We start from the raw sequence: 71,190 nt of genomic DNA, 5'->3' as shown, positions 1-71,190 counted from the left end.
AGGCTGATCATCCCCCAAGGGGCAGACAAAGTCTGGCCCTTAGGACCTAAGTCCCCCGAGGTTCAATAAGTAACCCCAAGGTCTAGAGGGACTTGTAGGACACAGGCCTTCCTTGTTAGTTCTGCATAGCTTCGAGCAAAATGCCTGGAAAGAATGACTTAAAGGAGAAAAGGTTAACTTGGAATCCCAGTCGAAGAGGCTTCAGCCTCAGTTGCCTGGGTTTTCACACGTGCACAGAACATCATGATGGCAGGAGCCTGTGAGGGGACTTCTTCCCCTGTGGCAGTCACGGGAGGAGGGGGAGGAGGGACTGGGGACCAGCCAAACCTTCGGGGGCACACCTCCAGGGACCCACTTGCTCCAATTAGACTCCACCTTCCAAATTTTATATCACGTCCAAAATGTACCATTATCTTATGTTCAAAACATGAGTCTGTAGGGGACATGTCACACAAAACAACAACACAGACACACGGGCCCAGCAGTGAGCCGAGAGGTAATGTGCTGTTTAGTCTAGGCCCAGAGCAGGAGGCGGCAGGAATGCTGCTAGGGGCAGACTGAACACAGGAGCCACACTGTTGGAAAAGGTGCAGTGATGGTAAAATCTGTGTTGGCAACCATTTACTTGTTAAGGTGCTGTACAGGGAGGATCAGTTTAAAGGCTCTTACACAGTGCTAGTACACACGCAGTCTTGGCCACCCTCCCACAGCCTCTACAGAGGAGGTTCAAGGACACTGAGGCCCAGAGAAGCTAAGAGATTGTACACTGTCACACAGCGCCAGTGTTAGGGCCACGCCTGACAGATTCTGCAGCTCTGTGATGTTTCTGCTACGTCTGTCCTAGTTTGCGCTCAGTTGTGATAAGCACCACGACCGACACAGCTTCAGGAAGAAGAGGATCTGTCTCACTCACGCTTCCAGGCCATAGTCCAGAGAAAGCCAGGGTAGAAACTCAAGAGGGAACCGAAGTGGAGACCACGGGGGAATGCTGCTTCCTGGCTCATGCTCATATAGCTTTCTGACACAGCCCAGGCCCCGCCTGTTTAGGGATGGCGCTGCTCACAGTGGGCCCTTCCACAATCCCTTCCAGTCACTGACACAATCAATTTCTTGCAAAGGACTCTATTCTAGGCCTGTCCTTGAAAGCTAGGTCCAGCTCCCGAACTGTGTAACATCTGGGGAGATGTCCTGTTCCCCACTCTTTGTGTAACATTTGGAGAAAGGTCCTAAGGGGAAAGATGCTCCTTGGTCATGCCAACAATCCTCAGTTCTAGAAAGTCCACTTTTTAAACTAATTGGCTTTCCATTTGTTTGTTTGTTTTTTTTTGTTTTGTTTTTTTAGGATTTCTTTTTAAAAAGAATATCATCCGTAGAAAAAGAAGCAACTGAGGAGTTGTCTCGGTTTCAAAGAGAAAGGGGAGGGCCTTTGGTCTCTCCCTGTTTGCTTTGTAAACACGGTGATGGTGTTTGTTTCAATAACATGGACATAGGAATTGAGTAATAGATGACAGATAAAGGGGCCAGAGCCACCCCCAGTACTAATGTGCTCAAAAACATTGTTTCCAGGCACCAGCAGCCAGGCCTTCAGGGTGATCTTACATGCCAGGCCCTCTTCTCATTGGAAATATCACCCCAGGAGCACATTTGGGGAGAATGGAAAGATCCAGTAGACAGACAGGCGCGAGTGCACACACACACACACACACACACACACACACACACACACACACACACACACAGGCCGGGGAAGGGGCAGGCCTGTCTACTGAGTTATAAGTTGGATTTGTCCTCAGGACTTGTTTCCTGCCCTGGTTTACACAGGAGAAAGCCAGACTCCCTAGGGACAGAATAATGCCATGAGGGAGCCAGAGGTGTCCACAGGCAGGGGTTTCCTCCCACCTGGGATCAGAAGAGCCTCCGGGTCACAGGTGTCCCCTGAGGGTGCCGTGCGGGGGCTTCGGTGCCTGGAGCTGGAGCTTGCTTGGAGAGTCTCATTCCAGCAAACTCCAGTGCTTGGGCAGCAGGCCACAGAGGCTTGGACCTGAGCAGCCCAAGGATGACCTCACTGCCCTGAGCCCAGTGTGATTCTATTTAAATCGTGCTAGCAACAGTGCGCATCTGTTTATGGTGACAGAGGCCTGGGGACCCCGGGGTGGTTTGGACTCCCTTGTGATTTGTATGACTAGTTTCTAACTACCCTGAGCTCTCAGCGAGTTTCAGCCAAAGCTCTAGGTTCCCAGCGGTTCCCCCCTTGGCTGGCTTACCTCAACCCCGCTGCCCCATTCTTGCTCTAAGGTATCATCAAAGGCATTTTATATCAAATTCCTGGTCTCCTTTCTATGTCAGATGCACTCACAATGAAATGTTAACATGCCCACTGAGTTGGTAAAGATTAAAATCTGTTAATATCGAGTGGTAGCAAAGACCACGAGCATTTCCAAGGGTGATGTTTCAGCTGTGTGTGGTTTGGCCCCTTCTGTCCTCTGCCATCCATATAGATGTGGAAGACTGACAGCACAGGTAGGAAAGTGTGGTGGAGGGGGCTGCCCAAACAAGCAGGGAGGGAGGGAGGAAGGGAAAAAAGGAGGGAAGATGCATAGACACAGAGGGACAGCGCCAGAGAGCATGCACACTGTCCCCAGTCACCTAACTGATAGCCCACCTCCTAAAAGCTCCTCCCTTCCCAGTGGCCCTACAGGGTGGCACCAAGCTTTGACAGGGCTTTTATGAAACACTTTACATCTGCTTCTAGCTCTGGGAGACCTGAGCCACCAGGGAGTTCTCTCATGCTGTGTCCATGGACAGACCACGTGGATGTGTGCGGACAGCACACGTGCAGGGAGGCTTAGTGACTTCACTGTGAGCACGTGCTGGCCCTTGAGCTGTGACTTCACTATAAACACGCATTCACACAGGCAGCCACCAGTCAGTCTGCCCCCAACCACTCTTGCTGCTTTGCACTCACCGCTTTGAGCCTCGCTTTAGCCCACCCATCCCCAGAGAGTCTGCAGTGCCATAGAACTATCAGCCAGACAGTCCCCAGAGTCCAAGAAAGAAGCAGAGCACAGTTCTTTAGTTCTTAAATTGTTCAAAAACAATTTAATGTTAGATTCTATTCAGGGAAGAGACTGTCGCTGTGTGGGGCTACTAGGATACAGAGTTCAGCAACAGAGAGGAGTCTCAACCCCAGCACACTTTGGAGAAGTGGGCCTTTAAACATGGAAGCAGTATGGGGTCAGAGGCTGGAGACAGTCCAAGCGAACCAGATGTCACCATGGGAAGGTGGAAGACGATCATAGGGAGTGTGCTGATGACCTCACAAAAGTGCAGGAAACGAAATGTGCTCAAGCCACAGGTCTTTGGACATGCCAGCCTCTTCTTCAAATCCTGGAGCTTTGTCTCTGCTGAAATATAAACCCCTCCTAATGGGTCTGCCTTCCTGGGTTCTCATGCTGGAACCCGCTCCATTCCTCCTCAGGAAGCGATGGTCCCAGCAGCCTCCCTGCAGCTGCCTACTTCTGGAGCTTCCCCACTTCTGAGGCCTGTCCCTTCTGACAGAACTCTGTGGACTTTCCCTACAAGATGCTGCCACCCTTGAAGGTGGACCCTATGGTCCTTCCATGATTTACTAGCTGGTTGGAACCTGGAGACATTCAAGATTTGCTGATGAAACAGGAAGGGAACAAAGGAAGGAATGAAGGAAAGAAATCAGGAAAGATTTCCCCCATTTTTGTCATGGGAATGGCTATTTCATTTCATCACTGATCCATTTCTCTTGTGTGTTTACTTTCTATTAATGTACACAAATTATAAAAGATAGCAGGCACTTTCATACCTGTCTATAAAGTACTCTGTTGTGGTGGTTTGAATAGGTTTGGCCCCACAGGCTCATGTGTTTGAATGCTTGGCCATAGGGAGGGAGTGGCATAATTAGGAGGTGTGGCCTTGTTAGAGAAAGTGTGTTACTGTGGGGTCGGGCTTTGAAGTCTTATATGCTCAAGCTATGCCCAGTGTGCCACACAGTTTCCTTCTGCTGCCTGTGGATAAAGATGTGGAACATTCAGCCCCTTGGGTCTTAGTTAAGGTCTTAAGTCTTACGGATTGACTTTTATTCAGGGCGAGAATGAAGGCCACCTTATTCTCTGCACGTGGGTATCCATGGCACTATTTGCCAGAGGGGCTGCCTTTTTGCCGATGTGTTTTGGGCAGCACTATTGAAAGTCAGATGGTTGTGGAAGTGTGGGTTTACTTCCGGTCCCTCTTCTGCCCCCTCTGTCTTCCTGTCTACTAGTGCCAGCCAGGCTGTTTTGGTCTGTGAGATTTTGTAACCAATACAAAAATAAAAAAACAAAAACTTAGTTTATCAATTTATGTTGTTCATAATATTGAGATATCATTTTGTACTAGTTATTTTTGTTGTTTAAATTGCAACTTAAATATAAATGTCCACATTTGACAAAACTAAATGAATCTCTAGAGCAGAATGTGTTCACTGAGCTTTCCCTCCACTCTCATGGTACCTAAGTAACCGTGTTTCAGTGTTTGCTTTATTTCATGTTAAATAAAGTCTATGTGATATCTAAATATCATTTCTATGTGAGAATATGAAAATGTGCACATCTGTACAAACATAAAACACATGCACACTCTCCCACACTTTTAACAAGTTCTCACATCTATGATTCTCAGAAGAGAAATCGAAGATGGCCTCAACAATGACATCACTGAACTAACTAGCCTTTGCACTGTCATTGCCGCCTGTCTGGTCCCTCCAGCCAGAGAGGAACAAGCTGGGAAGTGTGGACCACCACTCCGGAGCGCTCTGGTCACACACTTGGCATCTACGTCAAATTTAATCTGAAAAGTGTCTTACACTGCCAAAGAAATGTCTCCAGAGAAAATGGCCAAGGACAATTCCAAGCCGGAGCTGCTGTCTAGGGAGGACGTCTGGTAAGCACACGTGTCGTGCGAACTGGGCCATGGTGCTAGTCTGGGTTTTCCTGAGTCCCGGGGAGAAGGAAGAGGAGAGTCCCATTCACCCCACAGAGAAGCAAAGGACCAGACAAGTCATTCTGGCCACACTGTCATTTGGAGGACCCACTTCGGCGCATTAATGAACCACCTTTAGCTTTGATTAAAAGACGAGAAAATACAAAGGGAATTAACCTAGAAAGGTGGAGAGAAAGTGAAGTAAATCACTTTATCCAAGCGTAAAACTGAACACGATGGCGTATGTCTGCAATCCCAGAACTTAAAGGGCTGAGGCAGGAGGGCTGCCAAGGGGAAGAAGCCAGCGTGGGTCACGCAGGGTTACACAGCAAAACCTTGTCTCAAAAACTTAAATCAAATGCTGTTCTGACAGTGTACTGAACCGGCTCAAGTGCTGGCAGTCCCTGCGAGGGACAGGCATGCAGCCTGCTTCCTTTTCTCAACTTCCCTTCAGCTCAGGAAAAGCAAGCCTGACTGGAAGAGTAGGCAGGCAGGCGGCACAGTGTACAGGGTGCAGAATGGCACGCACCACTCACATTGCAGGCCTCCCTGAACACGTCCTGACTGCCCCTGGCACACGGCACAATGTCTGGTCCACAGAATGCGCAGGGTAAATACCTTTGAAATGGATGGATGAACATAATAATATCCATCCCAACAGCCAAATGGAAGGGAACCAGAATCCTGACCACCTTGAGGAGATGCGTTCCCGAACTGAGGCTAGGTGGCATTTTCAGTGGTTAGACTTCTGAGCACATGCCTCTCTGGAGTCTAGGGTGTAGCTATGGCTACACTGTGATAAAGCTGGCACAGCTAGGAGAAAGCCACTTATGAGGTCACCATCCTAGTCCTTCCAGAACTCCCCAGACAGGGGAATGTGACCCACTTGGGAGCCCCATGGCTCACTTTACACAGCGTCTTCTGAAAAACTTCATCATCAGAACTCAGTTTGACAGCGTCAAGAGGAAACAGTGCCTTCAGTATCTGAACACTCTCAGAACACTGCAATATGATGGATATAAGACTGTGTATTTTGGGGAAACTGAGATCCCAGAAACTCTTGTCACTGGGGAAGACTTTAATGATGACTATTACATGCACACTCCAACCTGGTGTCTCCTGCACGCTGGTGGCAGTCAAGGATGGGTGCCCTGGAAGTACCGGATGTTCCTAAGAGATGACCTATGTATCAAACAGGAAGACAGCCTCTTCTTTGAGTTCTGTGATGTTGTAAAGAAGACCTATGGGAAGTGTGCCATTGTGGTTAAAGGCAGAAAGCAGCAAGATGAGATGAAGCTGAAGACAGACAAGGAGGGAGAGCCCCACGCCTATGCTCCAACAAGCATTCCTCTAACAAGCATCGTGTGTTCCTCTGGAGTGGCCAAGTCCTACGGCCATGAGCTAATCTCTCTGCCGTCCCCCTATAATTACCTGAACCCTTTGGACTCAGCCTGGTCCTCCGTGAAATGGTTTATCATCAACAACAGAAAAGAGTTTTGTCTGCAGTCCACCGACAACGCCTACCGCTACCAGTACATACTCGTCAGCGACTTGATCAGCAAAGGAATTGAGAAGGTCAGCACGAGCAAGTGGAAGGCCTTCATGAACAAAGTACGGCGGTGGGAGAACTACTATCTTGGGAAGTTTTCCTAAGGGCGGTTCCTCCACGAAGCGCCAAGCCGAACGGCCTTTGCTGCTAACTGCGGAGTTTAACTCTGACTTCACTGCCGCCAGAGACGCTTGAGGGGTGACCTCACAGGAAGGCTGCCTGGATGGAGGGGTTCCTAAGGCTGCTGGCAAAGTCCTGGGGTTGCTAGAGGCTCCATTAAAATTGTTGATTACAGGGCTCACAGCTCTCATCTTGTGATGGCTACCTTAAGAACCACGGTCATGGGAGGATAGGGAAGTCGCTAGCCTAGAGGCAGGTAGTGGCAATCATGGTAATAGATGTACGATCAAAACTCAGGTCTAAGAAAAGAGAGAACCAAGTGTATAGTTACTTAAAAGGAGCCGTGGTGACATCACACGGTCCAAGGTAACAGGAAAATACGTGGCATGAGTGGAGGTCCTAAGGAGCCTACATATCCAACCTGCCAGAATCCCGTCAGAAGGGTTCAAGGGTGCTGTGGTGCTTGTCTCTGAGCCACGTGCAGTTCCTACCATACCCTAGTCAGGCCTGGGCTTCCTGCTGTGGGCCGGAAGGCTCTGTGGTTGCATGTTTGTCACAGAAAATGCCTGTCCCCTGTGAAACCTGTCACAAGACTCATTCTTCTTCATGCATGTTCAAGCAATAACTTCACAGCAGAGGTAACTGCTCAGAGGTGGGTGAAATAATGGCCTATGGGGGAAAATACAGAAAACCACAGGGCAGGAGCAGAAAGGGTGTGAGAACACTGTTCTTTGTGTTCAGTTTTGCTGAACCTAAAAAAAAAAAATAGTTCTAAAGACAGCGTATTGAAAAATAGTTTATGAAAATGTCCACCCAACTCTCAACAGACTTAACTGTGGATGAAGTTATGAATCCAGGCCCCTGCCAAGGGCAGAACACTTCACATTCTTGTCTTGTCTTTCTTCTTTCTTAACCCTTCCTGTGTTATTCAGTAAGAGGTTGTGAGATGAAAAGAGTTTTATGCCCTTTAGTCATAAGTGGTGGTTTCAGCAGTCTTTGCAAGTTGGAGCAAAGGGGACCTTAACATACATCTTATCTACACGGTGCCACACCCCAAGTCTCCAACCACTGGATCTCCAATGCTCCACCAGTTGCAGATCCAACCTTTACACTCTGCTGTATGAGCTTCTGGTGGCTGCTGCAAATTCGGTGGCTGGAAGTAGCAATTTATTCTTTGCTGCTCTGGGCGTTAGGAGGCAGGCGTCAGGTCCACTGATATGAATCGACCTTAGGCAGCATGGCCATAGCTGTGGGCTCTAGGGAAGACTATACCAGCTTTTCGAGGCTTCTGATGGCTTTTACAGTCTATTTGATGCCATCTCCACATCCTACCACTCCTCCTCATAAGAGAAGGCACAGGCTCTGGGGATCAGGATGTGACTGCCTCTTCCGTCAACTGCTGCTGCGAAGCAGGGAACAGTATCTTATTCTGCCCATTGAAATGCAGCATTTCCCTTTGAAAATTAAACCAGCTCTGTGCAGCACGTTGGTGTGATCTTTTCTCTACTTCAAGTGTGCTTTGAGATTTAAATCCCTTAGTATGACTAGTATTTAGACTTCCTTGGTCTCCTCAGCTATCACTGGGCTTGAGTTTGGGGGTATAAGTGGGATTTGTCTTAATAATCGAAGGCACTGTGTTATGTTAAGATGTCTGTTGCTTGGGAAGGACACCGTGACCATGGCAACTCTTAATACAGAAAATATCTAATCGGAGGCTGGCATACAGTTCAGAGAGTTAGCCCACTGTCATCATGGCAAGAAGCATGGTGGCATGCAGGCAAGCATGGTACTGGAGAGCAGCTGAGAGCTGAACATCTGTACCAGCTGTTAGAGAGAATGGCACTAGGCCTGGCCTGGGCCCACCCCAGTGACAGACTTCCTCCAACAAGGACACACCTTCTCCAAAAGGCCACACCACCCTATGAGCCTATGGGGCATTGTCATTCAAACCACCACAATAGCACACCTACCCAGAGCTCTAGGAAGAGATGTGCAGGAAACAGAAGGAGATGTGTGAGGGCTGCAGGGGAAAAACTGTGGACTCTGGTGTCCGCTGTCGTGTGTGTGTGTGTGTGTGTGTGTGTGTGTGTGTGTGTGTGTAAAGGAACCAGTTACTCATGTAACTGCACAAGTTAACTCAGTTCACCATCATCACAACAGCTGCCATGCTGTTGTATGTACATTTTACAGATGTGGAAGCTCGGGGCACAGAGCCCCTGTGTGAGCTGCCGTGCAGAGCTAAGACTTGAATATGGGTCACAGTTCGGGCACAGCTGGCACTGCCTCACACATCACATTTCATGTTCGAGGCAATCCACCAGGCAGCTGCTACCGTCACTGTTCCCTGTTTGACATAAGAGGAAGCCGAGAGGTGGGTCAAGTCCCCAGGGCTGTCAGTTTGTGAAGACAAGCTTGGGCTCCCGACCGCCATGCTTAGCTTGGTTCCTTCCCTCAACTGCATTTTATAAGAAAATCAACACAGGCACCGCCCAGCAGACAGCTATACACCACAACAAAAACACATTTCAGCACAGAACGGAGGGGAGACAGGCAACTTAGAAAGCCTCAGAGAGGGCAGTGCAAAGTGAGTTAAACTAACGAGCAAAGCAACTGCATGTCATCTGGGTAGCAGATGATCAAGATGAGCTCCTGGGACAGAGTCTCAATCTGATGCAATGGGTTCAGGCTCCATCGCTGTAAAGCTTCGCTTGATGATTCTACGCAAGCAGAAGAGAACTCAGTCTAACCAATGGCCTCAACGTGGCTGCCTTAATGTGCAGTTTGGTTTTGCAGTAGTGTGAAATGTGGCTTTATGCCACACACAGAAAGGTCAGCAGAAAGCCACAGAAGGTACATGGAGCTTGGGAACCAGTGGCCTCTGCTGGAATTTTATTAATGACGAGACCTTGGGTAAGCTGCTTTGCTTCCTTGAAACCTGATTAACTCATCAGGAAAATAGGTTGAGGGCCTAAAAACGGAGTCACGTGTGCAAAAACCACCACACATGACTGGCCCCTAGCTCAGAAAGAAGCTGTGTTGCTGTGGCGGTCAAGGCGAATGTCCACAGTTAAATGGACATCACTGCCTTCATTTCCTTGCTGTTATTTGAGGGAGAAACTTTGCTCCCTGCCATTTATGAATGTGTGCAGTGGGCTGTCCCTGTGGGGGTGGGGCAGGGAGGCTGGAGAACAGCAGCCCAGGGTCTCACTGGGAAGAAGCAGGTGAAAGGGAAGGTATACAATGCCTCACCCGTGTAGGATTGAACCAGTCCTCTGCAGCAGCGTTTGAGGCACTGCAAGTGTTAGTTTCCTTGCGGGATGGCTGATGGAAACCCACCTTCTTTGGCCTTTCTGCTTCCCGCCGCTGTACCCCACTGTCTTCCCATGAACCAGGGAGGGCGTCCAAGAAGGCAGAGGTTTAGAAACGACGCTGTCTTAGAACCAGCAGGAATAAATGTGATGGTTGCGATATGGGCCACCCTGTGTGCTTGATCCCTGGCCCCCAGCTGGGGGCGATGTTTTGGGAAGCTATGGTTCTGACACACATAAGGTCATGGGAGGGTATTGTTTGAGGGCTACAGTCCTCCCCTGCCCTTCCTCAAGTCCTTCCTTCCTTCCTTCCTTCCTTCCTTCCTTCCTTCCTTCCTTCCTTCCTTCCTTCCTTCCTGTTAGCATAGCCATTTCTGCAAGCTCCTGCAGCTAACAGACAGCTGTCCTACCATAGTGGACTATACCTGAGCCCAAGTGAATCTTTCCTCCTGCAGAGTCACACTTGAAAGGCATTTTGTCCCGGCGTGAGCAAGGTGAGGAACACAATATGGGGATAGAATCTTCAAATATTGTCTCCGCCCAGCCAAGTTGGACAATCATACAAGTGGTACACACTTTTTTTCTGTGAGTGATTTTTTTTTTTTTTGTATGGCAACTTTTCTTTCCATATTCAGTTTTGTTGGGTTCAGACAACCACTATGTCCCGGGAAATGGCCTTTGAGATCATTTTATAAGCAAAGACAAGGCTGGATTGATGACCCACACCTAGGCACATACACCACCAGTGACAGGATGGTGAGACCAGACTCCAAGGCTTCCTACCAGAAAGCCCTTGTGCCCATCTCTCCAGGGCTCCACGCACCAGGTGGCATCAGGTTGGGCCAGGAATCCAGAGATGTCACCAGACTTTCAGGTACTTCATCGCCCTACCAAAGTAAGGAGTGCCAACGGGGCTGTCCTGGCACCCATGATGGCCTTCAGGTACAGGATCCAGGGTCTTAGCTCTGCTGGGGCCACAGAGGTCTTTTCATCACAGATCACTATGGGAAACCAGGAATGTCGAATACACAGGGGTATGTCCTCAATGGAGAAGATAAAATACCTGCACTCCACCCGGAGAAAGCCAAGAGTACATGTTGCTAACAACCTGGAAACCTGCTGTCTGTGGAGGCAGACCTCCCCCGAGCCCCAAGGATGGGACCCACTTGTAATCATCAGCATCCACACGAAATGGATGCTCCCTCCCTGGACCCTTCTCTTCAGCTCCCAGGCAATAGAACCATCCTGAAGGGAGATTAGCCTGCTGACCTCTGCTGTCTCCATCAGAGACCACACCCGATCCGAGGCCCTTTACCTGCAGACTCCGTCTTCACGGTCACACACACTTTGTAAGGAGTTTCTATGTGGTCACACCTTAAGCTCTATTGGCACATGGATTGGAACAGTTCTTTCCTGGAAACTTGGAATGGGAAAGCTTGTTGCCTGGAAACCTTTCCCCAGGTTCTAGTGTGCTTAACTATCCCAGCACTAAGCCACCTGGTATCAGTCTCCCAAAGTCTGATCCAGCCTACGTCAGGCTGGGCTGAGTGTTCATTCTCACCTCTTCGCAGATAGTTTCCCTGCCTCCATGGCACCTGCATGGACCCCTCATTGCTCCATGATCTTAGGCTTGGTTTGAGTCTCTGTTACCTCATAGTTTGAAACAACTTCTGAACAAGCCTTTGTGTTAGCAGTCCCACAGGCAAAGGAGAAAGGAAGGACACAGAGCTCACTCCGTCCCCTTCATTCACTATTTGCAGTGCTAGGGGTGGAGCCCAGAGCCTCAAGCGCACCAGGACAGGGCTTTACAGTGAAGCTGCATCTGCAGCCCGTCTCATCCCCTCTGGCATGAGCACGTGTGTTCGTGTGCTGTGTGCGCACATGTGTGTGTGTAGATGAACACCTGAGCATGCACACTCCATCACTCTCTGCCCCACCTCTTTGAGGGAGGGTCTCTCACTGAGCCGTTGTCCTGCTCTGCCCCAGCTGTGGCACAGGAGCCCATGGCTGTGTTGTTTTCTCTGTGGTGAGGATGATTTGAATGAGGGTCCTCCTGCGTGTGCAGCTACCATTCTTACAAATTCGCTCTTCAGCCCCCTATGTCATCCCTTAAAGAAATAAATTCTCTTAGGTGTATGGATGTTTGATCTACATTTGTGTGTGTACACCACGAGTGCTTGGTACCCTTAGAGGCAAGAGGGCACTGGATCCCCTGGGACTGGTGTTACAGACTGTGGTGGGCAACCATGCGGATGCTGGGACCCCAACCTGAGTCCTCCGAAAGAGCGGCCAGTGCTCTTCAGCTCGGAAGCAGCAATCTAGTCCCTCACCTCATCCTTTGTAAGGGACTGTTCGGAAAGTCCTAACATGCTCACACTTGGTTGGCCAGACTTAGTCACAAGGAGAACTGGGAAATGAAGTCTTGGGTTTGCGGCACTATGGCTATGGACCGAGCAACGGCACAAGGGGAAAAGGTGTGTCACGGTGGGCATCTACGGTTTTGCTCAAGCTCCCTGCTTCATTCTTTGATGTTATCAGTCAAGCATTCATCAAGTATTCCAGGACCTTCTACATGGATGAGAACAGGTTGGGTCTGGATACCATAAAAAAGCAGCAAGGATGCTTCAGGAAGTCAGGGTTCAGCAATAGAATGGCTCAGCAAGGTGTGGGGTTTGTGCATGAGATGAAGGCCCACCCAGGGAGAGGCACACATGACTACTGCACGGCTGGACACCCACCCTAAGGGACAAACCTCCTCCCCTGGGTGCATGACATGACGCGCGTGACATGTGCAGTCTGACCCGTGGAGATCTGGCCTGGTCAGGTTGTTTCTCGTGCCATGTCCTCCACCATGGCCTCTCTGTCTTTGTGCACTTCGAGCTTTGTCAGCTTAGCCAAGAAGGTGGGTGAGGGGTGTGAGATTAGCAGGGATCTGCAGGAGGACTGCTGGGGACTTGTCATGGCGAGGACGCGGTTTTCATTAGTGCTCCTCATGACAGCTCACAGCCACAGGGATGGCTGCCTACTTTCTAACCGTGCCTCAGCTGCTGGCTGAAGTCCTGACTCTGCCTGTGGGCTGCACCATCCTGTCTGCCAACTTCCAGCCACTGCTTCCAAACCAACTACTTAAATCCAACTACAGCTCCTCAGGCTTCATTTAACTTAAGCAGTAAGATCAATGGCACCAATGGGTGGGTGATCATCTCCGCCTAGTGGCAGAAGAGTGCACTGCAAGTAAAAGAAACAAAACTCCAGTGTTCCCAGGAAAGCACTAGGTATGGGCAGCGGCCAAGCCAGCCCCTGGGTCATCATCCAGGTAATGTTCCAAGAAGACAGCCATGTGTTCTGCAAAGCCAAGGCCAGGGAGGAATACTTCACATAAATACCTGCAGGTCAGGCAGACTTGACTCCCTAGTGAAGGTCAGTGGACGTCTCTGTCTTGAATGTAGGAGGAATGTGATAGGTAAGCTGGAGGACGGGGTATGCAGGATCCTGGGGCTGAGGTCAGACACCCATGCTCTGAGCTGGCTGTGTCCTAACCCTGCAAAGTGAGTAGCAGACAGAGGTTTGAAATGGGTGGCCCTGCCTGAGGCCTGAGAATCGCAGCCTATGGTCCAGGGTCAGGTCTGAGCTCCATCTAGGCAGAGCCACAGAATCCCAAACCTTGGACTCTGTGCCTCTGCAGACCACAGAGGGAGAGGCCAGTCGGAGAGGCCAGTGGGGACAAGCTAGCCAGGGCTTCTCCTGATGCTCCCCCAGCTGGGGACCATCCCCTACAGCAGTGCCACTGTTGACCTAGGCATGCACGCACAAGGGCCCAATATTTGCCATCACAACTCTACAACCAGTGTGTGGCAGAGAAAGGAGGGCCTGAAAAAGTCCTCATACCCTGTGGTGGGAAGGAGAGGAGAGAGGGAGGGTGGGGGGAGACGGAGAGAGATTATACAGACAGCCTTTTTTAAGAAATGTATTTTATTTCAGTAAGCAAAATACTGGCTCTTCTAAAAACAATAAAAATTCAAACTGTTCATCATTTAAGTTAAAGGTCTTGGCCAGAAGTGCATCCTTTGACATCCAGTAATTGCCAGATCTTTCTTCTCTCTTCTCTGCTGGAGTCCACCGGGGCTGACATTTAAATAGAAAACTCTAGAAAGAAAAAAGACCACAGCAATGAAGGAGGCACTGGGCAACACAGCATGGTGCTTTGCACACTGGGCACCAACTGTGTGCGAGCTTTCGGGCCCTGGGGAGGCTGCTCAGCTTGACCTACTAATCAGTGCGTCTGGACACACGGTTTCTTTCTTTGATGCGGGCCCTGGACAAGCTGTGGGTCTGACAGAAAGGGTTAGCTCCTGGGTCGGTTCTACACAGCGGGGTGCACACCCACGCTCAATGAAAAAGCGGGGCCTGATGGGCACTGATGACTCCGCTGAGAGGAACCATGGCTGCCGGCAACGTACTCTAACGAGTACCTTAACTAATGCCATCTGCCCTCAGCATTTTAAACTGCTAACCACCCTGCCTCCAACTAGCACTGAGGCCCAGACTTCCTGCTTATTCTTGCACTTCAATGCCTAAGACAAATCTAGGAAGGCAAGACTCCACAGTGGTGAACTCTTCTGCCTGGCAAGGTCTCCAACGCTCTGAGAACCAGCGAGTGGTGCTGGTTTGGGAGTGGCAGACTGGTGGCAGTGCTCCTATGGTCTTGTTTTCTGGTACACTTGGGAGGTGACACAGCTTGGGATTGAGTAGCGTGGCTCAGTTCCCAGCTCTGCTCTCCACTGCTCTCAGCCTGATGTCACCTCAGGGAGGTGTCAGGAGGGTGGAGGGAGGCAGCCCTGTGTGAAATGCTCAGTGAAATGCCTAAAAGACCCCTCAGTGCCCCAGTCTCTGAGGGAACACCTGCAAAACCATGGGGTCAGGTGGGCAGCACTGGAAAGCCAGAGGTATAGCCCACAGCGACCTGGAGCTAAGTAGACTGGGTAAGAATCACCTAATGGATTTTCAAAGGAGCAGCTGCCCAGCCATGGACACTGTGGACATGGTGCCCTTTCCTGAGGCTGGAACCTGGGCACTGCGCTCCTTATAAGCAGCACTAGAATCCAGACAACCCTGGGGGGAAATTCTGATCTTCAGCTGCATTCTGGAACCAGAATCTAGGATTGAGAATCCCTGCTCCCCATACTAAGAAAGTCTCGGAGTCCAGCTTGATAAGTATAGAAACATATCCACACGTGAGGGTCAGTGATCATGGTGTGTGTGTGGCAAGGCCCAAAGCGTAGTCCCCAGGCTGTCTCTGACTCTGTTGCCTGCCTTTGGATCCCCTTCCCCTAGCTGGACTGCCTTGTCTGGCCTCAGTGGGAGAGGATGCACTTAGTCCTGCTACAATGTGAGGTAGCAGGGAGAAAAGGGAGGAGGATGGGGGAGGAGTATGTGGCAGAGGTATGCGACAGAGGTATGCGAGGGTGGGGCTGTGAGGAGGGGGAGGGCTGCGATCTGGATATAAAATGAATGAATAAATAAGTTGGATAGAAAAGAATAGTCCCAGGACCCTTGAGTTCAGACCCCCCCCCTCCAACACACAATGAGCTACAGTGATGTGCAAGGCCCATGACTGGGGTGGAGCTGTCTGCAAGGGCTTGTTAGGAACACTGGGCATAAAAGTTGCCCCGATCCAGGAACGGCCTGGGAGCACAGGAGGTGGACTGGAGACAAAGGAGGACTGACCAGATTATGAACAGACTGGGAAGGGATTCTTTGCCAACAGGGAAGTCGGACCTCATCCTGAAGATAACAGGGGTCCTTAATCTGACTTGAGTCTCCATCTCCACTAGCATGTCAGCAGATTCATACACGGCTACATGCTTGCAGTTCTCAGTACATGGGCTTCTCCGCAGCTGAAGTCAGGGTTCTGAGCCACCCCGTCCATAAGGAAACACAACAGGCTTGGAGCGGAGGCCTGATATTCTAAATGGTCAGCAGCGGGCTGGGGGTGGGGGCAGAGAGGCAGAGCTTTGTGCCCTGTCTGGGGGGGGGGGGCATGCACCCTCTTGCAGCCCTTCAGAGGAAGGATGCAGAGACCTCAGGCTGCCACACCCTTGGCTAGGTGCTGCGGCCTCCAAACAGGTTCTGTTTACAAGGCTCAGTACCTCTGATGTCTCCTCAGTTCTCTTTCTTCTCCGCCTGCTTCTTCTCAGCTTGAAGTTTTGCCTCCAGGCGTCTCCTTTGGTACATTTTCACTCCCGCAAAGGCCAGGCAGAGGATCAGGGTTTTTGCTGCTAAGATATACAGCAGCAGGGGCACGTGGTCGAGAACCTCAAGGGAGAAAGACACAAGCTGATTGCTCCAGCATTGACTTGGCTGGTCTCCACTTCCTCTGTTCCGCAAATGTTACTGAGTGCCTACGATGTTTCCAGCAGAGGGTGGTGTGTGTGTGTGGGGGTCATCTTGGTTATTGATGCAGGAGGGCTCAGCCTACTGTGGGCAGCACCATTCCCAGGTAGGCAGCCCTAGGCTGTGTGAGAAAACTACCTTAAGGGGCCAGAGAGATGGCCGGGGGTTAGAATGAAGCCAGTCCTCGGCTCCTGATCCAATTTACATGCATCCACGTCCCTCCAATCGTATCTAAATCCTGTGATTCACTCTTGGTTTCGGGGTATGTGTTTAGCAAATGGGGCACTGGCTGCTCTATGCTGGGAAATCCCTGTACCCTAGGAGCCTTCTGCGGATTGTCCCTAACTACGGGGAGGTCCTAACTGGCGAGGAGACATAGTCCCACTGTTGAGGACTGACTCTCCATGGCTGCATTTCCTGGTAACACACAGCTCACCCTCCCACCCTAGTCAGCTTACAGTTACGGCACGCAGCCAGCCACAGCTCAACCGGATCCAACACCTTAGAAACTATCTGACCATTGGGAATGGATCTCCGATAGAATAACGGCTACCATGGCTGAGGAAGAAGATAAGTGCTCAGATTGCTTCATTTCTCTAAGACAGGTAACTGTGTCCACTTTCATCCACTAAGAGTAAAGATGGAGCAGCTTATGCACACTGACGGATTGCGGTGTGACAGCGCAGAGGACAGTGATGGCATTCTCCATGTTCACAGGGCTGACCTAGGCTGCTGATGTGCATGTCATGAGTTTCCTTCTGAGCCCGGTTGGCTAACACACAACCCCCAACACACACACACACACACACACACACACACACACACACACACTTGCCACAAGCCCCCAGGCTTTTCTCCTGAATCCCACATTCCAAGGGTGAAGGATCCACTCCACGCTCACTAACCAGCCCTTGGCAACTGTGAAGCACTGCCACACAAGTTTCCCAGGCTGCTCTAGGCGGCCTGAAGCCCACTCAGTCTCAACAGGGTACTGTCTTAGCCCTATGAAAACACCCTGGGTTCCAGTCAGGTGGAGCCCACATCACAGCCCTGTCAGATCTTATCTCAACAGGAAATTACAAAAGCATGCTCAAAGGGAAATACCACAACAGACACAGGCTAAGTGGCTTCACTATTTATTTTCTTTTTATAGGAGCTAGAGAGGCAAGAGTTTCCAGGGTGTGTGCCAGCAGAGGACATGGGCACTAATGGGCTAAGGAATGGGCCCTTTTCCTGCCCCTTCTAGGGCACTGGCTTCAGCTGGCCTCAGTTTCCCTCCGATTTCCTTTTACCTTTTATCTTTCAAAATATGCAGACCTGTAAGGGGGAAATGACTACTGCTTTGGTGGGTGAGATGAACTGTGTGTGTTGCATGTCCTGGTGCACTTGCTTGTGATTACATGAGGATTATTTTTCTTTCATTCTTCACTGAACATGGAACCCAGCTTACTGTTTTGCCTAGAGTGGCAGGCCCACAAGGCCCTAGGATCTGCCTGTCTTCACACATACAGACACACACTGACACACACCTTCATACACACACACACACACACAGACACACACACACACAGCCTGTGTAGTCAAGGCTGGCCCTGAACTCCCGATCCTTCTGCTCTACCTCCCCACTGCTGGGATTGCAGGTGTGTACCAGCCTGGCAAAGCAGCTGTTCTTTTAACCAACCTCTGCCTCACCTCCAGGGTTTCAAGGCATTTAACCAAATCGTGCCCTTTCCCTCTATGGTAAGCAGGGCTGCTGCAGCCCACAGCCCTCAACAGGCAGCCCACAGGCTAGCTCTCGTCTGCCCTCAACCTCTGTCAGAACATTCTAGAGGAATCTTTCGCATTTATTTCCCAATCCATTCAACTTGTCTTTGGTGCTCCCATGGGTAATTTAGGACTATTTTTTTTTTAAGGTGGTTTCCATGAAAACTGAGTTGAATTCTTTGAGAGATTCAAGTGTGGCTAGGAAAAAATAAAACCAATGCTCTTGGCAAAACAACTGTAAGAGATTATGGAGGAGGGCCGTAAAAACTGGAATTCTGGAAGATCTTCATCCAGTGACTTCAACCCATGCGTGTGCATCAAAGTTCTCAACCATCTGCAGCCTGAGGCTAAGCACTCGTAGGCCAAGTCAAGTTAACCCCCAGGGCGCCCTAAGGGCCTGTCTCCCAGGTCCTTCTCCATCTCTCAGAGTTGACACCAGAGATCAGCCTCCATCCATGATGGCTCCACTTCTAAATACCATCACACTGGCCTCGGAAGTACAATACACAGATTGCACAGGCACAAACATTCACCCATTACATTGACTTAAAGAAAAAAGAATATGAAATTCTAACAGAAGTTTGAAAGGCCTGCTTTCTGCAAGAACAGTAGAACAGGTCTAAAGCTGAGAGGGGTATATCCAAAAGAAAAGACCAGCCTTCCTCCAGAAGTCTGAAGAACAAATGCAAATTTACAAGTTTTAAACTTGAAACAATCAAATGTGATTATATTTTGTCTACTTTGTTTAAAAAAAAAAAAAATCCCCATTCCCACCAGGCTCCAGTGAATGATCCAAAGCCAGAGTAACACACACAGCCCTGGTTAAACTTAAAAAGTCACAAGATAAAAGAAAAAGCCATGCATGTGAAAAGGGGTCTTAGAGGGAGGAAGGGAAGTTGACAGGAGTGGAAAGAGAAAACAGGCTGGGAGTGAGAATCATCAGCATTATATGTACAGAAGCTGGTTAGAGAACAGACTTAATTAATTAAAAAAAAAAATACCACTGTATGGATACAGAGTATCGACTCTACTGCCACTTTTAATTCTTTACAATCATGAATGCTATCCTTTGTATCACTGTTAAAGACTTGTTCCCCAAGGTGATGCTACTACAAAATGCCATGAACCTTTCAGGGAGTGGGGTGTTAGGAGGTCCTTAGGTCACTGGAAGGCTGTCTGCAGAGGGGGTGTGACACTCTGCCTCTCCTTCCACTTTGCTTACTGGTTCCTAGAGTGAGAAGTCTTACATTCCGGCAGGTCCACAGCAAGGCTGGAATTTCCAGGCTCCCAAAGCTGTAAGTAAACCAGCTAACCAGCTCAGGTGTCCCACCAGTGTGACAGAAATCATATGTGGAAAGACAAAAACAAAACAAACAAACCATAAATTTTAAAACCACTCTCACCTTCCAGTTCATGGCGGGCCAGTTGTGAGTTCACTCCTGACCAGTGCAGCTGGTGGACACAGTCATGAGAGGCCGATGGGAGGTCAGACCTGAGGAGCTGGGCGTCCTCACCTGGGGGAAGGAAGAGGAAAAGAATCAGGTCAGTGCAGTTCCTCCAGGGCAGAGCACATCAGGGAGCCATGTCTCCCAGAGAGCGGGTAAGCGCTGCAGACGTAGGTCAGGAGTCCACACAAGGTGAGCCAGGGCTCTCCCCTCGGCAGCTCCCTGCACAGCACCACTCCTGGGACATCTGTCCCATCTCCTGATGTGCACCTGAAGCCTGCACTCATAAACGGACCCCAACCATCTCCAGATGCTATGACAAGCTACTTCGCTCATCCTGGCTTTTAAAAGTTATCTGGGAAGAAAGAATAAGCGAGAGAGCAAAATACTATCCTATAATAATAATAATAATAATAATAATAATAATAATAATTTCATTTGTACATAAAATTCCTTCTAAAGAGTAAAGGAGGCCTAGAGCAAGTGACAGTGCAGAGACAGCCAGAGGACAGGTATTCTCCAGGGCCTTATGGCTCATTATCTTATGGTACCTGCCCCACTGCGGAGCGCTTTAGATCTGGATAAGGTCACACTGTGACCGCTGACCAGACAGGACCTACTGTTTCTGAAGCTTGACTTCACAGCAAGGTACTGACAGTTTGACTCCACGTGCCAGTCCGTGCCAGTGTGCTTAGAGGAACACAGCCGACTAGTTTGTACTTCACCACCTTTACTTTAAAGAGGGAGGATAAGGCTTAGGTAATGCACCAGGCTCTCCTGGGTGTGGCTGGCATCTGAGCCCATCTGGTACCTGAGGTCTCTGTCCCAAACATTATCTCCAGGTTCTTGGCATCTTATTAAAAAAACTAAAACAAACAAACAAACAAAAAAACCTGAAAATGCACACAGATAGAAAAGTGATGAGGACGTTTGTTCCGAAGCACAGATATAGTACAGGCCCGATACTTTACAAGGGACCAATGAGCTACCTGAGCTGGGTGGGCAAGAGTACCAGGTTGCTGTCCATGGCTTCCTTTTTCAGGTTCAGGAGGGGTTAGGGGATGATTCCCAGGGGTGTCCTTTTGGTTCTAATTGATAAGTTTGCGGTTCACATCTTTTCAATTTGATTTTAAACCTATATGCTCCCAATTAAGCATAGCCAAAAGAAGGCAAATAAGGATTTCTTTCCCCAAAATATTCATGTTGAAGTCACAGTTTGCCTTACCGTGCATATACCCAAAACCAGTATATGTTGGATCTAGCCGTGTTCCCTAGTTTCAGGGTATGTTTGGTCACTAAAGAGGAATTATTGAGGGTTGCTAATGAGCTATGAGGTATGCATGCAGCTCCACATGTGGGTGGGCGTGGGGGGGCCTGGGGGGATCCCAGCTTGCAGTGTGGGGAAGGCAGTCTGTGTAACTCAAGCCAAGCATTCTCCCTGGTTTGCCTTTCCTTGCCTGTCTTACATTCAGCAGTCAGGTCCAGGAGCTTTAGCCTCAGCCTTGATACAGAGAGCTTCAAAAGCCCTTTCCATCACGGAACTTAAGATCAGAATTAGAAAGGCAACAGGAAATCTCACAGGCCTTTCGAATAGGCTTCCTTAAGTAAACCTCTAAGGGAGATGGTTTAGAGAAAAATTTTCAATTATGAAAGTATCTAATGTGTATTCAATCTATTCAAGGTTATAGAACCTTGAAAACCAGCCAGCTATTGGCACAAGGTGACCAAGTTTCCCCCTTGGCTTGTGTGAAGTCAGGTAAGCTAATAAGCATGTAACTCAAAGCTCTATTTACATGTGATAGCGGTGGCTGAAGGTGCGGCTACCTTCATGCCTTTGCCTTTGTGTGGCAGCAGATTCCGACCAATGCTAGAAAAATGAGTTCTCTGCATGTTATAACCTGCTGCTAGCGGTTATACTTCGAATGTCTAGTAACCTTAGGGATTAGCCATGCTGTATATAACAACAAATAATTACATTCTTTTCCATTTTACATTTATAATTCTTTTTTAATTGAATTGTGTACATATTATATAGTAGATGATTTAACTGTTTCCCAAATTCCCTATGTGAATTGATATGCACAGGATATTAGTCCCCAAGGTCAAGGAAAACAAATAGGTCCAAGAAACTTACAAGAGAAATAAAATGAACAAGAATGCCTAGGGGTCTGGAAGTCTGGCAAACTTATTACCCTAGCAGCTATGTGACCTTGGTACTCAGCCTCTCAAAGCTTCCTCCATCAGTAAATTCCCCTTCAGAAGTTGGCCAGTAATCCCGAAGAACCATGAGTGACACTCAGAACGCACTAAGTCAATGCCAAACATTATCGTTTTGATAATCTCTCTTTTGCTAATGGGTCTGCCGGACGGCAAACAGCCAGGGGTGGGGGTGGGCTGTAGTCAGTGCAGGACAGCAGGCGTGGATAAAGGATAGGGAAGGAGGACAAAGGGACTCCACTCCAGGTGGCAACCACAGCAGGGCATATGACCCGGGGAAACCATTAACCTCCTGAGCCAAAGTGTAATAACAGGGTCCAAAGACTGAGTCTCCCACTCTGGAATTCACAATTCTAGACCTCTCTGATGTCACAGAGCCTAACGGCAACAAGAGTGGCAACTAGAGGGCTAAAAGGTAAGGTCTCTAAGGAAAGAGAGGTCTCTAAGGAAAGAGAGGGCTCTGGGTGTGGCTCAGCCACAGATTTCCTTACAAAGTAGTCACAAAGCGCTGGGTTCAACCCACCTAAGCCACAAACCTAGCGGTGGTCCACACCTGTTAGCCTAGCACTTGGAAGGTGGAGGATCAGGGTTCAAGGTCATCCAAGGCTACAGAGAGTTTGAAGCCAATCTCAGATACAGGGGTTCCTGCAAAGAAGGGGAAAGAGAAGAAAAACAGAGGAGGAGGAAGTAAACGAAAAAGGAAATCTGTAATAGCCATAGTGTGTGGGGTGAATCGATGTCGCAAGCATCGCAGATCAGCCTTGCTCACTTTCACCCACCCCTTTAAATTACACGCACCAAAACAGACATTTTCATGGCGGCTTGCAAGCCTTCTGCAAAGGAGAGGACCAAGAAAGCTAAATTTAACAGTCTGCCCTGATATCGTGTATCAGATATTGATGCCCTTCAGAAACAAGAGTCGGCTTGCGGCAGGGAGAAACAAAACCAAAGGGGCGGACAGCTGGGGGGCTTTAAAATAGAAGAACTAATCAGCTTAGCTGAACACTCAGAGACGGCAAAAAAGCTTAGATGAAACTGCTACTAGTTTTGATCTTTATCGCAAAGTATCTTTCCCCCCTCTTTGCCAGGCTTTATTCTAGAAACAAACAAACAAACAAAAGATATTCACTCATTTTGATGACGCCAGTTAAGACAACATGGGCAACATACTCCTCACGCTCCCTTTGCTTCCGGGCAGGGCTGACAAAGTCAAGGCTGTACCCATCTCAGCATGTAACCCACTCACTCCGGCCACGCATCACCCGGCAGCTTGTGTGAACTCGGAAGCTGTTTCACCCTTTCACTCCAATTCCTCAGCCAGCCCTTGAAAAGTACGGAACGCTGGGGTCGCGGGGGAACCTCTGGGCCTCCTTAAGCCGCTCGGCCTTAGTCTTCAAGAAATCTAGACCCACCCTGTCCGGGTGGCCCTCCTCTGAGAGGCCAGAGAGCCACGGTGCACCTCTCTGATGGATGGAACGGCATGCACACCTCATTCGGGCAGCGTTGGCGCCTGTATGCCTATGCAATCTGGGGCACCACAGGCTCAAACGGGGCTTTGCTATTCCTGGGCGACTTGGAGCACCCAGCCAGGTTCACATGCCCACTCCGCTAAGAGGAGAGTTAGAGGGCCGGGAGTTATCACCGTTCGCTCGCTCCCTCCCTCCGCCCAGCCTCCCTCCGCTCCAGGGCAGGGCGACCAGAACCTTAGGATTCCCGTGCGCTGCGTAGCAGCGGCCAGCAAGTGTCATCTGGAGAGAAGCAAGAACTCGGGGTGACCGCGGAATCTCCAGCGCCCCAAAGAGTCAATCAATACTTACAACCCAAGGCGGCAGGGCCTCCTCGCCCGGTGCTCACAAACCACGTCTTCCACAATCTCGTCGGGAAAACTACCTGTCCCGAAATGCACCGCTCCTCACGCAAGCACCGGCAAGATGACGCGCAGACGCAGTGGCTCTGGGTTGCTGCCCAACGTGCTGCTGAGAATCTCACTCGGGGGTCGAGGAGCGAGTTGCTCAAAGCGCGGGAGCTATGGGCGTGAGGCCTGTCGCCCAAGGTACAGAGGCTCTTGCAGAAATCCACCCCTGAGGTTGGTCCACGGGTGTGATGCGCCCTGGCGCCCCTTTCCTTGTCCCGGTGCATCCTCATCTTCAGCTGCGTTCACTGAAAGTTGACTGGCTCTTCTTCACAGCTGAGGCAATGGGTCCCCAGGTGTTGTTTTTTCCAGGTTTAGCATTCTTCCGTGGGGACAACATGGCTGCTTCAACCGCTGGCATACCTGAAGGATGCCCTTGCGTTAGATTCCCCAAATCTTTCTAACCAGTGGTTCTTCAAAGCGTGCCAGGTGGGAGGGCACAGACAGAGCAGCCCTGTACGTGGCTGAGGAGAGGGAAAGCTCTCACCGAGCTCCTCACCTCAACTCCTCCTGTTGTGGAGAGGGAAGCTGTTGCCCGGGGCTGGCATTAATTGCAGTGGCAAGATGGATACTCGGCCCGAGAAATGTAGCTTCAGATCTCACCATGCCTCTTTGTGGAGACGAAGTAAAAAATGTTAGCGTGCACAGGGCAAAGCAGACCTGCTTTTTTTTTCCCCCCAGAGAACGTAATAAATACACCTTTGTTCTAAGAACTTTGTGACTGTTATTAACGTTAAATCTATGAGGCTTCTACAGGACACACTGTGATTATAACCATTTCACAGATGATGAAAGGAAACACAAAGAATGTTTTTTTTTTTTTTTTTTTTTTTTTTTTTTTCCAGAGGTTTAAGCCACCACCTTCCTGAAAGGGGCTCAGCATAAGTGTGTGAGGCTGGAATCAGTCCCGTCACCTTTGAGACAGCGTCGAATCAGCACTTTAAGACAGAGCTGGTTGGTTCTCAGGTGTGTGCAACCAGCAGGCTAAGCAGAAAGAACTCTGAAAGGGGAGGGGTGGGGGAGGGCAGCATTTCCATTTGAAAAGCCTTCGTTTGGTGGAAGGGGATACTAGAGGGGCAAGCTGGGATTAATGATCAACAACTGGACACCCACCACGCCTGTCCAGTGTGGTTACCCGCACTGTTCACGCAACAAAATGCCCGCCAAAAGCAGCTTAGGGAGGAAGTGTTCCTCTAGGCTGGCCGGGAGGAGTCCACAGCGGGTGATGAAGGCTTGCGTCCGGTCAGGCATGCCAGCCTTTGGAATGCTGCTGTCCGTGTAGAGTATGTCTCATCTAACCCAGTCTAGATAATTCCCCAGAGACGTGCCCAGAGGCGTGTCTGCTACCTGAGTCTAGATCCTGTCAAGTTGACTGTATTGACTGGCACACAGAGATGTAGCATTTCTCCTCTTTCCCCCCTACCCTTTCCAGCGATAATGATAAAATATGCCAAATAATGAAAGCCTGGATTGAGCCACCAGTAGGTTTTCCTGGGTAACAGATAAACCAAGTGGAAATTTAAGGACAGCGGGAAGGGGGGAGGGGTTGGCCCTTGTGGTCTGTGCTCTGGAGGAGAAACAAAGTACCCACTACGACTTAGCCCTGCAAGGTGCACTACCCAGCAGTCTTAACGTTTGCATTTCAGAGAGAGATTTCTAGATGCTAGAAAAGAATTATTCTTGTAGGGTTCCAGTGTTTGCATTCCTAAGAGACACTTCTAGATGGTAGGAGGATTATCCCTCAAAGGGAAAGCAAGCTTGTAACCGCACACTTTCTCCTTGCTCTGAGAGGGTTCAGTAGCTGCCTGCCTGCTTAGGCTGCGCAGTAGTCAGTTCCTCTGAGCATGGCTGATTTTTCTCAGGCAATTACTTCAAGGGGTGGGATAACTGCTTTGAGCTGTTAGAAATTTTTTTTGATGTTTGTTCAAGTCTCTTAGGATATGAAGGTCAATACATAATTTGTACCAAGAATATACATTATTTTCTGGCCAACTTGGGGCCTAGTCAGGAGGAAGGTTCAGGCTTCCTTGACTGAAACTGATAAAAAAGAAAATCCATTACCAGGATAGAAACCGTGGCTGGACACAGGGTCTGGCTTTTCTGGGTCTGGGCTCTCTAGGATGTCTGTGTCAGTGTGCAACAGAATTTTAAGCTTCTGGTCTAAGGAAGGAGGCTACTTAAAGCACGTGTGTTCTTGGGATATTAATGAATTTCTCTAACACTATTTAGTTTCTCTGGCAGCAAAGTGCAAAAGTGTTGTAGGAAGCAGATGTGTTATGTTTATTGTATCTCCTTTGATAACTCTAGAGAGACAAACACTGTAGTTGGCTTTGTGGTTTGTGGCCACCAAAACTCCCCCAATATCTTGAATGTGGAGGAGGCATTTAAGAGGTCCCCTCCCCCCACTGAAGAAATGTGTGGCCTTTTGTGGAGGGAGTTTGACCTCATTGGGCTAGATTAACTGCCAGGAAACACATGTGTCTGCTGTTTGGCTACACATGCCAGCTTGGCCTTTCTTGTATGAGGCCCTCGCCAGGAACCTCAGCTGCTGGTACCCAAGCTCTCAGAGTTCCTAGCTGCTAGAACCACAAACTCAAATAAACCTCTACCAATTATCCAGTCAGGTGCTGTCTTATGGGAACAGAAATGGTCTTCTTTGAAGCTTGTCTTTGCAGTCCAAGGCATGAGGTCCCACTCATAATCGCTGTGCCCTGGCCATGGCAGAGGAACGACATGGGGTATGAAGCACACGAGGATGAGGACCAGCATGTCTCTCACGGGCCTGGACATCCTACTGTCAGCTCTCATGTCCCCATTGTCATGTCTCGGCTCTGACTGTATCTACTTCCCATTGCCCTCTTGTTCACATTCTAGTGCACAGCAGACGCCCTCCCCCAGGGTGCGAGCTTCCCCGCAGCCCTCTCCCCCCTCTGTACCCTGTGAGTTTCTCCAGCTCGAGAGATCTTAATCTCCTCCCTTCCCCCGTCCCAGGCCAGCAAACCAAGTGGAGAAGCGCCTCGAAGCTGGATTGATCTGGGTAGATTGCAGTTTTCTCACCTATAGGGTGGCTGCCAAGACGCCCTTCAGCTCTGGCACGATGCTGTGTGCTCCATGGTGCAAAATATTCATTTTATTTTTTAAGGATAGATTACTTTGTATGTACACACATAACATGATGTTTTGAAGCACATGCACACTATGGAATGACTAACGTGTCATCTCATGAAGTTATTACTCTGTGGTAAGGACACTTAACATCCACGCACTTAGTTTTTAAGAACAACAGGCATTGTAATTGATCTAGTTCTAGACAGTTCTAGGCTGGCTTGGACCCTCAGCTAGCTCCTCCCACCTCAGCTTCCTGGGGGTTGGGGTTATGAGTGTGCACCCCCGGGCCCCATTAAAATTTGTAACCTTTGGCCAACATCTCTCCAGCAACCCCACTGTGGTGCAAAGAATTCAGCAGCCACTGTCTAGCTTGCAGCAAGCATCTAATGGGGTGTTCTGTAGCTTCATTTTGTTGAACATGTGTGAAAATAAGCTATTGTAAATAGGATCTAAAATTAAGTATAAAGTGTGACAGGAAGAAATGCCATACTTTTTAAAGTAAGAGAACTCTTAAAGTTTAAATTTCTGTAAAAAATTAAAAATACATCTGGGTTACACTAGCCAGTTCTTAAATATTTGATGTCGCTGGTGTGGCTTATCTGTTCTTTCAGTATCTATTATGTCCTGATGTCCAAAATCAGCTAAGTACCAGGAGAGCAATGAATGTAAAAATAACCCCACACCTCTGTCCATTCATCACCCTAGACTCTGTGCTGACAAATCAGTAAATGCTTGCCTGTCAGTTCAGCAAGCCCATGATAGATTTAAACCCCAGCTTCCAAATAGCGCATTTGACTTTTCTGTAAATTGAATTTGCTACATGCAAACTAACATTTCATGGGAGAGAAGGTTGAAGGATTTGTACATCTCTGCCTTCTGTTCCCACCGCCCCTGCCCCGGCCCTTTGCTTCATGTTTGCTTCTATTCCCATGGTTGAAATAGACTTAAATGACATTTACATCGCATAGCAAGTGAAAAAGAGATCTTCCACACAGAGTGCCATCCCCGACAGGCTGGGAGCCAGGGATGGAAATGTCACCTGTGTCCACTGGCCAGCCAGGCCACACAAGAAGTCGCTTTCTTCTGAGCAAGGACAAGTGGGGCTGTGGGTGGCAGCAGCGCCTTCCCAGCTGGGCCCTCGCTGTCAGGGAGACACCGTGAACCCCGTTGCCCCTACGTTCTCATGGACGGTGGCCTTAGAGTCTTCCACATGCAAGACCTGACTTTTGTACTTCTCCTGCCAGTCCTCCACGATGTACTGATGGTACGGGTCCTGAGAGTGCTCCCGGCGCTTCGACTTCACGGTGCTCACCAGGATGGCCACCACGATGAAGGAGAACATGCCGACCATCACCATGAGGTACAGGATGACGTAGTAGAAGTTCTCAGCGTCGACCTTGGCCTGGAGGGCCTGCTCCTCCGCCGTGGTATTTCTTCTCCAGTTGTCCATGTAAGTAATGAAAATCTTCTTGAAGACATCCTCCAGCGTCTGGGTCAAATTGGCGAATGCAGTCATGTTTCTCCCTTGTTAGAACTAAATAATAAGGCAGATTAGTAAGGGTAAGGCCCTTCCTCCATTTGGCTGCCTCAGGGAGGCAGGAAGACGGATGCAAGTATAGAGAACACAATTTCTAAACCCAGCTAGTGATGGATTGAATTCAAAAGTGGGTAGTCTTCAAATTAAACACATCCATTTTCATTCATTTTTGAATGTACTGTTACAATAAAATGTAACAGAAGACATAAAGCCATATAAAGGGATTTATACATCATATATGCACAAATTAAGATTGGGAAAGACTAGAAGGAAGTTGGTCAAAATGTGTACATATATGCATGTATATATAACCATCTATATTGCTTTTGGTGATTTCCTTGAACATTGAATGCTCATCAATCAGCTTACATTTCTTTTCTGCTGAAAAACACCGGTGACCTCTTAGCCACTAGCAAATGTACCCATGTATGTATGTACATAATAATGACATGCACCCAGCATGCTTGCGGTGGGCATTTTGCATTTACAAATGTGGAGATTTAGATGCAGCACTGAACCAAAAGTTTACAAAGACAGATTTTTTTTTTTAAAATATGTTCAATGTCCTGGGCTTATCAGGTGTACCCAACCTGTGGCCCAAGATAGCTACGGATGCAGCCTCAGCTTCAAAGCAGAAAGCTATTTAAAACATTATGAAATTATGTGGTGTGGTGTGTGTGTGTGTGTGTGTGTGTGTGTGTGTGTGTGTGTGTATGTGGGGGGGCACATGTACTTTGGTAGTATGTGTGTATATTTGTTGCAATTTATGAGCTTTTCTTTGTAACTACTTAATTACCCAGTTCTGGTGTGTGAACTTCGTTGATAACATTTGTGACAATGTGAAAAGGCTGGTTGTGACTGTTAGACAGATTTTGTACACACACACATTACAGAAAGAGTGTTTTAGAAGTGATACCAAAAAAAAATCAGCCAAGCTTTCCCCTCAGCCCTCCAGCCCCTCTGTCTCTTTCATCCTCACTGCCCAGCGCGGGCAGCACTGTCTCTCTGAAGCACTGTGTGACCCTCCTCAAAACATCCCTTAGGCTGCATGAGCCCTTCACTCTGCACAAGGACAACCTCTTTAGAAGAGGGAAGCAGAGCTTTGCGGTCACATCACATCACAGCATGCGGGACCTTCCTGCTGTTCTTAAAATAACTCCCTAATTCCTTAACAAGGTTTGCCTGGCCTGACCCATTTCCAGCTGGCCCACCTCTGCGCCTGTCCTTACGACATGAGGGGTAAGGCTTACATGCAGCCAACCAGGCTCGCCCACATCTCCTCAGAGCCAGTTCTTGTCTGAGAACATTCCAGTCTAGCCTTGCTGCCCACTGTGGCCTGCTCTCCCACCTGCACTGCTTGGTTCTCAAGGTCCCACCTTGTGAGTGGCCTTGAACGTGGAGTAGTCCTCGCCTTCGTGGACAGCCTGTGCCAGGCATCCTCACCTGGAGAAGACTGCCCACAAACTTCCTGACATTCTCCCATGAAACACATCTTCCCAAATTGCCCTCACTGAGAATCCTCTTCCCAATACATATTTTTCATCTGACTTTTTAAAAAGATATATTTATTTTAATTCTATGTGTGTGGGTGTTTTGCCTACATGCGTGTCTAGGCACAGAGTGTGTGACTGGTGCCTCAGAAGGCCAGAAGAAGATGTGGTATCCCTTGGAACTGGAATTTTAGACACTTGTGAGCCACCATGTGTGTGCTGGGAACTGAATTTGGGTCCTGTGCAGGAGCAACTCTTAACCACTAAACCACTACACCCCTTCATCTGACATCTTAACCTACGTTTTCAAAGGTCTATAAGATCTCTCTCTCTCTCTCTCTCTCTCTCTCTCTCTCTCTCTCTCTCCTTCCTTCTCCCTACCACTCAAAGCCTGGTATGCTCAAAAGAAAGTTAGCAAACACATGAAATCGCATGTACACACCAAGCACACTTCCGAAGAGGTGTGACAGAGATGTGCGTTATCACTTTAAGTAAGGATGTTTGCTGTGAAAGAGTATAACCTAAATTATTTTTCTCCATAAAGTTTATGTATGCATATAGGAAGCTCTAAGTTCTGTTTCAGGGGACAGCCTGCAGGTATCTTGGGGTGAGAGATTTCAGCAGGACGTTCTGCTGGAGCCACCAGGGTCTGCTTCCTGTGGACACAGTTGTCAGCCCCTGGACTCGAGTGGCCCACCCTGCCCATTATTTGCTCAGCTCTTCACTGTTAAGCAGATCACAAGTGCGTTTTTGTTCAGATTTAATCAGAGGCATGAAAGGGCCCGTGGGGATTAAATAAATACCTGAGCGCGGACCTCTGCCCAGGCTGAGAACGTAGAGTCTGAGGAGCTCACAGTTTGAACACCAAGGATATGGCTTGGCTGGAAAGTCTAGTGCTTCATGACTACAGGAGAACTCAAATTACTGCAAGAGAGCAATTTCATTGACAAAGATTATGTTAAAGCATATTCACATTCTAAGCAGAATGCACTATGGAAGGAAAAGGGAGTATTGGGACAAAGGGTGGTCAGAGAGAGGGAGAGGGCCGCTGTAAAGGAGAACAAACCAAAGCTAACTGTGTAGGGAGACCTCACACATTCACACCAGCTTTCAATAGGAAAGTTGACTAGTTAAGTGAATGTTGTGCACATTCATTTGAACTGCACGAAATCGCCGTCTCTGTAGGTCTAACGCTCAGCATCACGTGGTCCCACCTAACGGGAGCTGTATTTCTACCAAATGGTTCTTAAATCTTAGAGCAGGATGGACTCCTGGGGAGTACAAGGCCAGCCTGCTCTTTGGTAGGAAGCCATGTGACCCAGGCCAGTGCCCAGTACTCAGTCTGTCCAACTGGAGGCCACATATTCCTCCTGTGTCTGGTTGGCTCATGAAGGACAAAGCTTGGAGACCCGGCTTTGAGCTTGCACTCTTCCGTTGGTTGTGCTCTGCCTCTGGGCCACTGGACGGTCCCTTAGTTCCAGATATTTCCTACCACAAATAGCTGCTGTGACCTGACAAGGACAATCTGGACACTACAAGCAAAGTCACATATATGTGTCCCCCATGACCGAAGCTTTCTTTGCTCCAAATATGATAGAGCATGGCCATTATCCAAGCCTATAACAGACAGCAGAGTCTTGTATTTTTATGTCAAGAATAGAAAAAGATGTTATTACCTACAATTGGCATGAATCCTTCATTTACAAAAGCACTTCCAACATTTTCCTCTAAAGACAATTATTGAAGAAAGGAGCAAGGATCACTTAGGAAGTAAGGGAGGGGAGAGAGAGGGAAGGAGATGGGTATGAACAAGACCGCATGCGTAGAATTTTGTTTTGTTTTGTTTTGTATTAGTTTTCTTTAAAAGGGGGTGAGGAAGCTATGTAATTTCTTAAAAAAGAAAAGGTGCATAATAAAACTTACCTATGCAGTATATGAGCAATGCAAGGGGCCTTCAGAAAGCCAGGCTCAGCCCTTCTTACTGGTATAAGCTCTCGAGGACTGTATAATAAATCCAGCAGGCTGGCCCTTTCAGCTTGAGCTCGGTAAGCCCTTGCTGCCTGGAGTCTGCAATCCTGGGCTTTTACCAATCCAAATGTTTAATCTTATGTGGAAAGTTAAATACTGGCTGGCAGCTGGGAATTAACCTTGATGCCTTTGCAGGGGTAGGGCGTGGAGTTGCCCGGGTGGAGCAGGCTGTGCATGAAGTGGCTAAGTTTTCTCTGTGTGGCTGTCATGTGAACCTTCCCTGGGGAAATGTGGACTGACACCTGCTCACTCCAGGAAGGGCACCAATGACAGACAAAAGCAACGATCCCATCCAAAGCCATCTTGGTGAACCGATGAGTTTATAAGCGTAACTCATGGGACCATGGATGAGAGGTTCCTTACAGGAGTGTTGGCATCCCCCAGATGGCTGGACAATTAAAAAGTCTCACCCATGTGAGGCTGCATAGGTGGAGTCTTTCCCCCCGACCCCCTGTAGATACTTTAGAACCTCCTGGGTTACATACATCTGGGAGAGGAGGGACATGGAATAGAGTGAGTGAGAACCTCAGGTGAGGTCCAGCAAGCTTCCCTGATACCTATAAGGAAAGGGCCATAGGCACCAGCAGCCATCTTGTTGAGCGTCTCTCAGAGGTAGTTACATCTATTCTGATTAAGATGGTGGCAGCTGTTGTGCTTAGAGCATTCCACCCTAGGGATCCACTGTGTTCTCCTGCATCAGATAAGAATACAGTCCCTCGAAGACTACTCACAGGCCAATGTGATCTAGGCCATCCCTTCTTTGAGACTCTTTCCCCAGATAATACTAGGTTGTGCCAAGTTTACAGTTAAAGCTGACCTTGGCGCGGGGTGTCAGGGCAGTGACCCTCAGAGCACTGGGGCTTACTGAGGCATGAGCATCGCCATGTGTCAGGAGCTTCTCCAAGGGTTTACTATATTAATGCCATATTGCCATTGTCACAACCCGGTACACAATACACTGTGAAAGCAACAGCTGAGGAATCTAGACACAGGGAGGTGAAAAGAGCCAGATGAGCCAAATCCGTGCCCACATTCGAAAAGGGCCAAGCAAAATCACTTAAGGGCTACATAGCTGGTCGTTACCACGTGATATAACAGGTATGCCATGTTATGTCATGGCTAGGCGAAACAAAGGGCTAACTTTGTTTTCCAGGTGGATTCTCCCCATCGGACGATTCTCCAAAGGGCATGGTTTGGGGCCTGCTGGGTGTTAGAGGAAGGTGATATTACACCTGCTTCCCAGGATTCCATTTGGTTCCTAATTTTCTTCATTACATAAGACAAAGCAAACCCAACCACACAAGGATAACCAGTTTGATAAAGGACCAGTTGAGCTATGGGCACCTCCACAGCAATGGAAGCCAGATGTTCAAATGAGGATTCACTAGGTGGTTGTGCACCTGTTGGTTCTTTGTAAATCAGCCTTGAAGGTCTAAATTTCATGGTCACAGTGAGGCTCTCAGAAAAGGGCAAGTCTGGTAACTGAAGTCAGTTCTGGAAGAAGGTCTGTCATGAAGGTCAAGGGGTCTTGGAGGCTGATAGCCTAGGTAAGCAAACTCCTCAGCACCTCCACCTTTGTCTTTTTTAGCTATGAGATGAGGCGCCAAGAGTCCTTAGCTGGATTGTCATTAAATGAGAAAATGAAGATTATGCACTTAGCACATCACTTGGCACATAGTAGGGCAGCAAATTCTGTAGACACATCAACTTTTACCATTGTGAGAAAGAAGCACAAGGCATGCCAATGAAAAGTCACCATCCAGAAAAGAATGTTCTGGAACCAGGTGAGCTACTGCTCTTTAGTCATTTAGTTTAGCATCTCTCTTATCCACACCCCACTAGAAAATTCAGAAGACAGACTAAAACTATGATATGACAGGAAACACCGGGAAATGGTCACAGAAGCAGGGTGCAAATATGGCCTCAGTATCAGGGGCCAAAGAAACTGGAGGGGCAAGAGTTGTGGGATGTATCCAGGCAGGCCGCAGTTTCCATCACTGCAACAGGCTCACTCGCCATTGCCTCTGGTAGAGGCAAGATGCATTAACACAGCGTTCTCTTTGAAAGTCCAACTCAGCCTATGACTTTCCCAGTCCCTGCCTGTGTGTGGCACATGTTCTTGAAACCCGGACCATTGCATTTGGATTTAAAACAAAACTCTCTCAACAGAGAACTGTAGGAGGCTTTAATTCTAATCACAACTGCCTGCTATGTTCCCTGGGCTGTTTCTTAGGGTGACTCCGTGGATACCAACCAACAGACAAGTCCCTCTCCCAGGATGTGATGGCCAAAGACAAGCAGCAGAAGACACAGAAAGGTACACTGGGGGATCCTCAAATCAGCCAGTGCCTCCTTAATACATACAAACCCTGGTATGAGATAGTCTACATTGGTCCTACCTTTAAAAATTATGTTGATATGTTGTTGGGTAGATTTATGCAGTACCAAATGACATGATTTTCATAAAGCGTGGAATTATTACTCAGGCAAATTAACCTATCACTTCTAATACTTAACATATTTTGGGAAGAGAGTGTTTGAGATTTACCCTCTTAGCAATGCTGAAATACACAATACCCAATTATTATCTGTATATCATGCTGTTCCACAGATCCCAAAAACTTATTCAAAATAATTGATTCTGGGACAAATATTGCCTTTTGTTATTGTTTGTCCTCTTGCTTTAAAGGGACATTTTGTACACTCAAAAACAGTACAGCAACAACATAATTTTTTTTCAAGGATGGACACACACACACGCCCCTGTTCCCTCAACCCCTGCTTTAGAAATTTCTCGTCATTAGTTTTCAGCATCATCACTATCATATATTGAAATGTGACATTTTACAATAATTCTGTCTGCAGTTTTTTGATATTTCTTTAAAGCAATTCTGGAAACATCTTAATCATATTCTTCCAATATTGGTTATACTTTAGTTCTTTCCTTACAGCCCCCACAAGCCTTTAGATACCCCTCACAAGTACTGCCTTCCCTCAAGAAAACATCATGTGTCTTGAGCACAGTGTATAAACATGCCTATTGAATGATAGTGAATTCACAGCACCTGGGTGACCCAGAACAGCACGTCTGAGGACTGTCTGGGCTTTGGGATCATGAACCAGTCTGATATCTAGTTATAAAGAGCAGCTGCCAGGAGACTGTTGCAGGATATTTTATCCCATTGTGAACCCAGAAATCGTGTTCTGTAAAACCCTGTGTCTTGTTTGGTGTGGTTGAGCCTTATCACACACCTTTAATCAAAGAACTTTCTGGTTTTTTTTTTTGTTTTGTTTTTTTTGTTTTGTTTTGTTTTTTGTTTTTTTTTTTGTAAACAGGTGATTATGGTGTGGTTCAGCCAGCCCTAACACACCTTTAATCCAAGAGCTTTCTGTACACAAGATTTAATAAAGTTAACCCTAGGTCAAGGGGTGAAGCAGGGATTAATGAGTAGGAGGGACTTGAGTTGAGGGATATTTAAGACAGTATAGAGAAGTAGAAAAGACTTTTTAGCTTAAGCTCTCTCTTTAGCTTTATCGTTAGCTCCTTAGCTCCCTGGTTTTGGGGCTTTGCCCTAACAAGCCTTTGGCCTTGGGCTATTTTTTTTTTTTTTTTTGGGCGGGGGGCTTTCTTCCTAGGCTGTCAGTTGAGCAACAATCTTTTGGGGTTTTGGTCAGCTGGGTGCTTTCTCTGCCTCTCTGAGCTATCAGGTTTTCACCCCAGCATCTGGCTCCTGGGTCTTGATTGGTAAAATAGAATGACTGGGATTTCCATTTTGTGTATAACAATGGGAAACAAGGCACCTTCTCTCAAATCTTGCTGTTTCTGTTTTACTTTCTCCTTTTTTTCCTAAACCTACCTCTTTCTATTTCATCCAGAAAGCAAGTGGCCACAGGGGCCTGCTGTCCCTACCTACAAGTTCCCAGTGGCCACAGTCAACTTTATTGTCTCTCCAGCCTGGCTGATCAGGCTGTCTGGAGCAGGTTACCCTTTGCAAGGTCTAAGCTCAGAGGCTGTGTTTTTCAGAATGGCCACACTGTGTCCCCACAGGACTGCCAAGTGTGTGCCGCACAGAAGACAACAGTCAAAGTCAGCCTCTATAAAGAGCAGCCTTGTCACACCCTCTGGGTGCCCTGTGCTGGCTTCATACTGTCTCATCTAACTGCTAACAGCCCACAGCAAGACTTTAGAGTGCCCCCACTCCCAGAAGAGTGATGGATACCCTCAGAAACTTCCTGAGGGTAATTTTAGACTCATAAAAACGTTGAGTCCCATGTACTATCCACTCAGCTTCCTGTGGTGATTGTCTCTCATTACTATGCAGAACACAAGAAGTAGGTGACTGCAAGAAAAACACGGACTGCAGTCAGATCTCACTCCTTTTACGTGTGTGTGTGTGTGTGTGTGTGTGTGTGTGTGTGTGTGTGGTGTATGTGTGCGTTTCATAGGCAGATTCAAAATACCACCAGCATATACAGAGGCAAGGCAGATCTCTTTGAGGCCAGCATGGGCTACAAAGTGAATCCAGGACAGCCAAGGCTCCATAGAGAAACCCTGTCTTGAAAAAATGAAAAAAGGAGTGCCACCACAATTCCACTTTCCGTGTGTTACCTGGGAGCAGGGGGAGCATGCACATATGCTTTCATTTCTCTGAACAATGTTGAAGAGTGTAAATAAATTTCATCGCACCAGGTGCGTGTTTGGATTTATAAGCTGGTATGAGGCTAAAGATCAGGGAATCTCCAGCATTTGTGCCATTTAACTTTCTAATTAGCCATACACACAAATTCCAGTTGCTCCAAATTCTCCCGGCAGAGCTTTGATTCCCATTGCCTTTAGCTATGAGCTGCCGGGACTCTGGATATTAGAACCCCACGGGGCCTCAGAGATGATCCACTCTGAGCCCGAAGTCTTGCAGGAAGCATCCAGGATGTCAAGAGCGAGCCTGGCTGCCATGACCCCAGCAGGTCAGTCTTCTGTTATTTTCATTCCCCTTTCTCTCTGCCGAAAGGCAGGCAGAACTATACAGCCTCTAGAGTTGTGACAAAGGTTGGACAGGACCTAAGCACCTTCCAAAGCCTCAGAAAACAAGTCTTCCCAGGAAATCTGACCCTGTGCCCTGAAGCCAGGAGCCAGGCTGCAGCCACACACTTAGACCTCAGCAGGCCCTGGGGGTTGAAGCCACACTGCATTATCTGCTTTGAAGAAATTACTTATGGCCCAGGTTCAAATCCAGTCAGAATCTGCAGCCTGCAGCCTGTTGGTCCTGTCAGCAGGTCTTGCCACTCTTTAATCCTTTTGGTGACTGAATGTTTGTAGAGTGCCAGGCACTTCAGAAGGCTTTGGTCCCTGCAATTAGGGCCAGAGAATGCCACCCGACCAATGAGAAAGAAAATCCCCCCAAATCAGATTTCCTGACTCAAGGTCTTGGGATGGTGATCTGGTCTAGGTCATTCCTTCGCACAGATCCTGAGTGCACAATCTGTGAAAAGCTGCCTCTGTGATTCAAGCAGGTTTTCTCTCATTCCTGGGTTTAAATGTGCAACTTGATCCTCTTTCTGGGGTTTGTGTTTGAGTATCTGCCACCAGGGGGTGCCAGAGAAGTGACTTAGTCACAGATAGCCTAAGAATCATTTTACTGATTCTACTACCAGTGTCCAAGCTTGGGGTTCAATTCTAGCATTTCTGGCAGAGAGATCTTTATCAAAATAACAGACCTCCCTGCTTTCACTAAGGGTCAGCGATGCTGTCTGCTTTTCTCTGAAGGGCCATACTTTACATTAAAAAATGTAAAGAAAGCCAATGTTTTCCAGCTGTTTTACACTAACACAGGTGTTCCTGAGACACAGAAAGTATCCGAAATCCATACTAACTTTGAGTGACCTAAAAGCCACTCAGTTTCCCGTGCAGATAAATTTAAGTCATAAAGTAGCGTTTAACGTTAGGCTTGTTTGATAGTCTTTGAAGGGCTGCAGCATTGTTTGTTGCTCTGAGTGGCAGAGCACAAAGTTTACTAATTTCCTTGTCTCCTTCCGTATGGAAGAGAACATCCACTCCTTCCTCCTCCAGGGCTGTAACAGGAGAAGAAAACAGTGGCTTGTGGGTTGCTGGTGGGCAACGTCTCATGATTCTTTTTCCTGATTTGAAAGTTTCCTGTACAGGAAATTCTGCCCCTAGTCTTTGGATTTCAGATATGCTGTTTGCCTGGTAACTTTCACATGTGGGATCCTAATGGGTCCCTTGGTCTCCGTGGGATGATTTGTAATCTTAGCGTTAAGCCTGAGCGAAAACACCTGTGTTGATTGAAGCTTAAGAGGTTAAGATTCAGCTTCAATCTCAGTAACAAGCTTCAGGTTGAGATGGATTCAGCCTCAGGCCTACCACTCACTCACTTTCAGCAAAGCTAAACGTAAAATTCATCTCCTTCTGCACCCAAAACCCATCTAAGTGATTCTTAATATGGCTACTTTTCACCAGTGTTTTGATACCAGCAAATTGTGTCTTGTTCTCACAAGGCCATGTAGGAGAACAGAGCATCTAATCTGAAGAGATATTCCTTCATGGCTATCAGATGAATGCCCCTCTTCTCCTCAAGGCCACCACCACTGACCTTACACAAGAGGTTTCAGGATCTAGCTTTGAAGGTTAAGAAAGTTCCTTAGAGGGAGAAGAAACGAGGCCACCATGAGATGTCACAATGTCCCCCAGCTTTGGCTCAGAGAGGGAGGTCAGTGTCCAACAGATTTTGGAAGCTGCCTCAACCTCCAGACTTTCTTGCTATGCTCCTGGGGATCACATCAGCCTCAAAGTTGTTTTTCCTTAGGATTTCTATTTCTATTTACAAGAAGCCTTCATTCAGGAATAGTCTCATGTTTGCACCAGACCCTCAGACTTGAAGATGAAGTTGTGGTGACTGGGGTAGGGGAAAAGAATTTGTCTGAGGGATTGTACTCTATTCCCAAATAAGTTCTGTCTCTCTCTCCCAGCCAGACTCACTATAAAAGGGAAAACTGGACAACTGGGCAGTGGGAAAGGAAGGGAGCTGTGCTGGCAACTGGGAGAGGCGGACACCGCACTGTTTACAAATTCCTGCAGCCAGCCCTGGAATCCAGATGCTGACTGTTTATGTGACAGAAATAGACCCCAATGCCGTGGGGCTAAGGTGGCTACTGGGAGTTGGGTCCCCGTGGGGAGACATTTGCTGCAACTGAGGTCAGAGGAGACAGATGCCCTGGGGCTCCAGGGCAGGTAGCTTTTCTCAGGCCAGTCTTCTGGTTGGGGTCTTTCATAGGACAGGCATGGCTATAAGTGGGAGAGCTGAAGACCCACGCCAGCATCTTCTTCATTGTCAGTCTCAAAGGATAGAGTTAGTTCTTCAACCCAGAGGGGCATGACCTGCCAGCCACAGTACTGTCCCCGCCCAGCAGGCGGCATCAAAGAGTCCGAGCCAGCCAGTGTTCAGTATAAGGCTTCTCTCCACAGCTCCACCTGGAGAAGACTCGGCCCAACACGTGGTTCTCATCACTGCCTGGTTGATACGGAGGTCTGAATGTTCGAGAGTCAGGAGCTGTGTCAGCCGATCAAACATTTTCCCCCAGATCCTGGCCCCAAGCTCCTTTCCTCACAGCCCTTGCTCCCCAGCCCTGAATGGATGCTCTTCCTAAGGCATCTCATGAGATGCAGACGAGATACTTTCTCTCTTCAAGAACTCTCCAGCTGTCCCCATCTGAAAGAAGCTGGGCCAGTGGTCACCTAGCTCTACATCTGTCCCCTCCGCCCAGCGTCACCTGTGATTTTGAAGTCAGAGATGTGTTTCATCTGCTCAAGCCTTGCCCTGGACACAGCACCTAGCACACCAAGGCAAGCTGTTAACAGGAAAACAGCATCAAGAGACAAGGGTGTGAGCCAAGCTTTTGTGTCTCCATTTGGGGTGTTTTCTATCACTATAACAAAACTCCTAAGGCTGGATAGCTTTAAAAAGCAAATAGGTTTATAGAGCTCAAATTTCAAGGGCCAGAAACAGCTCAAAGTGGATGGAGTCACAATAGCAAAGACTGTATTACCAGGCTGAAATCCGGGGAGATCTGAGAAGGCACCAGCAGTAACCTCCAACTGGGCCCTGCTTCTTAAAGGCTCCACTGTCTCTATACTACCAGGCTGAGGATCAAGCCTCTTACACAGGAACTGTGGTGGGACCCATGCCACATCCAAACCATGCGCATAGCTCCTTACGTCACTAGGGAAACCAGCGCTCTCTCGTACTGAAGCACGGCCTGAAGCCTCCTGGCCAGATCCGCATGCCTGGATCCTTGGGCCTCTCTGCTGTAAGAGCTACATACCTCAGGGACCAAGGCACACTGTGTCTTCTCTCGAACCTCCTGCCCCTCCGTAAACATGCTTTGCCTGGACAGACTCACCAGTCAGGTCTTCACTTAAATGCTGTCTCCCAGGGACAGCTGCCCACACAGCGGCTCCTTCTGTCTAGACACACAGAGCTGCTTACCCATGGAGAGGGGTGCTACGTGTAATAGCGCCTGATGCCTTGTGGGTACTCACGTCCCTGGCAGGAAGCACCTGCAGGTAGTGTGTACCCTGCGTCACCTCTGCAGCTTGTGCAGTGCCGGGCTGCTCTGTCTTCCGCTTCCCTGCCTGATTCCTGGAGGGCAAGGAAGCCATCTGCTCCCTCCATCCTCCCAGTGCCTGGCAAGGACTGTATTACACTAACGAGTGGATTAATGAACACACCAGAGGAGGGCTGGCGGAACACAGGACAGCTGGAATATGCGTCACCTTGAGAGGGCACCAAGCTTGAGCTCCATCAGGCCCCACAAGACCCTCCAGGAGAGAGATGAAGACCCAGGCCCTCCAGGAGAGAGATGACCTCCAGCCGCTTCACGGGACCTTGAGGGAAAGGAGGGCCACAGGTAAAACAGGACCATTTGCAGCTGTGTGTTGTCTTCTCTTTGGAGAAGTGAACAAAGCCTGTGGGTGTGAATGCAAGGAGGACAGTTCCTGATGCTCAGATCCCTGATCTCAGATGCAGAGCTGAGGACAAACAGGCCACTCTTGGATGCCAAACTCACGGTGCAAAGGAGGCCAACTATGGCTGCCAGGATCAGCTCAGGCACACACTGAGTCCTTATTCACTGTCCCATGGCCACGGTCCTTTCCACCCACCCACCTACCCCATTTGCCCCCAGCAGAAGACAGAACTTTCTGTATGGGGGCTTGAGGCAAGCCTGCACATAATTAACTGTAATAATTGGCAGGTGGGTCACTGGCTCCTGGCTTTCAATCCACCAGCGGCTCATGAAGAAACAAAAAAACCTTGGATGTGCCACAGCTCATGTTTATAGCTTGGGCTCAGAGAAGCTTTAGCCTTTCATGACCAGAAACAAACTGTGGGCAGCAGCTGTCCTGGGCAAACAAGAGACCCAGAGTAGCCTGGAAGCAAGGCAAGCCATGGTCAGCTTGCTCCCTGGAGAAAGGAGGAAGCAGTCACCTGGCCCGTCGCTCTTCCTGGGAGTGCAGAGATGGAGGAGAAAGGAGGCTTGCCCAGATGTTCTCAGCCAACATCTAACAGAATCTACTGCCCTCATGTCAGCTACACCCCAGTTGTGTTTATTCCAGCCGTGGCTGATCAACAGTGTGTTATCTTTTCTACTGAGGTTAAGAATCCTTCGCACGAAACTCCAGGAAGCCATAACAAGTAGATAGGAGTTGATTTGAGAGCTAAGAAGAGCTCACCACTTTCAGAAGAAGCCAAAACATGTCATCTGAGAGTGATTAATAAGGAGAAAAATGAAGCAAGACTTACTTAGGACCATGGTACTGAGGCCAGTTACTGACAGAGGGGTCACTGTGCCCTTCCAGAAACTGGGTTTCTCTCACGATAGATAACTTTTTGAGGAGGGACCGCTGCATGGGACTTCAAGAGAGACCCAGCCATGGTGGCCAGACTCTTCTGCTTGTCTGGGTTGGAAATCTAAAGCCTGTTCTCCCATGGAGGTGGGAGGTGTGTGTTTGCCTTGTTTACCACACTGCTAATTCTCAGCAGATTAAGTGTATGGGGAACCCGTGTCTAGCTGGGCCTGGGGCATCTTCACTGAGGCTCATATCTTGGAGTGGAACTGTAAGGCCACCTAATGACTCTGTGCTAATATAAGATCACGGCACGATTTCCCACAGTGAATTTACTATTTCATATTCCCACCGGCCATATGTGAGGCTTTAATTTTTCCAAATCATCCATGCAAACATGTTAGCTGCTCCCTCTTTTTAGTGATGACCATTTTAAGGATGGTGCGTGGTATCTCATTTTTTTTAAATTATTACACTTACTTAGCTATCTATTAACGTGCTCCCTGTGTTTGTGTATGTGGGTCACAGGACAACTTGCCAGAACTGGTTTTCTCCTCCAGCTTGTGGGGTCTGAGGTCAGAATTCAGGGCCTTGGGCTTTGGTGGCAGATGCCTGATACCTACCATCTCACTGGCCCATCATAGTGATTTCGATCTGCATTTTGCTAACTAGGAATGACTTTGAGCATCATTTTATGAGCTTTGTCAGCCATTCAGTCTCTTTGAGGAAATGCCAACTCAAGTCTTTTGCTGTTTTTAAGGTGAGCTGTTCATCTTGGTGTTGTTTTCACCGTGGAATTGAGATCACTTGCTAGCCAGTGGAGTCAGGGGTGAGTCAAAAGGACATTGAAGTGAATTCAGTAAAATTATTATATGCAGGAAATAAATAAAATTCCTTTATTTTGTGCTAAAAATTCTTTGTCCTTTCTTCTGGGTCTCTACTGCTGCTTAGGGATTTTAAAGGTTAATTTTAATCTGAAATGCTTTATGACTTAGACCCCAAAGCCTAAACATAACTCCCAGGCATGCTTGGTCTTTCTAGGAAACCCAAAGCAAACACAAAATCTAAATATCTCTGAGCTTTCTCTTCCTGCCTCTTCCATACTTCCCTGAAAGTATGTGGTGGCAGCAGCAGTAGCTTTGCAACCTCAGGGCACAGGAAACATCCTTGGCATGGTAATTTGTGATGACTTCTGACTCCTGTGGGCTCCTGGGCCATGGCCTCATCTGCTGGCTAAACCATGCCATAAGGGAGACAGTCACCAAAGGCTGTGGCTTTGTGATCAGGTTTCTCCTGGCTGTTAGAACCTACCAGCTCCTGGTGTCTTGGCCTTTTGACAGAGATCTTGCTGTGACTTCTTCTGGATCCTTCTCATGGAGAACACACCTGAGTTCATTTAAGCCTATTTTCACCATAAGGAAGTTCCGGAACACCAAAGCATCAAGGCCTCCTGGCTGAGCCAGTCTACATCAGCCAGTCTGTTTGGATGACCTACCTTCCCATGTCAGGCAACCACAATATCCTCCCAGAACCCCCAAAGGGAAGCAAGCAGAAGGACATCATGCTGTGGCTCAGAGGAAAGAGAATTCAGGAAGTGGTAACTAAAGCAGTCTTTGGAAATGAGTGTCAGAACCCCACACCGAGTTTCTTTCATCTCTACAGCACCAGATGTCATGGTGAAGATGGTTGGTACTCGGCAGTCAGGACGAAGGATGAAAGCTGTGAGGAGCTAATGTTCCTGACTGGCTGTTTCTTTCTGATCTAGAAGGACTGGATGCCTGCTGTGGTTTAACCATGTCCTTACTAGCAGTGCGTGTTGAAGACAATCCTCAGCAGCAAGGTGGAAGGAGTTGGACCTCATGGGAGGTACATAGACCACGAGGATTCCATGCTTCTAAGTGGATTCATGACAATAACCAAAGAAGCAGGACCTTCAAAGCTGATCGCTCTTGGTTTCTTTTACCATGTTGTGCCTGCTGCCACATTGAGGCGCAGTGAGAGGCCTTTGCCTCTTTGTTTCCCCTTAGTCTTAGACTTCTCAGACTTTTAGAGCTGCAGCCAAGGGGCCGCCTTGAAGTTTATCCTCCCCTCTTTCTCCCTCCCTTCATCTTCCTCAAAATTTAACCCTTGATCCTATGTAGAACCCAAAGCACAGACGCTGCCCTGCTCAACCCTGCTCAGAACCGTAAAAGAGGGTTGACCACTCGGCTCATTGCCGGTCCTGGTGAGAAGAAGCGTTTGTGCCCTTCTCTTCCTGTTATTCTCTATTGCCCAACGGAACTGTGCCCCAGTACTCCTGCCAGGAGAATGCAGAGTTGGGAGCACTTCAGAATCTCCATGTTGAGGGGACCAAGCAAGTCTCAGTCTATGCAGGGCAGGCCCTGTTGGAGTAGAAGAGACATAAGTGACTGGAAAACACAGGGGACAAGAAAATTCAATAGGACCTTTAGAGTCTGAGGAAGGCCTTACTGGAATGGGAAGAGACATGATTTTTATGTGGAAAACTTAAGATTTAAGATGGTAGTCACTTTTGAACAATGAGTTTTAAGACACTGAGTGAAAGAAATACCTCTAGTATAGAAAACATGAAGCGATGAAAACAGGAAGGGTGAGAGATGAGTGATAAAATGGAAGGCAAAGAGACAGACAGACACACACACACACACACACACACACACACACACACAGACTGCAGACAGAGAAAAAGATGCTGACAAAGAGCGTGAGCCTGTGAGTTAACTTCTAATCACGGTGCCTTCACTGTCCTGGGATGCTGGGGTATGATCACAGGTATGTGCCACTGTGCCTGGCTCATGCCATGCTGGGAGTCAAACCAAGGAATTTGTTCATGCTAGGCGAATACTTTATCCATGGAGTCACATCTCCCTAACCCCAGGACTCTCTCTCAAAAAAAAAAAAAAAAAAAAAGCCATCCATACAGGTGTAACCTGATGAAATTTCAAAATTCTACGGTTAAGAATATTGTTTAACAGGATGGGAGAGAACCAAGGGGTCTGAGGTAAATGGGCCCTCTGCACATGCTCTTCTTCTTATAGTTGTACAGAGCCATGTAAAAATAACTGCTCATTCTTTCTAAATCAGTGAAGAAAAGTATTTTAATGTCCCTCCAATTCTTACTTGTCTATGGCACCCCCTTAACCCAGAGGCTCTCTTCTTCCATGGATCTATCCCTCCTGCAGGATTCCCGGCAGCTAGAGTGACTCTGGCTTTGCTCTGATTCTGGACTGTCGTGTTGAGATATGGATGAAAAGGAAGCAGGCTCCTCCCCTCTCTGTCAGGCCTTGGCGAATCACTGGCTGATGATTTTCAGGGGACATGAGTTTGGGAAAGCCTACCTGGAGTTCCCAAGGGGGTGGCCTGGTACTGAAAACTGGTTTCCATGCCAAACCCAGGATGGAGTCCCTTGTGGCTGAGCTGAGGCCCTCCGGAACACAAATGGGTTATGGATTCCCCGACCGAGCCCAAGCCCACCTCCCTCTGCTTGAACTCACTGCCCTCACACCCACCTTTCTCTTCCTCAGCCACGCTCTAATTGAGGACTCACTCTCTTATCTGAGGGACATCCCAGTATCTGGACATTGCCACACCTCTTGGGTTTATTTCTAAAGACAATGCAAAGCAGACAGCAAAGACAGGCCACCTTGAAGGAGTATCACCAAAGTGAGCTAGGGATTGCCTTAGAGAAAGAACAGGAGAAAGCAGGCTGAAGGGAAAACCCTCTCCCTTCTCTGACAGGAGAGGAGTTGTGGCTAAAGGGGGCTTTGAGGAATCCATACAGACAAGGGGAAGGCTGCTGCCTTGGGATACTGGCCTACAGGCACCACATGGCCACCTTATTGGACAGAGTGAGCTCTCCAGGGCTCAGTGTTGCTGAGACCTGATGCATTTGCCTATCTGAGAGTGCTTCCTGGGAGCATATTTATGGTTTCCCCAGGTCCTCCAGAACACTGGGTGGCACTAGAGACATCTTTAGCACAAGGTAACCACTATCCATGCCTTGCCATTTTCCCATCTATCCTGCCTTGACATTCCAATGCTGACCTTCTTGAGACCCGCTCCACCTGTCTCCTCAGACCTAGCCTTGGGCTTGAGAGTTTTCCCTCGGCTTCTTCTCAGTTTCAGAGGTTAAGAAACAAGGACATGGTTCATGTGGCCTTCCTGGTCCCCTGAGCTATGTAGGAGAGCTGGGCCAGAACCCCAGAGATGTAAATGAGGAAATGTCAAGGCACTCTTGGGGAGACTCAGGTCACTTTGCCAACACTGGCCAAGAATCTGAGCCAAAGGGCATGAAGATGCAGGCTTCCTGTGGACAGTGTCTCCAAGGGTTTGGGGAGGAGAGAGCCAGCTTTCTGTGTAGCCTGGCACTGGCCTAACAGGCCTGCAAGGACTGGCAAATGGACAAGAATGGATTTCTTCATTCTGAGGACCCATGTTTGTCTTTCTGCAGAATTTCAAGAGCTCAGCAATGTGTCCATTTCAAAATAATGATTACAATGGTCTGTCTTTGCTAAGATACAGACACTGGAATCTATATCAAAGTACAGTAGAACAAAACATCCTAAGAGAACACAATTTTGTGTGGTGACTGGGACAGAAAGAATGGAATCTTGTCTAGGAATTCTCAAAAGGTGCAAGGACCTCACACACCCTCCACGAGGACAGGATATAAAGACATAAGTGGAAGAATTGATGAAGGAAATGACCAGAGCTTCATGTTTTGCAAAATGGGGTGTTTTGGCTTGTTCTGGTCATCAGACAATGAAAGGCATAGCATTTGGAGATTCAATTACCTCCCCGATGCTGAAGACTACTTGAATATATTTGGTTCCTGAAATGTCCCAATGAAGCAAGAGAGAAAATAGGACAAAAGGCCTTGGCAGAAACTAAGCCTTTCTCACAGATGTGGCAATGAAAGATGAATCTCAGAGCACCCCCTACCCTGGCCACCCCCTTCCCCCAGGGGGCCCTGGAAGGATGCAGGAAACAGGGCCCAGCAGCAGCTTGGGAACAGGAAGAACCCATGCCCCTCCCTGTGTTGATGCGGTTATAAGGTACACCATGTTTGTCTCACTGAGAAAGAAACACTGATAAAAGTTAATCCTTTCTGATCGAGGGCACCAGGCACTTATCTGCCTCTTTCCCTTCTCTTAGAAAAGTGCCAACTTCCCAGCCATGCATTGGCATCCCTGGCAAAAACAGCCTTATTTTCCCACCTGAACCAACAGGAAACAAAGCCAGTGGAGAAATTTGCCTATTGGGATCTCAGAGCTTTGAATACCATCAGTCATGTGGAAAGTGCTGAGCTGAGCTTGGCAGTGTCCCCTAAAACCTCCATACAAACAAGAAAAGGATGCCTAGAGCCCTCAAGCCTGTGTGGAGTGGGACCGCTCACTGAAAAGCCAGACACCGGCCTCCTCCGGGGCCCTAATGAGGACCAGGTGACGGAGGATGCATGTGATCACATGAGTCCCTTGAGTGTGAGAATTCTGCTGAGCCTGGAAGGAGCACGTCTACGAACAAGCAAGTCCTCCTGTCCAGGAGCTGCAAGGGCTGGAAGGGGGGCAAGGCTGGGGCTTTGTGTGCCATCAGTTACTTGTGGCTCTCAGAGGGCCGAGGAAGCTTGGACATACAACTTCTGAGCATCTGGAAAAGTCTCTGGCTAGCATCTGAGTCCTCTGGATGAATCAAGGTCACTCAGACCAACCACGCCAGGCCAGATGGAGGCTTCAGGGTGTGAGGATCATCTGCTGGCTCATCTCAGCTCTCCTGCCTCTGCCTGTCTTCTTCCCGGGCCATGCCGTCCACCCGTTTCACAACAGCTTAGGGTCTGTCCTCCCTGCTGGATGCAGCGGAGAAAAGGACCCAGCACGACTCTATTCATGCTGTGGAGATGGCTCAGCTGGTCAACTGCTTGCTACACAGCGTGAGACCTGAGTCTGAGACCCAGACCGAATATGAAAAGCACAGCATAGTAGTGTGTGCTTTTCATTCCAGGGCTAGAGAGACGGGTGGACCCCAAGGGCTCTTGGGTCAACCTAGCCTAAACACTGCACTCCACATCCCAGTGATAGACTTTCTCAAACCTAAGGTGAGCTGAGGTCCTAAGGAGCAGCACCCCATGACGTCTCTCTGGCTCCCACACCCATGTGTACACCAGCACACACACACACACACACACACACACACACACACACACACAATTTGTGATAGAATCAGAGTTCTTGCTACAGAACAGAAGAATTAGAGAACAGAAGAAAGTTGGAATCACAGGGGTGTGTACACAACGCCTTAGAGGATGCACTTAGGAGGAGGGTCCTGGTTGTCCTGCTCGGCCCTGTCTCTCCCTGGGACTTCGGGCTTCAGCCTCTATGTGTCGGTCTCAGCTTCCCCACTTGTATGAGGTGAAGAGGATTCTGATGTGCCATCTGTCTTGACTAGTCCATAGGCTGCAGGTCAGTGAGAACTCTATGGTTCTCATGACCCCCAGAGCAGGGTCATGTTGGGCCCTGAGGACAACATGCTGGTCACAAGCTATTGACGTGAGCTTCCCCCTGGGGGCATGGTAGAGAGACATTGATAGCTTGGCTCACAGGTTGGCGCTTCTCCTGTGATCTTCAGGAGGCCACTGGGAAAAGACTGCCCTACCCAAGCTCCCTGAGTCTCCTAGTCAAGCCCCGATCCCCTCCAAGTCCCCCAAGCTGTCCACTGCGCCTCTTCCCCAGCCTCACCTAGAATGTGAATGCCAAAAAGGTGCTTCATAAATCCACGGGCCAGACTGGAAGTCTAGGCCACGATGCCCACTCCTTGTTTTTCATTAGTTTTGTGGGTTTCGGTTTGCTTCCATATGCAGAGTATTGGAGTGTCTGGGCGTGAACTCTTATTTAAAGTCACTTTTTATAGCAAATGAGGACTTTTCAAATATCACTTAACTAAAGGCCTCTTTGTAGCTGGGTGGGTAGGACATGGCCACAGCGGGTACCCTGCTTGCTTGCTGAGGACAGTTTAGTTTGCTATAAATTGAAGGCAGAAGTGAGGACACTGAGGGCCTCGGATCCCTGAGATCACAGCCTCAGAAAGAATTGGAGTAACCCCAATTCTGTGCCGCTCCACACCCACCTCGGCTGTGCACTGTGGAATGGGATGTGGTGGGAGGAGCTCCCCATCAGCTCCCGCCTGGATGGGGGGAGCTCTCGCTGGGCTCCTGTTGTAGATCTTAGAGTGAAGGAGACTGACTCACAGGTAGTGGAGAGTGCAGGGGTGGAGGAAGGGAGCACAGGGAAAAGGTAGCTTTTCTCTACTTACAACCTATTTGAGACGTTCTCACCTTTTAACCCATGCCACCCTCCCTACACACACTGGTACACATATAAACACACAGGCACACACACACACACTCACTTGTACACATATCAACACAAACATGCACAGACACACACACTCACTTGTACACATATAAACACACAGGCATACACACACTTGTCCTCACATAAAGGCACAATGCACATACACACATACACCACACACACTAACACACATGACACATACACTCACTGTACACACTTAAATACACACATGCATATACACATACACACACACACATTGCACACACCCATCTACACACACACATGCACACACATGCAGACACACACACACATCAAGGCCTGGCCTGCAAAGGTGTTCCTTTCCTCCTCCTGAGAGGGGGTCTCGCTGGGTTCATTGTCCCATCCCCACCTCCTAGTTTTGCTGTAAGGAGCTTACGCTCATCTCCCCAACTTTCCTTAACACGCAATCCGTTAGACCATGAGTGCAGTGGAGACGGGGCTGTGAGGACGTGGCTAACCTCGAGGGAATGGTCAGGTGGACGCTAACACAGTGAGAAGGCATCTCAGTGACTGGCCCATGTATCAGGCCTCTGCAGGACGGGGAGGGCGCACGTGCATTGCGGGGGTGGGTGTCAGGTTGCTGTACACAGTGCAGCCTGGCTTGTCCAGCGATGGCTGTCTGTACCCCGGAGAGGCCGAGGCTCCTGGCAGCTGTTACTTCATCAGGTCCCACGTCTCGACAGTCCTCATCTAGGGCTGAGGGCCTAGACGGTTCCTGAAATTCTGCTTGTCTTCAGTCTTCCTCTTAAGACTAAGAAACCCTGATTTCTCGTCAGACCCCTGTATCTGGGCCCCACCAACATGCTGTCTGCTCTGGAGTGGTTGCCCCCTTCTGGTTCATCTTCCTAGGAATGTCCTCATCATCCTGCCTAGGCAGATACCTCTTGTTTTATTTCTGACTTAGTCAAGTCCACAGCCAAGATTAACCATTGTGGCTGCTGAGAGAGACAGAAAACCACATGGGAACAGTACGATGATGCCACCTACATTACAGGGAGAGAGGCCTCGGAAGAAAGCAGCCCAGCTGCCCACTTGCTCTTGAACCCTCAGCTGTCAGGGCTGTAAGAGCTCAGCATTTGTTGAGGACACATAGAGTGTGATACAGCAGGAACAGGTGATACAGTCATAGAGCAAGGGACGCTGGGCCTCACTCCCAGCTTCCAAGGCCTGCCTAGAAATATGAGTATCTTTTTTTTTTTAATTGATTCTTTCTGAGTTTCACACCATGCATCCTGGCCCCACTCATCTCCCTGTCCTGTAATATCACCCTTTGCCCTTGTAACCTAACCCCCCAATAACACACACCACCACCACCACCACCAGCAGCATAGAAAATTTCTCATCACGGAAGCTGCAGTATGTCACAGTGTGTCCCTCAAACCGGAGTATTTTTAAACAGGATCTAATTTTATTTTTACTTGTAGCATTTGTTTGTGTGCACTTGAATGCAGAACCCACAGAGATTGGAAGAAAGCATCCAGTTCCTCTGAGCTAGAGTTACGGGGAGTGTTGTGAGGGGTCTAGTGGAAGTTGGGAACGAAGCTCTGATCTTCTGAAAGAGTACCACATGGTCTCCGCCACTGAGCCATATAAATACTGAGGATATAAGGGTGTAAATACTCCTCAGGACAGAAGAAGTAACACCTACTGTGCAGGGCTCTTGGAAGACTCAGGAGTACCAAGCATGAGACCCAAGACCCAGGGACACAGAGCTGGCACTGTCTAAGCCTCTGTGACTATCAGAATCACTGTCAGGGATGTTAGATATAGTTGATTTATAGGCCAAGGAGCAGTTCATCTATTAGATGACTTAGAAGTGAAAATTCTAGTGTTTTAGACAACCCTGGAAATCTCTTCTCCCTGGGACCCAACTCTCAGAGTCTAACAGGGTCTCTTATTCCTTACACCAGTTTTCTGTCTTTCCATATATGGACTTGTAGCCCACCTGCTTATTAACTGTTTGGGTCTGAGCTGAACCTCACAAGTCCATGTTCTGCACACTTTCTGAGCTGCTGTTGCTTTTGGGGAGGGTCTGGAACTATGGGAGGTGGGGCCTGGTGGTGAGAGCAGCTCACCAGAGGCAAGCCTTGCAAGTTCTACCAGGCCACTGGTTCGTGTGAGATTCTTGGCTTCTTGTATCACTATGATGTCAACAGCCTGTGCCACACACTTCTGTCCCCATTATACAAGCTGCTCACTTTCCCTTCCCTGCTACAATGAATGGAGCCCTCTGAAACCAGGAGCCTGAGTATGTCCTCCCTTGTTTCAAGTTGTTCAGGCTGTCACTCTGTCACAGTTGATCATTGTCACGTGACGGCAGTATTTCTTAGTACTCACTAACACGACTAAGCTTTGCTGAAAGTCTGTGACTTATACCCCAAGGCTACCACCTTCATGCCTCGCCCTGGTAGGCTGTCTGGGGATGATTTTACCTTTGCCTTTCCAGAGAAATACTTTGAACTTCCATGATCCTGACTTCTTAGGACATGCTCCTTGTGACACGCTAGGGGAGCAGGTCTGAGGCAGAACCTGTGGACTCTGTGGCCATATACTAATGTCGCCTACACCCTTCCCAGTGAGCCTGGACACTGAGCTACAGCTGGTCTTGGGGAACACTGGACACTGCTCACATTTGAAATCCAACTTCCAAGCAGATAAATTAGAACCTCTTCATACAATCTCCCAACCTACAATGCCATAAACGCCAGCCAAATAGCACTTCCGTACCTTATCTCACTCAATGAAAGGAGACGCACAGCCACCCATGTTTCATGGCCATGGGTTCTTTGCCTTGAGTCTATCCTTTAGAATGATACTTGATATAACACTCAGGCCCAGTGCAGTCACTTTCCCAGTAGAGTGATTCCAGACAGCTCCCACTGTGTCAACGACAGATACATGGCTCGAGGTGACACCAGAGATGCCTGGGAGGCTTCATGCTTGCAGCTTTTGAGGCACTTTCTCCTTATGCCTTCCAGGATGTATCAGTGAAGCAGCTGCCCCCAGGTCCTGATCCACCAAGGCCCTGAACCCAAGGCAAGAGCCACAGGAGGCGGTTTGCAGAGCCCAAGGTTTTGACCCATCAAATGTGTACAGTAGATTCATGTGCTATTTGAATGAGCTTAGTGGAAGATTCCCTCAGTGATACAGCACACACACACACACACACAGAGAGAGAGAGAGAGAGAGAGAGAGAGAGAGAGAGTGCAGGACTCTGTCCGCTAGGATAATGCCATGACAGGGAGCCATGTGAAGGAATAATAAACAGTGCTAGGTTTTCTGCCATGCATCCTGGAGCTCAGGGTTCAGATTGCTGTGCCTGGTTTTGTGAGTTTACAGGCTCCCACAGCAGAATGCTACGAACATCACTCTTCCATGGGGTGGAAGTCACACAGCCAAGGAAGGGGGCAATCATCCAGATACACATTGCTTTCCATCTGAGTGAGCCATAGGAGACACTCTGGAAAGCTCCTCAGGCGATTATGGAGCCCGGAGAACTGAGTTCTCCACCTTGTCTGGAAAACTGTGACCCTGGAAAGCCATCCAAGTGGTCAGAAGTCAGGAACAACATCAATATTAATTCAAATCTGAGAAGAGAGACTGAGGATCTGAAGCGTCAGGCAACAGACACTATCTGGGGCTTAGACTTCCAGCGACATCAGGTCCGACTGGTTTTATCTGTAGGTAACCACACCCACCATGGAAGGTGTAGTTCCCACCTTGAGGACTGTTTCAAACCCTCGCATCTCAAACCATAGGGTACCAACTACTCTGGGAGAGGGTCTTTCACCTCAGTTAATAGCTCCTGGAACTCCCTCCCAGACCTTCCTGGAGGCTTATATCTTAGTTGACCCCAGTCCTGTCAGGTTGACAATCCAGATTCAGGACCATCCTGGAGGAGCTCAGATCCTCTCAGAGGTAGGGTGTCCACAACAGGTCATTCCTGAGGTTAGCCACCTGAGTCATAGTACCCCGGTGGAAACTGATCCAAAGCCAGTGTGGGTCTTCTGAAATGGCCTCCCTGCCCTTGCCTTTGGCTGGGCAGTGATTAACCCCTGGATAGCCTGTGAGAAAGGTCAAGATGAAGTTAGCTGACTTGGGAAGCCATACCTTAACTGGGCAACACCAGTCCATGGGCTGCGGCCCAGAATGGAAAAGGCAAAAATGAGGGGGGCACAAGCATGAGTCTCTCTGCCCCATGATTATGGATGTGAGCAGCTGCCCCAAGGCCCTGCTGCCATGACCATCACTACCCTCATGATGGACTGTACCCTCAAACTGTGAGCCTAAATAAACCCCTCCTTAAATGCCATTTGCCTGGGTATGCCATCTAGCAACAAGACAAGTATCTAGACCTATTGGCTTCTCTTGCAATTATAATGACGTCTCTGTCATTGTGACAGCCCTCCATGGCTTAGAGCCCATGAAAAGATCTAGTATTTGAGACTGCGAGTTTAACTGAATGATCAGGGAACTTAGTTTTGAGACGTTTGTAATCAATGCTTCTATATAAGGGAGTCTTTTTAATCTGGAAATTCTTAAATTTTATTGTATTAGTTGGGTAGGTGATGTTTGAATTTTTAAAAGAATATTATGTTCCTATGACATTAATGCCCAGTGTATCAAGTTAGCTACACACAGAACTGGTGTTGCTGTCTATGTGATACCCTCAGAAGTTCCTGCTCATATTATTGTGGGCAGGGACCACCTGGATGCGAGGTCTAACTCAAGAGCCTTCTTGTCCAGAAAGATTTCATTGCTCCTACCAAGAACTGCTCTTCCCCCAGCTTGCGCCTGCCAAGCACCTCTGTGTGGTGGGATCCCTGCTGCACAGCCTCACTCTTCTCCTCTTGTTTTTGAGGTCTCTATGCTTGACTTCTGACGGAGGCATAAGGTCTTCAGGGGACAAGCTCCTGTCTGTCCTTCAGGGGCCTCCACTTCCTGCCCATGCTCCATTTCTCTAAGTACAGCGCTGGGCACGCGCGTCCTCCAGGCATGGTTGGCTGCTTGCTTGTAGCCTTGTGTGCAATGACTGTTGCACTACTGGCTGAGACTAGCTGTTCATTTGGTGGGAATCTAGACTCGCCCAGGAAGGAAACCTCTGGGCATGTCAGTAAGAGAGTTTCTAGAGTGAGCTGAGGTAGGAAGAGTCACTCTGAAGGTGAATGGCAGCATCCCTGGCCTGGGGGTCTAGAGGGAGCAAAGAGAGAAAGTGATCTGAGCCCCAGCACCCGCCTCTGTCTGCTCCCTCACTGGCCGCTGTGGGAACAGCTGTTTCCAGCTCTTGCTTCCTGCATTTTTCTCCATGGATTGTGCACTTACACGGGGAGCCCAGATCATACCCTCTCCTCCTGGAGTTGCTTTTGTCAGGTGTCTTGATGGAGAAATGGAAAAGCCACCAATATAACCACAGACAGCATAGGCAATGAGTCCATGTTCTGGTCAAGGGAGGTGACCTTTGGAGTGCAGTAGAGGGCACAGGCACGGCCACCTGAGTCCTGGAAAGATTTTACCAGTATTTCCACATGCTCAAGCTGCTTCCTTTTCCAGGAGGACCCTGTTTGCGGCTCCCTCCACTCCCACCAGCAGGAACAACAGGCCTGCCAGCGCCATGGGCGTTCTACGTGCTGCTGTTCTCATTGGCTGTAAGACACCATCACCTTTTGCTGAGCTTCGAACTTCATTGGCGGAATTTATCAACGGGTGTCTCTGACATACCTATAACAGGTCCCGGGGACACAGGGGCAGAAGTCTCCAGAGAAGGACAGAACCCAGTCAGTACTTTGGAAAATAATGCCAAGCAGCAGGTGCTCCATGATGTGTGAGTGAGTGACATGTGCTGTGGCCATTACCGAGTGACATGATGCCAGAGAAAGGCCCATGAAGAAAGGGACACGGGGGCAGGGTGGGATGAGGGACAGTGTAAGGCAGGGGATCCACCTGATCAGGCCATGTTATCTGGGGCACCGTCATGCTGGGATTCGCTGCTGATGCGTTCCTGCGGGGGTGGGAAGGGGGTGGATAGATGACCTCTGAGAAGACAGCGTCAAAGCCTTGGGATGGGCTCTCAAAGCAGACCCAGGGAGATGATGGTTGAAATCAGCGTTCTTTGCTGCAGGTGTTCCTTTTTGCTCCTTAGCTGCTGCTCTGCCACAGTTTGGGGCATTCCACAATTAGGATTTTAAAATCTGATGGAGCTAAGGAGGGAAGCTGTAGAATGGAAATAGGGTTGACAGAAATGCCCCAGGGTCATGGGCAATCCATAACTGAGGTCCTGCTCTTTAGGAAGAACCAATTCTCCCTCAGTATCTAAAGGAATTGGCTCTTGACCCCACAGACCCCAGAGTGCACGCCGCTGAAGACCCTTTTATGAAATAGTGCAGGGTTTGCAATGACTTGTGCACATCCCCCGCAGACCACAGCCATTCACTGTTTATAATGCCTAATACAGTAACCAGGTCTGCCATGCTCAACCGAGGCAGTTTTCCCCAGTTTCCACGCGTAACTTGTTAGTAACTTGTTGCACCTGCAGCGTAAAACCTGTGGATACAGTGAGCCAACCTCACCAACAGGATTCTTCTCCTTCTTCTTCTCCTTCTTCTCCTTCTCCTTCTTCTTTCTTCTTCTTCTCCTTCTTCTCCTTCTTCTTCTTTCTTCTTCTTCTCCTTCTCCTCCTCCTCTTCCTCCTTCTTCTTCTTCTTCTCCTTCTTCTTCTCCTCCTCCTTCTCCTTCTCCTTCTCCTTTTCCTTCTCCTTCTCCTCCTCCTTCTCCTTCTCCTCCTCCTCCTCCTTCTTCTTTGGTTTTGGATTTAGTTTTTTTGAGACAGGGTCTCTATATGTATCCTTGGCTGTCCTGCACTCACTCTGTAGACCAGGCTGGCCTTGGACTCACAGAGACCTGCCTGTCTCTGCCCTCCCTGGGTGCTGGGATCACAGGTGTGGGCCACAGCTGTGGTGGAGGATACTTCCAGGAGTAAGAGTGACTCAGAAGCAGCACCTCTCAGAAGCCCACCCTCATACAGGGAAGACTGCTGAGAGCTGACATCCTGGAGCTCTCTGCACAGTGGCTCTCCGCACAGCTCTAGGGAAGATCAGCCCCTCCGAAGAGCTCCTCTCTGCAGCCCAGCCTCTCTCTGATCTTGCTGCTCACTCAGAGAGTCCTCCCCTAGCACCGTTGTTTCTCAGTTCTGGGAGCTGGAGCCCTTGTAAGCCTTTGAAGTTCCCCAAATGTGTGAAAGTTTTTGTTGTTGTTGTTGTTGTTGTTGTTTTTTGCTTCCTGTGTCTTACATATGCCCTACTTCATCCTGGAAGGAATGTTTCAAATCAGAAAATTGCTGTTCAACATGTGGAGATGAGGAAGTCAGGACACATGCATGGAGCTGACTGGCTACTCAGCATTTGCTTCTTCAGCACGCAACATTTCTGTATTTATACTCTGATATCTGAGCCACATCTTTAAGGCTAAAAGGAAAAAAAAATGGAGACACTTAAAATAGACACGAGAATGTCTGGGTAAAGAAGAGAAAGAGTCAGAAAGACATGGAAGTCAGGGGAGAAAGGAGATCATAGGAGAGGACAGGGTTGCTGAGCGTGTTACAGGACACAAAATGTGACCTTTGAAGGGACAAAGATCACACACACGTGAGCAGTCACTGCTTCCTGGATGAAACTGCCTACCACTGAGCATGTCCTGGGTTGTGAGCTTGGGCAGACAGGAGGCTGCCACGCGTGTTCACAGGCCCCCGACTCTTTCTAAGCCTGATACAAGATCCCTCCTCAGAAGGTTTAACCAGACCCAGGACAAACACTTAAACAGGGAAAACATGTCTGAGTTTTCTGACTCTACAGGAGAACCTCAGGTCATCATGCTGCACCGGGACCAGTTTGGTCCTGATTTGGAAGCTGCCCCAATGAATGCTTTAAAATAGAAGGTACGGTGAAGTCGGGGAAGCGGAGAGCGATGCCCAGCGATCTGGTCGGATACTGTGAGCACAACAGGTGCGTGGCGTGAGCAGGCAACACCACGCCAGAAGCCCCAACTGTGAAACAACGGGGCTTTTCTGAGTGACCCACCTTGCCGACGAGGGGCCCTGCGTGTTGGAGCTGTGTTATGGTCTGCCCGACAGCTTCAGGGCTTCGGGGTTTTCTTCTAGTGCCTGAATCCACGATTCTTCGACCACTGACGATCAAACCGCCAGGGGATGTTTTCTGGTGGCTCTGGGTGTGGTGAAAGGAACATTCACTGGTGGGAATGGGACCCAGTGGCACAATTTTACAGTAAGCGTCAAAAACCTTGATCAAGTCATACCCTGACCCTACAGCCCTGCTTCTATACATTCTTCTAAGACACCCTCATGATAGATGCTCACTGCTGTGACACAGGTGTCTGGACAGTGAGGCATAGGTGGAAAACAAAATCTGGCTCAAACAATAGAATATGATTCTGTGAATTACGAGACACTCACACAAAAGAACAACGTGCATGAAATTACAGCATAAGTGAATCATGGGAAATGTGCAGAATGGATGATGTACAGCAGGGGATAATGGGAAGATCTGATCTCTGGACTGTCATTTGTTTCATGTACACAAATAAAGGGTGTGGCCGAAATTTTAACAATGTCATTTTCTAAGAGCTAAGGTTAAAGGCCATTTTCTCTTTCTCCTTTGAGCTTCTCATGTTGTCTGTAATGAACATGGACTGTGTTTGTATTCAGGGTTTTAAATATAGATTTTGACAGAGGGTTTTTGTACACAATCCCTCCTCAAATTCTGATGCCAATTAATCTCTAGAAATAACTCAGTAAACACTTCACCAACAAAGGGTCTTTTATCTGCCTGGCTTGGAATCTTTGGGAGCACAAATTTAATGATGTTGGGGAGATCTGTGTTCTTCTTTTTGTCCAGATGGTTGGCAGGCTGTAGGTAGGGAAAGGTGAACATTGCTGGAGGTGGTTTCGCTTGATTGGAGGAAGGAGAAAGAGCCATTGGTGGGTCAATGCCCCAGGGAGGCAAGATGCTTACAATCAGGCTCGGCATAAAAACCTTCTGGCTGTTCAAAGAGGGGCCAGAGAGGCTATCCAGCCTCAGGAAGGTCGCAGGCAATGCTATGTAAACAAAGCTTCAAAGAACAATTAAGGAATGTAAGGGGTGCCATTTCTACATGCTGGCCATGATAATGCCTCTCATCTCTTGTGGACAGAAAACCCCTTGCCTTCCAGGATGCTAAAATGGGACTGCTATGGAAAAGGAGAAAATAAAAGCAGCAAACAAAGTACCTCCTCCCCTCAAAGATCGAAGCAATTACAAATAATGAATAACCACTTTGCCAGTGACCTGTACTAAATGTTCTGAATATTATAAAGCTGCAGTGTTCCAATTCTCTTTAGATAAGTAACAAAAATCTAAGCGATTGGAAACAACCATTTCACTGAGCTCTGGATTCTGTGGCTCAAAATGAGACAGGGCTCAGCAGCCTTGGTTTGTTCCTGATCCTCAGTTGTCTTGATTTCCAGGGGGGTCTGGAATCTTCAGGGGATATCTTCAAGCCTGACTCAATGTTGAGGCGTGAACTCCCAACAGAGCACCTACTCACAGCCTCTCTATTTAGCTTAGAGTTCTCCTCAGTGTGGAGATTGAGTTCCAAGAGGCACATTTCTAAGACAGTTCAGAAAACCAATGGTAAACCAATGGTGCTCCATAACCTTGCCCAGCCTAGCCCTAAGCCACAAGCCATTTCACCTACTGCCTTCTGTGGGTTGTGGGAAAATCCCAAGGCAAGGTCAGATTTGGCTGGAGGGGGGCTAGAGTCTATCTCCTGATGCCAGAAGGTGGCATCACCTTGTAGAAGATTCACCGAGTGGGAGGCTCGTGCACGCTCCACTGGCTGGCTGCCAAGTGCCACTGAACTTACAGGCAGCTGCTGGCATTCTCAGCGTCTTGCTCTGGTGCTCGGGACCCAGACTGAGGCCTCACACTTGCGCAGCAAGGCACTTTACAGACTGAGCCACCACAGTTCCTCCTCGGGGTGCTGAGCAGGGCTGTGTTGGCCTGGCATGCCAGGCCTTCGGATTTCCAGGAGAAATCAGAAGAAGCCTGCCAAACTCCAAAAGTTCCCGAAAATCTCCCCCTTCCCTCCCTTCGCCTCTCCCCTCGACCCCCTAGTTGATAACTAACCCCAAACATCTACGAACACACCTGAACCACTCTCTCTCTCTCTCTCTCTCATTGGTGACTAATCCCAAACATCTACGAACACGCCTGAACTGCTATGTAACCACTTTCCTTTTACTTCTGTAGCTCAGAGCACCTGTCCCTCCTTCATGCAGCGCCTCCCGAGAAAGACAAGTTTTCAACTTTGGGCCCAGGAATCGAGCAGAGTTGAGACATAGGATGCCACTCAGAGAAGGACAATGTGGGAGGCAAAATGGAGAGCCTGGTGGTTCTGGGCGGGGAAGGAACAGGATTCTGGAGGAAAGAAGACTTGCAGGGTGGGCAGAGGTCACCTGTGGCTAGGAAGGGGGCCATACTTTCTTTCTGAAGGGAGGAGCAAAGGGGACACAGGAGGGCTAGCACACCTGTTAGGCACAGGCAGCCAGACTATACAGGAGACTACCTCTATGCCCGTGATGATCCCTCTTGGTGTCACCTTCTGTGTGGCCTAGTCTAGGGGGCTCAGGCAACTACTGACACTGGGGCTGGAGATGGGAGGGCAGGGACAGCTAGCCAAAGTCCTCTGCTAGGCAAGAACCAAAATAACATGTATGAGTTACAAAAGGGAACTTATAAGTTTGGCTTCTACAACAGGGACTCCTCAGTCTCACACTGAGATTGCCTTCAGTTTCTGATCGAGGCTACCTGGTGCCCTCACTGCTGTTCTCCACTGGGATCAGACTCCGGGGCTTTCTTGAAAACACTGTTTTGTTTTGCTTTTTAAAGATGAGCAGCTAGAACCAGACTGTACCAGACATGGATGACTGACAGGGAAGAATATCAGACAGCATCTCCAAATGGACAAAATGGCGCTCAGCATACATGAAAACTTGAAACAGGATCGTCAGCTTGGCCCCGTGCCTGTGAGATGCTTATGCTTATGTAAGAACACTCGGGAACTTGTTTAGTTTCTGTGAAATGAGGCATACCTTCCCAAGTTTCATTTCCAAACTTAAATTTGAACCTGGAACAACATTCAGTTCCTCACTCAGCAGGCTACGCATCTGTTGAAAGCAAATTCAGAACAAATTTTCTATTGTATGACCAAAATGAGCGCCAGCTCAGCCCATGTTTCTCATCATCTCGCGTATGCTCTCCTCTGTTCCTATAGCTCATAATTATTTTCGGAACTTTCTAAGTGAGCCCGCTTTCTTTCCCTCAATGTCTCCTTCTGGCATACGATTGATAGGTGTGTGAGACATTAGGACTGGAGACCATGGATCCATGATGAGCCATTCTTTGGGTCCTTGAGACTCCAGTCCTTGAACACGGAGGTGTCTGCCTCATGGATGCCCATAATCAATGTAAATTGTTTTTAAGAAAAATGTTAAATTCCTAATTGGAAAGTAAACAGCAAGCCACACAATTTCTTAATTTGGGCTTTTGAGAACACAAACAATTTGTCTTGGTGCAGTACTCCCTGCTAAAATAATTTCCCCCAATGCTGGAGGCCTAAAATATTTGATTCTTGCTCAGAAATCCCATCCAGTAATTTGACATGGGCACACTCTCCCCCCTGCTGGGCCTTCAGCTCTGGGCTGCCTCTTATCCAGACTGGCCATTTCTCATTCTTGATCCCTCTGGGATTGTTTAAAATATACGGGCATATTTTCAGCTTAAAAAATATTGAAAACCCTTCCAATTCGTTTTTAACAATTATTGAGGTTTCAGTTTTGGAGACCAAATTTGTCAAGTGGGCACCGGGCTGAGGGAGTTCTGGAAAGAGTCTGTTCTTGTGAACTTGAAACGTTAAGGGCAGAGCTGGGGCTGATGGGCAAGGTTCTGTCCTTGTCAGGTCATTCACGAGTTTTCCCTGTTACCATCTCTCTCCCCTTAGTGAGAACAAGGCAAGCCATCGAGGTCAGAAGAGCCAGGAGGTAGCCATGAGTTCATTTAGGCAGCTATAAGGTTAAATCATCAGACAACATAAAGATGAGGACAAGCACTCACCCTGAGTTCATCCATCACATTACAGTGGCTGCTTCTGTGTTTTGCTCTGTGGCTACAGGGGGTCCAGGTAACATGAGTTGGAGGTATACTTTCCTGGTACAAGTTTCCACAAGGCTGAGCCCAGAGATCAATGTTGTGGCTTCTCAAAACTAGCCTTTGGCAAACAGGAAGTGCTCCTGCAGCCTAGCCACCTGTCTGTAGTCTACTGGGTTGGCTTTGTACAACAGCTAGGAAAAGCCTCATAGATGTGGGTCCCAGTCAGTGTCTTCAGGTTTTACTCTGACTTCAATCTTTCTCCACCAGATCCTTCCCCCAAATGTCAAGGGGGGGCAGGGGTTGTGAAATCTTGCAGACAAAACTGATTTTAATTCAATAAAGAGAAAAAACAAACACATCACCCTCGGGGGTCGGGGGAATGGTGGGGGGAAGTTGTGAAATAATGGTTTTCCATCACCCGTGGTGAAAAACACTCAAGTCTGGTGGTGCCGTGTGGGTCGCACTGTCCGGACATGGGAGAGGCCAGCCTCAGGTGAGAGAGTGCTAAATGGGGAGAGGGCTCGCATAGGTGAAGACGGGCTGCTGAAGAGGCAGGAAGGTTCACAGTGCGAGCCATATTAGAAAGAGTGTGTGGGTAAAACAGCAGCAGTGGGGACAAGAGAAAGGACTTTAAGAAAGTCCTCCACGACTGGCTGACACCAGTCTTAAATTATTTTAACGGCTTTGATGTCATTGTGCATTTTTGAAGAATGGTGGAATCTAAAGCCTGGTTTGACACCAGATCTTCTAGTAGCCATGGGAATCTGAGGGACCGTCTCCTTCTCCTCCTTTTTGTTTGCCTGTGATGATACACCACGTCTCAGATGGCTTGAGCAACCATAGCAACCAATAATCTCTCAAAAAGTGGGTGTCGACACCTTTCCTGTCCATCGAGCATTTCTCAAGCAGGAAAAGAAAGAAAGAAAGAAAGAAAGAAAGAAAGAAAGAAAGAAAGAAAGAAAGGAAGGAAGGAAGGAAGGAAGGAAGGAAGGAAGGAAGGAAGGAAGGAAGGAAGGAAGGAAGGAAGAAAGAGACCGATAAACATCAACCCAGTGGGGAAAGCATGCTCTCAGCCCTGTCTCTAAGTCAGGCTTCCCCTGATGTCAGCATCAGGCGTCTCCACAGCCTGAAGTCAATCAGCAGAGCACTGTTCTTGCCTTATAACATATGCAAGGCCGTTCCTCCGGAGACCTTCAGGTCCCTTTCGTTTTCTGAGGTATCGGGTTTTAGCCAGGCATCCAGTTCCCTTTCGCACGTCTGTGTTCCAGTCTGATAACACTGCTCATCAATTATGAACTCCATTCCAGAAAAGCTCCTCCTCCCCCAAGGCAGAGAGCGGCTCCCTGCATGGCATGGGCTGGCTTTTGTGCTGTCCGACTGGGCCCTTCAGATTCTCAAAGGCAGCTTTGGAAGTTCAGGTTCACAGCCATCATGACACTTCCCAGTGACACCCCCACACACACAACACTCACAAGACTGCGCATTTGTGAAAAGCCTCCTGTGTTTTTAGATATTAAAAAAACGTGTGTTATGAAGCGTGGGCACGCCTCTTGTGGGAACAGTGGTTTTAATCTCCTCTGCTCCAGAAGAAAAAAGAACTAGACCTGAGCGGTGCCGTCCAAGGGGGCAGGTTTCTCCTCACAGCTAAGAGAGAGTTTTCTTTAATAGTTTTGAGTGGCCCCAGCACAGAGGAGCCACTTACTGAAACTCATAAAAGAACACCCCAGCAGAGGTTTCAAGAGACCGGAAGTTATTCATGAGGGCAGACGGGCAGGGCTGAGCAACTGTGTCTCACACACAGCACAGGGAACCTGAAGCTGGGGACCCAGCCATCTGAAGTCACCCTCTGTGAAGCCCAGCACCCCCAAACAAGCTCCTCATTGTTTCTTCAGTCACCCCCATTAGTAGAGTCTTAAGTTCATATTTTTATTTTTAGTTTGAATTCTAGATGGGTTTTTTTTTCTTTCAAATATGATTTGGTTTTTGTTGTTTTGTTTTGGTTTTTTTCCTGTTTTGTTTTCCAAAGTTGAAAGTTACAGTAAAACAAAAAGATTAATTCCTGGTTCTGCATTACCACAGTTTAGAATGAACATCCTAACTTTTTGTTATAACAAGGTTAAGAAGAAAAGAGAAGAAAGGGAGGGAAGGAGAGGGTGGAAGGAAGCCAAATGAAGGCAATGAAGTGGAGAAAGGATGGCAGGGAGGGAAAAAAAAAAGGGGAAGGAAAGAGGGGGAAGGTAGGAGGAAGAGAGAAGAGAGGACAGGTCGGGGCATTTATTCTGTCTCTTAAACTGCGTCTTTTTACTTACTGTTCTCCAGCACCGTCAGAGACTAAAATAATCATGTACGCTTAATCCCTTAAGCATGTGTTTCCCTAGAGATGTGTGCCTCGGTTCTATTGCTCCCAGGGCAAACAAGATGGAGAAAGGCTGGTCAGTGAGCTCCACATCATGGGAGACAATAGGTGACATACAGTGGGGCCCAGCAGAGCTCAAAACACTGGAAGAAAGGAATTTTTAGGGGCTGGAGAGACATGGCTCAGGAGGCCAAGGCACCAGCAGACAAGCCTGACAACCTGGGTTCAGTCTCCAGGACCTAAATGATGGAGGGAAGAGAACTGATCTCTATACCTTGTTCTTTGGCCTCCACATATGTGCTATGACACATAGATGCATATATTCCACATACATACCAAAAGCCTCGGTGTAATAAAAATTTTAGAGAGGAGAGATAAACACGAAAGGGTATATGTATTTACCTGATCCGAGCAGACCACAATGTGTGCATGCGTGTGTGGTGGGTGTGCAGTCATTGAGTGTCTACCCCACTGCCATCTATGCCTTTTATGCTTTATGTAGCAGTTAGTTTTGAAAGTGCACACATATTTGCATTGTATAGGCTTGTTTCTAAAATTCCAAAGTATGTTATCTATGTATATTCCACCAGTTTCTCTTCTGTTTTCAGATTCTAGCTAATGGGTTTTTTCACATTTACTATGTGTGTGCGTCAGTGTGTGTGTGTGTGTGTGTGTGTGTGTGTGTGTGTGTGTGTGTGTGTGTGTTTACGCACGCATGTGGACACATGCACATGTTTGGAGACCAGAAGATAGTTTGTGGGAGTCGACTGTCTCCTTCCACATCATGGGTCCTGGAGACTGAACTCAGGTGGCCAGGCTTGGTGGAAGTTCCTTTATATGCTGAGCCATCTTGCTGACCTGTGTTTCTAAGATGTATTTGTGTTCAGCCAGGCCTGGTGTCACCTTCTGCACCCCACAAAGACTAACACAGGAGAACTGTGAATCTGAGGCCAGCGTGAGCTATGTGGGAATACTGTCTCAGATAGATAGATAGATAGATAGATAGATAGATAGATAGATAGATAGAAAGAAAGATAGATAGATAGATAATGCTGATATGTCAAGTTTATTTACTTTTTAATATTTCTCCATCAGGGAAATGGCATGTTAAAAGTTATTTCTAAACAAGAGAGTTTCCTGCCACTATCTTCTCTTCCAGATTATCAAAGCTGTGCTCTGTCAACACACCTGTAGGAAACCCTTGTACAGCAGGAGACTGCCCAGTGTGGATCTAAGGCTAGCAAATAAAGGAGGCATTCAAGTTCCCAGGCTCCCTCAAGTTTCTTTCCAAAATGTCATAAGCAAATTCACACTCTCAGAACAATCAAGTTGTTTCCCCAGGACCTCACCACAGCAGGGCTGCAGGCTGCTTAACGTCACCAACACAGCACAAAAGTGGGCATCCTCTCTCTCTGTCTCTTTTTCTCTTCATTTATTTGCCTGTCTTGAACCCAAGCATCTTTTGTTTATTATTGGTCTTTTGTTTATTATTGTTTATATTGGTCATTCATATTTCCTCCCCTCGTAACTAATTCATTTTTCTCCTTTCAGATTTCTCATGGGTCAGAACACTAATTCATGGTCAGTTGAATATGTCTCCCATTCTGTTATTTTTTTAATCTTGTTTTTGCCAAAAGAAGATTTATGTTTTCTGTGCAGACTGTTACAGTGTAAAATATTTGAGTGCATTCTCGTTATTGTTTAAACTTCACGAGGTTTTTAATGTCTCTTTTTTTTCTCTATTTTACAATCACAGTGGAAGCATCCTTACCATCTTTCTGGAGGTGTGTTTCCTCTATTGTACAATCACATCTTTACCATCTTTCTGGAGGTGTGTTTCTGTTTAGGCTGATGGGTGCAGTGTAGCATATACGGAGTGAGGTAGGGATCCAACGTCACTGATATCTCTCTTTCTCCTGATTCTCCACTGCCCAAGCCTGTAAGAGCTTTCCACGATTGCTCAGCCAATTCGAATAAGAACTCCAGTTTGCATCTGTTTCCTGTGGCTGCCCAAACATATTTCCACAGATTGAAATGCTTCGTCTGTCGTACGTGTCTCATGCTATAGTTCTGGGCATGAGCAATTCTAAAGTCAGGGTGCTAAGCAGTCAGTGTTCCTTCTGGAGACCTCAGAAGAGATTTCGTTTCCTTGCCTTAGGCATCTGGAGGACACCCTGGCTTGTGAGCCTTCCTGCCTTCAATGTGTACTGCTCTGGCTTTCTCCATGGGGCCTACCAACTCTCGGGAGTCCGGGATCCTAATGCCATCAAAAGGTCTGTGACAGGACAGGAGCTGTAAGGCAGCTGTGGCCTGTAAGGTCACATCTTTACAGTCACAGGGTATGGAATATGGATCACTTAGTGCTCCTTTGTTCTCCCTCTCGAGTTGCAAAAACAGCTCAGGAAAACAATTTTCAAGGAGATTAATTTCATTACGTTCAAAGGCAGAGAATTCGGGAAGAGTGGAGGCATTGAAAGACTTCTTGCTTTTTAACTCAACAAAAGAGCTTTTAAATTAATGCCTTAAACACCAACTATTAGTACCAGAAGTTTTACAAAATAGCCTTTTAAGTCCCTATTAAACTTAAAAGGTGTTGTTCTGGTTCTTTTTTTTTTTTTTTTTTTTTTTTTTTTTTGAGTCTGGTTTGAGCCTCGTGTTGAGTTTTTTTCCACATCCAGTTGGATTTAATTGCCAATGTGCAAATGGGCCTGTTTCCATTTAGGCACTCTCCCCCCTGTGCAGCCTCAAGGCAGAAGTGTCCCAAATGACTGAAATGGCCTTGCTACCCCCAGTTCTCAGCAGCTTATGCAACAGCAGGAAACCGGTTCCACGCCAGGAAGACAGGGCTAGTGGGGACAAAGGGACACCAGCATTCTTAGGGTCTCGCACCGCTCAGCCTTCTGTTGTTGACCCTCACGCGGACAAGCAGCACATTCTCACCGCCAAAGACCCCCAGTGACACATGGAGGATGTGAGTGTCATCGACCAGCAGCAGTAAATCACAGCCTGCCGTGGGCGGTGGCAGTGGGGTAAGCCACCTGCAGACACACTCAAGTAAACACAAGCATGGGTTTGCCAGAAACCATACTGGGAGTTTCACGTGGTGCTGAACTCCTCCAGGCACAGCTGAGTGATGGGGGGATGGTTCTAGGAAGATGTTTTATTCCCAGGGGGCCTTGAATTAGAAAAGTGAACTCCACAAGCTAGAGAGAGAGAGAACATGTTTATTACCAGCTACTCCTTGTACTTCCATCATGGCAAGCTGCCCTGGTCATCTCTGTGCATCTAGAATGGGCAGGAGTTACACAGTTATGCACACATAAGTACAAGCGCATCACCATACAACTCCTGCTCTCTCTATATCTGTGCGTTTGCACGTGCATGTGCTAGCATGAGTCTACGTGGGGAGCCTGCTTCGCTCAAAGGACAGAGGTGCCAGAAATAAGACCTCTCAGCTCCCTTCCTCTCTCCTGTCACCACTCCCTTCCTTTCCCTGCCTTCCTGTGCCTTTCCTCCTTCTTTCAGCCCCTCTTCCTTCTGCTGTGTGTGCCATATACATGCCTTCTCACTCCCTCACCCTTTCTCCTTCCCTCCTTCCTCCTCTCTCCCTCCTTCCCTCTCTCTTCAAGACAAACACCACGTGGCCCTGGATGACTTAAATTCACCAACCTCTCGCCTCAGCCTCCCACATGCTAGGACTGTAGGGGCGCAGCTCCAGGTCTGGCTTCTTAGCACCTTGACCTCTAACCCTCCCCTTCTCGCTCTGCAGTGATGATGATGATGATGATGATGATGATGATGATGATGATGATGACATAGTAAGTCTTCACAGCACTCCTCACTCCCAAGCCCCAGACAATGCTCCTGTCTCTGTCTCCTCAGGACCTCTCCAGAGAGTCAGAGACATGAGGGGACCAGGCACTTCCCTGGGCCCTGGGATTTTTTTTTTTTCTCCACTGGATGACAGCTACTCCAAAGAAATGGTGGCAATACAACCCCTTTACAAGCTGCAAGTTTTTTTTAAATCAATAAACTTTTAATTTTGTTCAAAATTAATGAACTCTTAAAGAGCAATCTTAGGTTCCCAGTAGAATAGGTAGAAAGTACAAAGAATCCCTATGTGCCCTCCACTCCTAGATGTGCACGAACGCCTTTCAACATCCCCGAAGACTGGCATGTTTGTTCCAATCAGTGGACCTACACTGATGGATTGTTATCATTCATTCGTCCTGTTGTGCCTTCTGTCTAGACAGACACAGTGACCTGTAGCGAGAATCACAGCAACCCATGGAGTGCTGGCACCATCTTAAAAACCTTCCACACATGCCCTTCTCCATTCTCCCTTCCTGAGAGTCAGAGTCAGAGAGTGTGTAGCCTACATGGACCGGCTTCTTTCCCTCACTGATGTGCCTGTAGGGTGACTGTGTTGTTTCGTGTCTGGAGAGCACATTCCTCCACCTGTGGAAGGCGCTCCAGTGTCTGGGTGGAACCGTCTTCATTCATTCACTCACCCACCAGGCTGCTTCTCAGATTTAGAAATTATGAGCCCTCATTTTGTGGGTTTTTTTTTTTTTTCATGAGGACAGCTCTCAGCTCTGTTCTTCAGTGCCTAGGAGCACAATACCTAGGCTGTAAGGTAAGATATATTTAGTTTCGGAAGAAGCTGCCAAACTGTTCAAACTCTTTAAATTTAGCGTCTGTCTAGCTTTATTTTCTCAACACTGTCATTAATGTGCGGTAATACACAGAAGGCATTCGACACTCTCCTGGGTTGACACTTTAGACTTTTCCAGAATTCTTCAACTCAAGAATGTGGAAAGCTTTTTTGTTTCTTTTTCTTTTTCTTTCTTTCTTTCTTTTTTTTTTTTTTACCAGCTCCAGAGTCTTCCCATCATACAACAGTCTGACCACACTTTCAGCTTTCACAAAACATAGTGCTTTTAACTGACAGCTATTTTCAGAGGCTGGTGACAAGCCAGGCATACTTGACATCAGGCAATGTGCTCCCTATACAAGCTTCCTGATGATTCTGAATCAGTGCCCCAGTGATCAGAGGGCTTCCTGAATCTCACGAGGGGACCCAGACATTTGAACAGGTCCACACATTCTGTGTAGTAACCAGACATTTGCACACATTCTGTATAGTAGCTTTCCAATGAGACACCCTCCCCCTCAAGACATAGATCTATATTATTAGCCCAGCCTGGTCCCAAAGCACGTCATCAGCTGGTTTCCAAAGTGACCAAACGGAACAGGAGCATAATGAGCAAACAACAGGAATGTTGGGAATAACAGAAAAGTTGCAGAACCCATCATTTAAAAGAAAATGAATCAAATCTTAATCTGCTGCCCTCATTATTCGGACAATGAAGTAGCCTGTTGGTGTCCCCTGTGATATAAAGGCACCATTCCCAAATAACAGTAAAAATTATTGCAACAATATTTAATTAAAAAAAAACTTTCAAGTTTAGCTGAACTGACATCAAAAGGAAGAAATCTTTGGGGCATCTGGAGAAATGGTGCAGCAGTTAAGAGTACTTCCTGCTTGTCCAGAGAGCCTGAGTTCAGTTCCTGGCACCCACGAGGAGACTTCCAGCTGCCTGGAACTTCAGCTCCAGGGGCTCTGACACCTCTCTGGCTCCTTGGACACCTCTACACACATGGCATACACTCACATAAACACACACACATAACATAAATAAAACCAAAACAAATTAAAAAAAAAAGAAAGCAAATGCAAGAAATCCTTACATTAGAAAACAAGAGTGTTTGCTAAGGCTGCAGACGGTGACCTCTGGAAGGCCAGGGCGGTCTTGGTGGTCCAGGGCGCTGTGGACCATGCCGGCAGACAGGGCAGAGGATGAACAGGGGACCTCTCATGCAAAGCTTAATCTATCACAGACAACACCCTGGAGAAGGAAACCAGGCCCCTCAAAGGGACCCAAAGGGAGACTATGGGAGAACTACAAAAGCCTTGATTTACCACGTTGTCAGGGCAGAATTTCAGACAGATAACACAAACAGTATGGGAAAAATATTTGAAGAGATGATGGGGACGGGGAGATGGAGAGATGGCTTAGGGGTTAAGAGCACTGTTTGCTCTTCAGGGGATCCTACTTCAAATCCTAGCACCCACACAGAAGCTCACCACCATCTATAAGTTCCAAGGGACCTGATGCTCTCTTCTGACCTCCACACAGTGCACAAACACATATGCAGGCAAAACACTCATATACTAAAATAAAAATATATAAATCTCAAAAAAAAAAAATTAAAGAAGAGACAACCACCAACCAAGAACCCCAGAACCAGTGACATCCATTCATCACCAGATACAGAAAGCCAGAAGTGCACCAAGTTACAAGAATGAAGTACATGGGGGCTTGAGAGATGGCTCAGAAGTTAAGAGCACTAGTCCTCCAAAGGTCCTGAGTTCAGCTCCCAGCAACCACATGGTGGCTCATAATCATATATAGTGTCCTTTTCTGGCCTGCAGGCATGCATTCAGGCAGAACACTGTATAAATACTAAACAAATGAATCTTTTTAAAAAAGGAAGCTCAGCGAGCTGAGAACAACCTGCCTCCTGGGTTATAAAGCCTGCTACAGTTTGAAAACCACAGCTATTGAATATAACGTATGACCCAAGACTCCCAATTCCCAATTTCTGGAATCCTGTCCGTGAAAGTCACCCAGTGAGCCCCAACACAACACCAGAGGATGGATGTCTGAACACATGGTTCCTAGTTAATGACCTCCATGGAGGTCATGGAGCCTTTAGGCCGTGCAGTGTTATTGCTGGAAGTGCGTCACGAGGGGTCGGACTCTGGGTGCTCATAGCTTCCTCTCATTTCCATCTTCTGCTCTCTGCTTCCTGCATGTGGTTGCCATGCAGTCTTTCGGCTTTCTACTCTACCCACCTTCTGCCATGTGTTCATTGCCATTATGGACTCATAAATCAAAACAAAACTTCCTTAAATTGCTTTTGGTTATGGTATTTTATCACAGCCACAGGAAAGTGACTAATATGGATGCCATCATCATACTCATCCAGACATCTTTAGCTGCTTGCAACAGGACACGCCCCAGCAGACAGCATGTGCTCAAGAGCAGTTCACGGCAGTCTTCCCAAGTTTCCCGATCAATCATCACCCCAAGTTTGACAAAATTCAGCTGGTATGAAAAGGAATGAGGGGAATTCGTCAAGTTTTTCACCTAAAATTTCAAAATAGCACAATATTGAACCACCATGAAAACAAGTGGTTTTTATAATAAGAAAGCCCACAAAATGGCCACAGTAATTTGCATCTTCATGGTTTATAGGCAAGAAGTCTTCAAGTTGATTTGAGGGAGAAGGAAAATAAACAGTTGACATTCTCTTGTCACTCACCAAGATACTTATGCACTTAAAAGACTTATGCTGGAAACCACATTCTCATTCCCTCTGAGTTTTCACCCATTCCCTTGGAGCTATATCTGGTAGGCATTATTGTAATGCCACTATGAGTATTTGTTT

The 71,190-nt window shown here is 48.0% G+C and overlaps 3 protein-coding genes across 3 annotated transcripts; 1 reads left to right on the top strand and 2 right to left on the bottom strand.

Moving 5' to 3' along the window:
• The first annotated feature begins 5,886 nt into the window (after positions 1–5,886).
• Positions 5,887–6,642, top strand: CUNH21orf140 (chromosome unknown C21orf140 homolog). The gene has a single exon (XM_055614989.1). The coding sequence runs from the start codon at positions 5,887–5,889 to the stop codon at positions 6,640–6,642; it is 756 nt and encodes a 251-aa protein (XP_055470964.1).
• Positions 6,643–13,926: 7,284 nt separating this feature from the next.
• On the bottom strand, positions 13,927–23,679 carry Smim11 (small integral membrane protein 11). The gene is made up of 4 exons (XM_055614988.1): positions 23,603–23,679; positions 19,527–19,637; positions 16,116–16,281; positions 13,927–14,112 (listed from the first exon to the last, which is right to left on the bottom strand). Exons 2-3 carry the CDS (start codon positions 19,536–19,538, stop codon positions 16,129–16,131), a joined length of 165 nt encoding a protein of 54 aa, XP_055470963.1. The 5' UTR covers positions 19,539–19,637; positions 23,603–23,679; the 3' UTR covers positions 13,927–14,112; positions 16,116–16,128.
• A 3,126-nt stretch (positions 23,680–26,805) lies between these two features.
• Positions 26,806–40,248, bottom strand: Kcne2 (potassium voltage-gated channel subfamily E regulatory subunit 2). The gene is made up of 3 exons (XM_055614893.1): positions 40,198–40,248; positions 30,636–30,756; positions 26,806–28,339 (listed from the first exon to the last, which is right to left on the bottom strand). Exon 3 carries the CDS (start codon positions 28,319–28,321, stop codon positions 27,950–27,952), a length of 372 nt encoding a protein of 123 aa, XP_055470868.1. The 5' UTR covers positions 28,322–28,339; positions 30,636–30,756; positions 40,198–40,248; the 3' UTR covers positions 26,806–27,949.
• Positions 40,249–71,190: the final 30,942 nt, after the last annotated feature.

This window comes from Psammomys obesus, unplaced genomic scaffold (assembly GCF_907164565.1).
Source record: "Psammomys obesus unplaced genomic scaffold, mPsaObe1.curated_primary_1811, whole genome shotgun sequence".
In the NCBI taxonomy this organism is placed as follows: Eukaryota; Metazoa; Chordata; class Mammalia; order Rodentia; family Muridae; genus Psammomys; species Psammomys obesus.
Note: the sequence above shows the minus strand (reverse complement) of the source record. Positions and strands in the feature narration are given on the sequence as shown.

What these genes read in the sequence shown, in the direction of transcription:
- CUNH21orf140 (XM_055614989.1), top strand. Translation starts at nt 5,887, where the DNA reads ATGGCTCACTTTACACAGCGTCTTCTGAAAAACTTCATCATCAGAACT.
- Kcne2 (XM_055614893.1), bottom strand. Translation starts at nt 28,321, where the DNA reads ATGACTGCATTCGCCAATTTGACCCAGACGCTGGAGGATGTCTTCAAG.